Source organism: Candoia aspera, chromosome 2, assembly GCF_035149785.1.
Source record: "Candoia aspera isolate rCanAsp1 chromosome 2, rCanAsp1.hap2, whole genome shotgun sequence".
Lineage (NCBI taxonomy): Eukaryota > Metazoa > Chordata > Lepidosauria > Squamata > Boidae > Candoia > Candoia aspera.
The window spans coordinates 233,836,304-233,889,630 of record NC_086154.1 but is presented as its reverse complement, the minus strand read 5'-3'; the positions used below and the strand labels follow the sequence as shown (position 1 = coordinate 233,889,630).

Genomic DNA, 53,327 nt, shown 5'->3' with positions numbered 1-53,327 from the left:
GTCCTATGTTCTTATGCACCAAGTGAAGACAAGTCTAAGATGGCTGGAGTTTCTTCCTGCGATTAAACCTAAATGTTTCCTCCAAGAAAAATAAGGCTATAATGATGCACATGAAAGCTGGGCATTCTATCCGTTTGCAGCTCAAATGTAAGACACAGAGATGACTGATGAGGCAGCAGAAGTCTTGCAAAGTATTCAGAAGTTATATGTAAAATTACATAAAATTATTACTAATTGTTCACAATTGAAGTTTGTCCCACTTTAAATGTCATAGCCCCTCTCTACATATAATATAGGACCAAGATGTGACTAGGTTCGCTCATTTTCTCAATCACGGTTTCTTTTATTGTGGTAAAATAATTAAATGAATCCTAAATATAAAGTTGTGAAAATTTTTAAAAATCTTATTTTAGTCTACGTACAAAATGTTTGGTTCTGACAATATTTTCCCATGTTCAGAACAGCTGGAGGAGAGCAAATGATACAGCTCTTCTTTTTTCACTTTCACATAAACCAACACACTACACACATCCCTTGTAGTAGGACATATCATGTCATCTTGAATTTTTCGTTCCCTGTGCAAGGAAGGTTCATGATATTAACTGACAAAGAAATGGCCATGGTTCCAAGTCTTCCTTTTTGATATGAAAGTTAGTTAAGCACTACATGAAAGGGGACAACACAGCTCAAGCAAATTTATTTTACATATATATAACATCTTAGTCATTAGAGGATTAATATTAGTAATCAAACATGTGCAACATCACAATGGAGTTGGGTGATCTATTAAACAAACAAACAAACAAACAAACAAATAAATAAATAAATCTTAGCCACAGACTGTCATTTGGGTAGGTCACATGTGTTTCAAACTCTATTATACTGCTGTCGTATATTCTTTTTTACCTCTTGTGTTTCCAAATGTCCTTTCTGCCAATTCCATTGCATCTTTGCACTGTGTTTGATGCTTTAGACCCTGCTATTCCCTATTCAGATAGAGAAGTGGGGAAATGTGGTCACAGAGACAAAGGATCTACAAGTATTACAGGTTATATATTTCAGACAAGATGAATACACATGTCTTTGGTTATTTTTGTCCTTTAAATCTTCAAAGTGTACTTTCTGTTTTTGCCTAGATTCTGCCAAGGCTGTATCCTGAATTTGGGAAGCTTACATCTTTAATAAGAATGCAGTCTGGAGTCAAAATGTTATTAGATTCTGAAAAAGTAACATGACTGTAACTATAATGAGATTTTATCATGTTGGCCTTACTTTGGAGCTAGTGCTCACTTTCCCTTCTAAAGCTTAGTAATGGCTCCAGAATTTTAAGTGATTACATTCATGAAGGAAGCAGACAAAAGATGTCATTCTAAACGGACAGTGCATATCAAAAGCATGGTTTACAGCTGGTGATTCATCATTACTCCCAATCTGGATAGAGGCTTCAGATTTCATACCTAGAAGTATTAAGTGTTCCTTATGGGTAACACAGGTTAAAAAGTTTCTCCCCTCCAAATGAAAGGAAAGCTATAGAATATCAAAGAAGAACTGACTACAAAAGGTTGACTGAATTACAACAAAAGGGAAATATTAAGAGTTATATTAAACTGACAATAATTACAGAATTCATCAATAATGTCAAGATTTTCTATGAACTTAGGAGACAACTAATATGTATTCTTGCCTTAAATCAGTATTAGAACACAAATATTTACACTGAAAATATCCTTGAAAACATAAATACTATAGATTCCACACAGAAAAAAGCAGCTATCCTAAATCTTCTTGGCTTTATTTAGAATGTACACAGTTAAGGCATGTCTACTTTTCCCTGGCTGATCTTAGTATTTTTATTTGGAAAAAATATGAGCATGAATCTAGAGAGGAAAGATAGTTTGTTAAATTATTCTGCATGTGTATGCATGTCAGAATACAGAGAATTATTTTTTTCCAATGGGATATCTTTATACTTTTCCCTCTCTGCCACTGGTTCAGTCTGCTTATAACAGTCTTTATCAAAATGTAGGTATGACCGCCAGGCCATGTAAAGGCAGCCCCTCAGTTAGCTTTCCCTGACAAGTCTCCCTTCAAATGTACTGAACTACAATTATCATAATTCCCAAATAGTATGGCAAACTGATTTAAGACTATGGAAGTTGTAAACCAGCACCCCTGAAGGGAACCTGGTTGAAGAAAGTGCCTTAGTTAGCTGGTCAGCCATCTTTTTTGGGTACTTTAATTTGACTTCCTGCACTGAGCAGGAGGTTGGACTTCAAGGCCTAAGTTGGCCCTTCCAACTCTGATTCTATGATATGCTGGCCTGCTCTTTCTGCCTAGCTGAGGTCCTATTATCCAACTAGGGTTAAAGCGTTATTATGCTGTATCTACCACAAAACCTAATGAGACAGTTGATTATCCTTTTTAAAAAATCCTCCAATTTGTATACCAATTTTACTTATTTATATTAAATACCTATTGTTATCAGAACAAAAGGGGGACATTGCTTTCCCATACTATAATTTTTTTAAAAAAGTGAAAATGATGATGTGCCTTAAAAACATTTGTTGTACTCAGATTTTCTGGTTAGGAGTTTAGTTGTGGTGGTATTTTCATCTTAAAGCAAATAGATTCAACTACAGCAGGCTATCTTAATTTTGAGGTGGAAAATTCATAGAAGCCACTGAGATTATGCCAGCTTCATCTGTTACTCAACTGCTCTTTCAGTGAGAAATAAAAGGGATTATACTGGTTTTTGTTTTAACAGCAGCTGTCTTCAGAAACAAACCTATGCACTCACTAAATGAACTGAGGGGTAGGTTGGCAATGGCAATTTGCTCTGTCCCTAATATCGTATGTTCCCACCAGTTCCAGATCATAATTTTCATCTCTCTCTTTCTCTCTCTCAAAATGCAATATGGGTATCTACAAGCATACAGGCTCCTCCACAGTTTTTACCTGCAAAAAGGTGGGGGGAGGGGGGAGAGGGATGACACATTTGGCTCCACTCAATGGAATTTCACAGGTGTGAAATTAGAGGGTTGGGCAGATGGGATGCATAAAGTTGGGGCAAATGGCTCCACTGAATTCACTCTTCTTTCTCTTTTCCTGTGTGTCTCTTCATTTTTTGTTGCTGTGGTTTCATTGTGAGGGTAGAACTTCTCTATGCAATTACTTTTCTTGAACCAAAAATCTGAAGCCTCCTCCCATCCAGCCAAGAAATCTGACACTTAGAGGAAAACAAATAATAAATGGCTTTTTTATCCACCACCCATCTCAAATTACATCAGTACTTGGGTTCTGGTGTCAGGGAGTCGAAGTCCTACCAAACCGCCACACACTAAAACTGTAGAAGCCAACAGGATAGGAACTGCTCTGGCAATGACAACAAAAGAACCAAATATTAAGTTTCCAAGAACAGCTGCTGCTTTGCACAGTGCATTTAAAAAGCCAAAGCCCGTTGCCCTGAAAGAGAGAAAAAGAAATTAGAATATACAGAAATAAATTATGAATATATATATATATATATATATAAAAATATAAATATACACACACACACTGTATATAATATGTAATATATTAAAGCAGATGGCACTTTAAATAATTTCTAACCTTAAAGGATTACACACACACACACACAATTGATGGAATATGTCTTGACTTTGACCTTGATTTAAAAAAAAAAGCTTTTTATCTGTAGAAAAAAAGATGTTTTTTTCTTCAAAAGGTAGACAGGAGATAAAACACTATGGTGAATTACTGAGCAAGAAGGCAGATCACCACATCATGACTTTCCAGAATAATGTATTGACAATCCAAGATAGCAATCACTCAGCCTCCTGCCCTTAACATGCTCTGTCTCAGCAGTGAGAATAGTCCAAATAAACGATTCTGAAACAGCAAATCCTATCCATCAAACTAAACATCTCAATTCACATGTTACTAAGAATATGTGTTTACTTCTGGAAAAAAAAATCTCAGTATTTTTTGTTTTTGTTTTATCCATTTAAAGACCCATATGCCATTTTTCAGATGTTTATGAAAAGATTAAATGTGATGAATTGTAAAAAAAACTTATTAAAAGAGAAGAAATAAGACAGAGACTGGGAAGAACAGCATACTGTATCTTGCTGGTATCAAAAAGAATGCCATGTTGATGCCTGGCAGGCTTCTATAAGGAAGTAAGTCTACTAATGAGGTGCCACTATTGGAAACTCTTTGACATTTTGATATCTAAGAGTTGCTGGTATTGGACAAAGCATTACTCAGTGATACATGAAACTGCATTTGACTAATAAAGCTCATTTCAATTGTTACTCTCTGGACTGGGGAGTAGAAGTGGAAGCAACATAATTTCGTATTATTAAGATATGCAATAAACCTCCAAGGAATGGCTTTTCAAGGTAAAGTATGAATGAGCCTGACTAGTTAACAATCAGCAATCCTCAATTAAGGCAACCGTAACAAACAACTTTGTTTCCAAAGTTAAAAACTCGACACAATAAGCATATCATTATTTAATCATTTTGATAGGTCATATCAGGGACCTCAATACATGAACCTAATGCATCTGTCTGAATCTAAATAAGTTTTCCTCAACCTGTTTGGCCTCTGGGTATATGAAAGTCAATTTTCAGAGTTCCTCAGCTAGCACAGCTATACATTTGAGGGTATGCAGTGTTGAAAAGGCTGATCTGAAGGCTCCCTTAGTTCTGTCTCACAAAAATGGAAGGACGTTGAGTATGTTACAATTTCACGACAGAAATAATTCTCATACAGAAAAGTTTGTAAGCTGTGGAAAATCTGTGACATCTACACACACCAGGAACAAGAGATAATAAGCCTTTGTGCAGCTTCGTGCTGTGCACCAGTTACGCCCCTTCCTGGATCGGGAGGCCCTTCAAACAGTCACTCATACCCTTGTTATCTCTCATATAGACTACTGCAATGCACTCTACATGGGGCTACCCTTGAAAAGTATCTGGAAACTTCAGCTGGTCCAGAATGCAGCTGCGCGAACTGTTTTTGGTACCCCCAGAAGGGCACATGTAACACTGCTGCTGCACGAGCTGCATTGGGTACCAGTTTGCTTCCGGGTCCAATTCAAGGTGTTCTGTTATGAAGATAATTATGGTTAAATAATTATCACAATACACACAGAGAGACAGTAATCAAATTATATATTATTGTAAACAGCCCAGATCTCTCTTTGGGGAGAGATGGGCAGTGATAGAAATTTGAAAAATAAGTAAATAAATATTTTAAGAATTGCTACATCATGGCACAAAGGTTAGACTCCCTTATGTTTGATCACCTCCTCTCAGAATTAATGTAAAATTTAAGGTTGCATGTTTTAAACCAGGTTATTCTTGAAATTATACTTTTTATTTCCTTAATTCCGCATCAAGCACAATTCATTTTTCTGGCTTCTCCTTTTTGTTTTTCTCTCCTGCTTGTTTGTCCTCTCTGCCCAGTAGGCTATCCAGAGTAAGATAAATTACTTTTGCCAGAGTTTTGAACAAACTGCTTGCAAAGGTCTATAAATTTCAGCTGCCTCAGGGCCACGTGTTTTACACATGATCAGATAAATAATCTTATGAGAAACAGAAACTGCCTTCAGGAGATCCAACTAATAAGGCACTTTGGGAAGATGCTTATGAGACTGCATCCAAATCAGTTCTGTTTGTTCAGAAGTTTCTATTATTATTTCATACTCTGAAAAACCAGTTTGAGATACTGGGATAATGTACAGACCCTTAGGAAACAGAAACAAATGTGTTCTTCAGACAACAAAACAAACAGCAGCATTGTTTTACAGAGGTCCACAAGAACCTGTCTGTGTGCTTAATTGCCAAACACAAGTATGGGACACAAGAGGGTAAGGCAAAGTTAAAAGGGGGAAGGCCTGTGCTTAAACAGTGTGAGGTAATTGCATGGAGTGGGGGAGAGAATGCAGCTGGCTTGACACCCTTAAATACATGTTGACAAGAACAGATGACATATTTAGTAGAGCTAGTTTGGTTATTTGCATGTCTGTGGGAAAAATGGTTCTCCTTGCTTTAATATGGCATACCCATGCATATAATTTAAATAATTTCCTTTTGACATTTTGCTAGCATAGTGTAAATTTTAGGTAGTGAGATATCTGCATTTTTTGCAAAATAAACAGTTTACTTCTTCATTTTATTTCATAATTATAAAAAGATAAAGTTTCCTCTGAGTTGAGTGTGTAACTTCGATTTTCTTGACAATGGTACCTGTGGGGATTTTTACAAATTCTCTATCTAACGAAGGGCCCTGGTATTTCATGGTAATCTCCTATGAAGAATTCCTAATAAAGCTAGTAGGAATAGATCAAGATGTAAGATTTCAAGCATAGAACTTCTTAGTTATTCGTAACAGTTTCTGTGAACTTAGTGGTCAATTTCATGCTGTTGAACACAGTGCCAGCCCATACAGTGACCAAATGAATATGGTTCAAAATCTCAGGTAGAAGTTTTGGAGATCTCTACATTTGAACAGCCCAAACTTCTAAGTTGCTACCAACGATCAAAGTCTGCCTTTCAGGGGTAAACAAAGATGCTCTCAAGTAAAGCTCAATTCCTAGTGATTGCATCCATGCAGTTTTTACTTCCCCATTAGGGAAGTCATTCCCCATCCAAGAATTAACCAGGGCTGACCCTAGTTAGCTTAAGAGATCAGCCACATAAACTATGGTTAAACAAACCATGATGTAACATAAGTGAACCCAATCACTGAAGATTTATTTAGAGTGGATGCTACCTACAATAGAGGCAGCATCCACTCTATGAAGGGGGAAAATAAGAAAATCAGGCAGTTTCAAACCTACAGCTTTATAAGCCTCCCAAGAAAAAGAGGGAAAGAGATGAGATGTAATGAAGGAGATTAAGTTTTCAATACATAATTAGCTAGTCTGACAAGATTTCATATGCAACTCATGAGAAATAACAGCATCAGGAATGTCTCTGGGATGCTTTTCTAGAGTATGCCTCATGCAAGGGTACAATTTTTGAGGGCCTGATTTAACTAACACCTCACCCCACCACCACACCCAGAGAAAAAGACAGCAGTGAAAACAGCAATAACCTAGCTGGGGGAAGAAAGGATGGGCCAACTTAACTGAGTATTGTGATATTCATTCCACACGGTGGCAGTAAAAACCTGCTATTCCAATGTCTGCAAAATTGTATTAAATCATATTTTCTGACAAAATTAAATACAGTGTGCAATAGTTCATAAATAACTGACAAAGAGAAGGATTCCTTAAAAAGAAATTGTTTAGGCTGCAATTCAGTAATCTTGAAAGAGCACCCAGAGCCACATAACTTTTCAGTTGGACGTCTAACCTGGAACATTTCTTCTATAATTCTTCCGCACTGGATGAAAAAGAGGTGTGCTGGAAAAGATTATGGATCCATAGGATCCCAAACTTCCCCATTCTCTTGGACTAAACTTGAAGCAGTAGGCAAACATTTATTCGCTTTAATTATTTAATTTATTTGTATATTGCTCTTCCTTTTGAGGAGGCCAAAATGGAATACCGAAAAAAAATAGCAAAACAATCTCAGATAAAATTATCTTTAAATTAGAAAAGTGCATCAGTTTGTGTCAAGTTCCACATAGCCGGCAATCCCAAGAAGCAAGAACCATATGGATTTTAAAAAGCACATTTAAAGCCAGTCAAGGGTAAAAACGTAATATTGAAAACTGAAAGAGTAAAATCCCAGGCAGACTTACAGCAAACCAATTAAGGCAGAGTCTCCTTGTAACATTTCCTTCCCAGAGATCCCACATCTGGCTTGTGCTGCCCCTTCTCAGATCAGAACACAAGAGATGCGGTACTTTGACCCAATGCTGATGGAACCAAAAATTAAAGATAAAACAATCCCACGATCCCAAAAGGTACGAGATGTGACAACAAGCAAAATTTTGGAAGTGCAGTATGGCTTTATGCTGGGCATGGGGTTTGCAGACCAGAATTTTGCGCTTCATCAGGTCACCGACCAATGTATTACTATTTCAAAGAAAAATTACTCCAGAGAAAGCACCTGATAAAGTGAACAGGCTTGAATGGACAAATGTCTAAGATGTGCTTGTGACGACATTAGACGCATGTCAGTTGGGAATATGAATGGGCATGCACTTTTGTATCCAGACAGTGCTATTTTTTGACTGAGAATCTAAATGATTTACAGTAAAATTCAGACTGTATGACGGAACAAGGCAGGGCCGCAACTGGGGAGGGCAACTGGGGCATGTGCCCCAGGCGCCATGCTGGTGGGGAGCCAAAATGAGCGCTGGGGTGTGTGTGCCAAAATGAGTGCTGTGGGGGTGCCAAAATGGGCGCGGAATCCATGTTTGCCCCGTGACACAGACCCTAGTTGTGGCCCTGGAACAAGGAGCACAGATCTGAAAATTAATTTATCAAAGATCAGGGTAGTTGTGGTTGACAGAGAAAACAAAGTGAACAATTCCACGTTATACATAAATGGCAAAAAAAATAGATCAAGTAGATGAATTTGTGTACCTTGGTAAATTGTTTGCTAAAGATGGGAAAATGGATGGAGAAATATTAAGACATGCAAAGGCTGGAAGAAAAATAGTGGGTAATATATAATCAGTTGTGAGGAATGCATGTTTGACAGAAGTAAAAATGTCTGGGTATATGAGCATCATTCTGCCCACTTAGAGAATCATGAGAATCACTTCACTTATTAGAATCTTGGGCAAAATCACAAAAGATAGGGATATTTCAGTGACAAAAAAGAATTGTTAAAGTAATGATCTTTCCAGTGGTAAAGTATGGCTATGAAAACTAGACACTAGAAAGAGAAAGAATTACATGCCTTTCAAATTATGGTTTTAGAGACATTATTAAGGATCTAGTTAGTACTAGATCAAATGGAAGCTAATTGATCTCTTGAGACAATGATCAGCAAACAAAACTTCATATACTTTGGGTATGTGATTGAGCATAAGAATAACTAGAAAAAATTATTACTCTTGGCAAGGTTGATGTAGAAAAATGGAAAGGCTATAGATGAAGTGGATAGATGAGATTAAAATGTTTATTTGAATGTCCTTTCAAGAACTGAGTAATTGTTGGGGACAGGTCAAGATGGCAAGCAGTGGTCAAAGGCCAAACTCAACAACTTAGCTAATAAACCAAGCTTAACAGCATTGTAGGAAGAGAACCATATTAGTCTGCGGTGGCAAAAAATCAGGAGTCTGGTAGCACCTTTTCCAATTAACAAGTAATATTAAAGGGCATAAGCTTTTGTGAGCTGCAGCTCACTTCATCAGATCCATAGAGTGATTAGAGTGGCGTAGGACTTAAATTATGGTGAGGTAGAGGGAAAGGTGAGGAGAAAAGGTAGGAAAGGGAAGGTAGAGAAGATAGGTTGGTTATGCAGATGCAAATTACATATGAGCAAGATTACAAGTACCTATTGTAGCATGTTAATTACATTATATTATCACTGGAAAGATCATTACTTTAACTATTCTGATCTTTTTTGTCACTGCAGTATCTTTTGTGATTTTGCCCAAGGTTTTCATTGCCTTCTTCCATTGGATTAATTTCCTCTTTGTTTTCCTAGCACACTTGTTCTATCTATTCTTAAACACAAGAAAATAAAATTATCTATCATTCCACTGTTTTCCAGTATGTTTTATTCATTATAAAGATTGCTCAGAAGAATAATCAGATATTCTGGCATACCCGTTAGCTTTAATATGTTCCCCATTCCACATTTAGAGGCTCTGTCAGTGAAGCAAAATTAAATCTTCTAATACTCTTGCTCTATTATTCATCTCTGTTAAGACATTTAATCTCATATCCTTCTGCTTGTCTGGCATTTGTGGATCAATTATATGTTGTAATTGCTGAAGAAAAACTGTGTACGTGAAGAATTAGTTCAATTGTTCAATAATCTACACATTTAGTTACTTTTCCTTTGTTTGGTATAGGTATTTTTTCCAATCTCAAGGCAACAGTGTTGTTCCATATTGGTGACATACAACTTTTAGCACTTCAACTGCTTCTTTTCTACAGTTTCCAACAGGTGAACTAGGCATTTCATGCATACTTCGTGCTTTTCAGTTTGACTGAATGCATTTAGTGTGTCTTATACCTCACTTTCTAATGGAGTTGATTCCTGATTGTTCCAGACTCCCATTTGTAAAGGACTTAATTAGTTTTTCCATCCTTCTTTCAACCTGATTTGTCTAAAAGATATCATCCATGATTACTCTTAAGTAATCTTATCTCAGCTCTACACTTCCTGACTTCTTTGATGTTGTTTTAAGAAACCTCTCGTTTTCCTTTTCTTCTTATTCTTGTTTAAGGTATTTTTCCTTTCACTTTTTTACTTTGCATTGAAAGTCTGCATTCAGTTGTTCAGTTGGCAAAGCTTTCATTCTCAGCATTTCTACATTCTATTATGGTACCTTGTTCCAAATGCCATTTGGATCTTTTCTTCTATCAACTTTTAGGAAATGTTTTTATGCTTCATTTTTCACACAATCTCTAATTTCTTTTTATATCGGTTCATATTCTATCTTGCATAAGTTAAATATACTGAATCTTAACTGATGCTACTTTATGTCCTCCAGATCATATCTTGCTGGAATACCTGTTAATGTTTTCTACTACAGATTAAGGTTACTATGGTAACTAATTTTGGCCGGGTGAAGAGGTTGAATTCAACTGTCCCCTTTTCGAATGTTAATTTTTGCACCTGGGGGAAAGAACTTGCCTGGACTTGTTTTTTAGTTTCTGTTTTCCCTTCTGTATAGGCATGTAGAGAGTTAAGCAGCTCTCACTGAGAGCCTGTAAGAATGCAGAAGCTTTTAAATATGTTTTGCTTTCTGTAAATAAAATTATTTTTATAGAAATGCCTGGTGTGTGACTTTTCTGATCTCTTCTGGGCCAAAGGCTTTCCTAGCAATCTGCCAACAATACCCACTATCTTTAATTTTCAAAGTTTAACCTCAGTTGTAGAAAACCTCTAGTTTAACACCAGTGATTTATGACCTCTTCCACAGTTTCATCTGGAAGTGCCTGTCTGACTGGATTGTACTTCATCATGTGATATTCCCAGTTTGCCACAAGACATCTGGTGAGGACATGGAGAGCTAGACATCCCTGAAGGAATGGGGTTGGCATTACAGTGGAGATTGGCGGCTAGAGGGTGGATCTGGGCCAGCAAAACCTCTCCGGAGAAAGGAGAGATTGTGAGATTGCCACATGTATTCTGGACAGTTGCTCCTCGCAAGTAGACTGCAGGAACTGAGGTTTTTGCGGTTGGCTGCTGAGCTGAGCAGCTGGGAGTCAAGGGATTCCAACTAAGCTCACAGTCATAATGCAGTGTATATGGACATAAAGTTTGGCCGAGCCTCACTTCTTAATCACTTTTGGAATTACTTTTTTACTGCTTTAATAGGAGGAATAAGGAGTATTATGTATGTTTGCCGCCTTGAGTTATTTATAAAAATAATAAAGGCAGGATAGTAAATAAGTAAAGAAATAAAGAACCTTTAGAATGGCAAGTTTTATGGCATTCACTGGGTGTGTTCTACTAGGTGAGTTTCCTTCAATCCTTAACAAAAGAAGTTTTAAGGACTTAGAAAAAAATCTTTTGGGGGGAATAAAGGGCAAAAGAGTGATTAGAGTGTTGTTTCAGAAAGTTATAAATGCACTAAGGGCCCAGATGGATTTGAAATAGAATTTTGAAATTAATTAAAAGAATGTTTCCTGTGGGAAATGGCTGTTGTTTTGAATACTAGTCAGATGGGACTTTGAAGGTTGGACACTAGTCGAGTCACGTGACCAGACCTGATTTTACAACCATTTTTACAGCAGTCATTAAGCAATTCACAGGTCATTAACCAAATCACCACAGTGGTTAAGCAAATCCAGCTTTCCCAATGAATGTTTTTTGCTGGAAACTGGCCAAAAATGTCACAAATTGTGACCATGTGACTGCAGAACGCTGAAACTGGTCATAAATGTGAGCCAATTGCTAAGTGCCCAAATTGCAATCATGTGATCACGGGGGTGGTGTGACGGCCACAAGTGTGAGTACAGGTTGTAAAGCACTTTTTCCGAGGCTGTTGCACCTTTGAACTGTCGTTAAATGAATGGTTAGAAGCCAAGGAGTACTGTATTATAATTAAAGAACAACACATTTGACTTGCTAACACTGAATGGAGCAAAATACTTTAGTAATGGACATATTGAAGGATATTTGTGAACAATGGACTAAAGTTAATTTTAAGAATGTCTGCAATCATAGATAGACTAGGTGTAAATGATGTTATGGAAGAGGAACAAGTTCTTCCAGACAAGACTGAAATAGATTTGAACGTGGATTTAAAAATGACAGGCTACAGAACTGTCTGGAAAAAGGCGATACACTGGATATACAAATGAAATCGGCTGATATTTTAATTATTAAAAGGGCCATACAAATAACAAGCCAGAAGAGTGAGTTGGATAATTTTCCTATATTGGATTTACAAAGGAGACCGGTTAAAGTTTTGAAAGACTTGGTGAGAAGGGACAAAAAAAAAAAGGCAGAGAAATCCAAGTATTAGGACATTATTTGGAGGGATTAAAGACCAAGACTATTAAAAGTAGAGGGAAGGAATATAAAGTTGGTTTATTTGATCAAGGTTAAAATAGCTGTTGTTATTTCTGGTAACCCTTAATGGACTTTTGCTGACCAGGACTGAATGACCAGGTTTTAAGGATTTGTTTATAGATAAGAGATATGCAATGAATAGATCATTTGTTGTATTTTAAGAGGCGGTGGTAAGTTGTTAATATATACTTGTTGTGATGAAGGGGGAAGTTACTTCTTTATATATTTCTTTTCTTTCTTTGCTGTATTCTTATTTTTTCCTTCTTTTCTATTTTTCTTTTTTTTCCTGCACTATCTTTTCTTTTTATTCCTTTATTTTTTGTAGTTTGTATTAGTTTTTATCTATATAATTGTAATGCTTAATTTTTTAATCTGCTCAATCATGTCCAATTCTCAGAGACAAGTCCCTGCAGTTTTCTTGGCAAGGTTTTTCAGAAGTGGTTTGCCATTGCCTCCTTCCTAGGGCTGAGAGAGAATGACTGGCCCAAGGTCACCTAGCTGGCTTTGTGCCCAAGGTGGGACTAGAACTCACAGTCTCCTGGTTTCTAGCCTGGTGCCTTAACCACTAGACCAAACTGGCTATCATTGTAATGCCTAATACAATTATTTTTTTAAAGAAGATATTCCTACCTTACCACAAAGTTTCCTGTAATGTCTCTAATCATATTAGAAAACTTTCTCATTTGTTTCTCTTGTTTTATTTATTTATTCAATTTCTATGGCCGCCCATCTCGAACAAGTGACTCTGAGCAGCGAATGATCATAAAAATCAATTAAACCAAATACAAACACAATACAAAAAATAAATATATATAGCAGCCAAAAAAAAATCAAAACTGTAGATGTTGATATAATCAAGAAGTGGGGCCCTTAACACATTCAGGATGCCAGGGCTGGGCACACAGCCAGGTCTTCAAGGCCTTAGGAAAGGCCAACAGGGTTGGGGCAATCCTAATCTCTGGAGGGAGAATGTTCCAGAATATTGCCCATATTCTCAATTGATATATTTCCTTTCTCACTATTACTGTAATTTACATAACTTCACTAGCACTGGTTTGTCTGGCTTTTTTTCTCTGAAGAGAGATTGTGGTAAGACAACTCATGGTGCTTTGAAGATACTGAAAAATTGAAGTTACTATTGTTTTGGATAAAGAATCACCTCTCAAGATTCTTTCTATCTACCCATCCATCCATCCATCTATCATCTATCTGTTTCCTTTGAAATAGAAGAGCATGCTAGACTTTCCAGAAAATGTTTCTTCAATAAAAAAAAGTCAAGGAGCTTTCTGAAAGGATAGTTTTAAGTGCTCTTACTCCTGGCTAGTATTATGTTAATAAAATCTTTCTTTAAAAAAACTGCCTTCTAGAAAGCTCATTTTACAGCTTATACGTTAATCTTGGCAGTGGGATGAAATATAATAAAAACATTGTGACACAAAACTGTTCTGGATTTATAAATGAACTAAAATTAAAAAACACTGATAATCCAAAAGCAAAAAAAAAGTGTGTTCTTTGTTATGCCTGGTGATTGTAATAAAAGTTATACTGGAGTTAAGACAAACTGTCAGCATAGCTGAATATATTGTTTCTAACACTGCTCAAGATTAGTAGAAACACGCAGAATGTAACTTCCCTGTTCAATCCTGAATTCAGACAGAAGTTAAATAACATCAGTCCTAATGCAGAGCAGTAGAGGTCTCTTTGCTTATTGCTCACAATTATAAAAATAGTTTACTTCCTGTCCTTTTTCACCTTTTAAGAACATATGTCGGAAATGCTGTCCAGCTGACTTGTTTTGAAAAGAAGGTAAAGCATTGCAAGAACATAAAACTATACCTCCTGTCAGTAGGATACAGCTCCACGGTAATGACATCAAGAGAATTCCATGCTGAGATGGTGAGGCCATTGTACAGACACAGCATGCCTATCATCATGGATCCACTTGTACCAAACAACAGAAATAAGCAGCTAATTCCAGAAAGAATCATAGAACCACCTGCATGAAAGCCAAATGTTAATCGTTACTATCGCTTCTGACAAAAGTATTACAAAACAATTAATATAATGTTATCAATACGAGTAGTGACTTAAGCAAAGTTATAAAGAAGCTAAGAACTTGTGAAGACCAAAGACTCTGACTGTCGTAGCACTGGATCTGGACGCTGACAGAGGTAACAGAATAACAGGTCAATGGTCATGTCCTTAAGGCTCTCCACTGCTCAGGAAGAGACACAGCTTAAAAGGGGTAAAGGCGGTTGGAAGCCCTTACAAGAACTCAACCAGATTGGAAATTCATGGTAGCAAGTTGCCGACTCTCGAGATTTCTCTAAAAGACTGAAAGACCTGCTTCTGGCTAGCATGTCTCTGTGTCATTGTTTCTGATCTTGCACTACAAGCAGCTTATGCTTTCTTATCATCAGATTGAAAACCTTAATTCAGAAATGTTCCCATCCATGGGCCAGCATTGCCACAAACATAACCTGCCTTCTGCAGGTTATACTATATGACAGAATAAAATATACAACTGCAACTGTTATGATCTCTTGAGTTGGGGGGAAAAGGGGGAAATTAACAGCAGGAGCCTGTGAGTTTGATAAGAGGAATGACTCTTTCTTGCTTTCGGTCACAGAAAAGCCTGAAATACTTTGTTAAATGTGACCCACATTTTGGGGTATTTTGTTTCCTCTCTCTCTCCTTCTATAGGGTGTCATTAAGAGGCTATCATTTTTGGAGAAAATAGGATTTGGAAGGTTTAAGGACTGAAAGGTTGCATTAAGCCTCTCACATTGTTAACAAATTCATTCTTCCCCAAAATACAGAAACACTGCACCACCTCCCTCTTCTATGCATCTGAGGGTGCACTGAAAAGGAGTCTTGAGAAGGCCATTGGCAGCCAAAGGGCCCCTGGTTCATTGCTATCACTGCTATCAGGCACCCACAACATAAAATGATAAAAGAGCCCAAATCATTCTATTTGACTGGAAAATCACATCTTTCCAGTGCATCAAGATTAATTATGGGGTGATCCAGAGTAGCAAAGAAGTGGAAAAGGTTAAATTGGCAGTATTATATCCTTACCTGGGAGTAAACATCATTGAACAGTCACATATGGGATTCACCTATTTATAATTTCTCCCTACTCAAGCTCAGTCTCCTAAAGCAACTTTTTTCTTAGAATAAGCAAACAATAGCCTCATTGGGAGTCTATTATACATATACTGAATTGTATGTAGAGATATAGAACTGAACTTATCAAAAAGATTAATTAGAGTTTCTTTGTGTTTACTTGCAGAGTTAAATGTTGAAATTTTATTTTAGGCGGGAATAACCCTTCATTTTCATATCTGGTCCCCCCCACAGATTGATTATTTGTAAATCTTAACGTGATAAGGGGGAAATAAGAATGCTTAATTTAAAAAAAAAGTCCGTTTCAAAGCAAAGTTCCTACCCAACATTGTTAAACGTCCAATTCGATCCATCAGAAGAGCTGAGACAATATTTCCTGGTAATACTGCTAAAGTCCCCAAGAAATTGACAAAATAAATCCAGTAGGCACTGTAATCATCCGTGAAGGAAATTTGATATCCTGTCTTGTTGTGAATAAATGAACAATTTATAAATTCACTGTCAGGATATTTATATGGCTCAAGATCTGTGGAAACAAGAAATTTATGAAAGTTTTAATACATTTCAAATACTGGTTCTTTTACATATTGCCTAAAAAGGCCAACATTAATATTCAGTATTATATTCCAGTACATAATGATGCTCTGTTAGTTTTGTATTGTTGAGTTTGCCTATTCATCAGGAGGACATAAATATGCTCTTGTAAAATCATTTTTCTGTGTGTTTAAAACCTTTTTACTGTTGTCGGATGGAAAGATGAAAAATAAATAAACCAATGTTTTATAAATAAGATAACATATTTACTTCTGCTAAGTCAAATGTAGCTTTTTTAAAAAAAAGTTTATTTATTAATCATTTTTAAAAGAAAAAAAGAGTGAACAATCAAGAAAAAAGAAAAACAAAGAAAAAATAATTGGTACAGAAATATAGTATCAAGGTGGACAAAGGAATTACCAAATTGTAGAGTTAGTGCTCAGTGTATCTTTGATTAGAAAAACATTAAATTACATTTAAGTACATTAAATTGTTTTAACAATGTAAGTGTTTCAATCTCTGAGCTAAGTGCCAAAATCTCCACTATTTGTTTTAAAATACAAAAAAGAGGAAAAAAACTACTAAAAACATTATAGATAAATATTAGTTTCTAACTTCTTGTTTATCATATTCCAACTAATTTACAATATTTATAGACATTTAAATTTTGTGTGTCTATCTGGTTTCAATTCTTTAGTCAGTTCTTTTTCTCCTTAAAAACCATATTCTAGATACATATATTTGCCTTGCGACATAAGGAAGCATTGTTTAAATTTGGTTAGCTCTGTGTTGTGAATACATGCTGTTAATTTTGCCATTACTGCATATTCTCCAAGTTTAAGTTCCCAGTCTGATATCTTTGGTAATGTATCTATTTTCCAACATTGTGCTAAATTTATCCATGCTGCTGTAAACATCATCTTAGTAAATTGTGGTTTTTATTGTTCTTGTTTTAGAATTATGCTGAGAAACAAGAGTTGTGGTTTCATTTCAGATCTGATTTCTAAAGTTCTCTGAGTAGTGCTGTGTATTTCTTTCAAGAATTTTCCTAAAATTCTACTCAAGAGAATTTTAGAAATCAGATTCTAATTTCATTTTAAACAAAAACATTGTAATAGCTCAGATGTATGCATATTCTGTCATGTTGGCTTTCACATAGCATTTCTGATTGATAAATATAATAGAGTTGCAAGGAAAATACAGTAAAGCATTTTAATCTTCACTTTAATTTTTAATCTGCAGTTTAAAAAACTCTTTATAAATTAAAAAGTAGTAAACACAGTATCCCTCAGAATTCTAATTAATGCCTAATCCTTTTATGAACATTGATTTTAAGTTTTTAAAATTTGTTTAATGGCTATATATTTACTGGATTGCTGATTTTCAAAATGAAATGAAATGAAATGGCCCACTTGCAAGAAGACTACCCTTCACTCCTTAACCACTGGCCCTCCAGATGTTGCTTAACTGCAACTTCTCGCTTTCTTCAACATTGACCATATTGGCTAAAATTCTGGGAGCTGAAATTCAGCACTATATGGTACTCATATGTGCACACCTGTGCTTTATTTAGAAGTAGCAAAATATAATGCAGCCTCTTTCAAAAATTTTGATAGGCTATCATGTGAAAATTAAACTGCAGATTAAAAATTAAAGTGAAGATTAAAATGCTTTACTGTATTTTCCTTGCAACTCTATTATAATTATCAATCAGAAATGCTATGTGAAAGCCAACATGACAGAATATGCATACATCTGAGCTATTACAATGTTTTCGTTTAAAATGGGAAAAATTTCCTGCCCCTCAACACAAACAGATGTCATTCTTGGCAGCAGCATTAGTCTTAACCAAAAACACTCAAGAAAAATAAATAAACCTGGATCAGCAAACACAATAACTCTTAATTCTTTCCCAAGGTGATGCTAAGCACAATATGTTTTCCCCAATCCTCCACCCCCCATCCCCAAGGTTACACTTCAAAGGATCATGTGGAAGTTAGCTTCATTTTGCCTTTAAAATCCTGAAGGGTCCTTCTCAGTGGCTGCCTAGAAAACTTTAAATATTAGTTGGCCCAGCTCAACTTTCTCATGTTCCAGCAGAAAGTCTCAGCTACTTCCCAATCAGCCTTGGCAGAAAAACCTTCATGCCAAAGAGATGAAGAAATTATTCATGCAGCCAAATATTCCTACTATTTCTCCTACAAAGTGATAGAAAAATTGTTAGTTACTTCTGGCATTGCCAGATAATAAGCTCAACCAAATTCAGCACTTAACATCCCTGCAGTTGGTAAGAACACCGGTTTAAAAAGTGTTCTGTTTAACTCTTCTACTTTAAGCACTCTGCTTTTAGTGGTCTACAACCGTAATAAATAATTGAAACTTTCCTTCTCTACTGAAATGACTACCACACAGTTGAAGGGTTTGGAGAGCAAAACAATGCATTGGTTTCCAACATACCTGAATTGAAGAAAACAGACTCTATAAAAGTGCAGTTCCTAAAATATGTATTCAGTGTAGTAACATCCTCAAAGTGACAGTTCTTAAAAAGGGAGTCTTGAAAATTAACTGCTTTGAACGTCATCATTGTGAACCTGAGTGAAACAAAGAATATGCACTACTGATTTAAAGCGTGATGGATAACAAGAGGACTGGAACGTTTTCCAACTGATTGAAGAATATGACTAAATACAAATATCATCTTCTGAAGGTTCAATCTTTTGTAGCAACATTTCAGATTTCCCATCCTCAAACTCTGAGTGCTTTAGAGGATAGCAAATGCAAGAGCTCACATATTTCCATCTTGTGAAGTTCCACTTCTTCCCTAGTTTGCGTAACTAATAGATGCTGTGATATCTGAATCACACTATGGTTATTTTCAGCCAAGGTTACTCCAAAATATGATTTGAAACAATTCCTGGTAGCACTTAATGATATGAGAGTTAGAGCTAGCTATGATTATGAAAAGAAGGAAAACGGTGAATTCAAAAGAAAAGCAGAAAATAAATTAACCTATATTGACACCCACACCTCCAAAAGGAAAAAGAGAAATATAAAAAGGAACAGTTTTATACAAATAGTAATGCCTTTTAATTTCAACCTGTCTCAATGGGTTGTTGTCAACTATGAACTATGTTAATCCAGCAAAAGTTCTCCTAGTACTGAGAAAAGAGGTCTGTGTAAGATGAACAAGTACGACACAAAACCTTCAAAAACAATTGTTAACAACTATTAAAAATCAAGAAGGGGGGTATAATGCAGAGTGCTTGAGAAGTTAAAATGTTAAACTAGAACCTGGGAGACCCGGGTTCAAGTCCATCCTCAGCCACAGAAGCTCAGTGGGTAATTTTGGACTCATTGTTATTTCTCAGCCTACCCCATTCCACAGAATCATTGTAGAGAAAGACAAGGAGTGTAAGTATGTTATCTTGAACTCATTAGAAGAAAGGCAGGATATACAATCAGCAATTCATTTTAGAAATAGATTTGTTGTTTATTTTTCTCAACCTGTCATTGATGAATATCCCATTAAAATGGTTCTGATATTCCAAAGTAAAGTTGAAATCAAAGTTCATAACCGTGTTATTGGTAAAATTCTTCCCTCTTCTGGCATATTCATCTGCTTGTAGATGCCTAATGACATCTGGAAACCAGACGGACAATCCATAGTAGCTATGAAAAACAATTGGAATAATTTCAGCATTCAATAGAAATACATGACACAACAATGAACTGTAATGCAGCATTGTGTTGAATATATACTGATAAAAAATAGTTTTTTAAAATATTCTAGGTGATTTCAGATATAACAAGAACATGCATAGCGTTCCCACAGATTTCTGAACTCCCTCCCCCTCTCTCTGCAAAAATTGTAAGACGATCTGATGTTTCTATATCCATCTTAAATTAACATTTATTGTGTCTTTAAAGCTAATATTAACTATGATTAGTGAAAATAAGTCAATTTCATAAATTTATAGAAGAATGGAGGTGACGCCAAGACTGGATATAGATGGGATAAGGGGTGAAATATGAAGAGAAAGACAATGCCCACAAGCTCCAAAACCAGAACTTTGAACATATGCCTCAGTAGTACCAAAACAGCATTCCTCAGTATATACTGCATGTAGTTTATGCTGAGGTTCTCATAGTTGAAATTCTTAATGTGGTTTAAGAAAGAGCAAACAAAAAATTAACACTGAAACACTGAAGTAAGTAGGGATTGGAGATTACACACAAAGAAGAAAAGGGACAATATGTCCAATTTATTTTCTGTTTTTGCTCCCAAGCTTGTATTAATAGAAATAGCTTGCAATCTCATTTTGTAGTTTTAGCAGAAGGAGCTGCTAAATAAATTAAGATGAATTTCAACAAATGTATTTTGTTATTTTGATCACTGTAAACAACTTTATGAACCTGTCCAGACATTCAGACTCTGCTCTGTTCCAGGATTCACATGGTAGAACAAGAGCCAAGGCATGGATAGAGTCCAGACTCTAGTAAAGATCAAGGATTCTGACTAGTTCCAACAAGCATAGGTACAAGGCAGAAGGCATTCAAGATTAGGCTGTACAAAAGTCATTTCAGCACTTGAATACTCCCATGCAGACAACTGCAAATCAAAGATCTGTGAACTAGGCCTGATTCCTTGGAACCAAGTTTGACAACTTCTTTCTCTTCCTCTGCTACTGCCTCCTCAGAAGAGAATCCATCATGATTCCACGGCAGGTCTGCAGTAGAGGCCCTCTGAATATGACTCTTCTCTGGGACTTCCGGTGAGGCATAGTCAACCGAACACACACTGGATAATGGAAACATTATGGCTGAAATTTGAGGTTGGATGCAGGATCCAGACTGGTAAAATCTCTCCAGAGTAAGGAGAGATTCAAGATCACCCACATGAACTCTGCACAGCTACGTCTCATGAGTAAACCACAGGAAAGGATGTTTTCATGGTTGGCTGGCGAGTGGAGCAGCTGAGAGTCGAGGGATTCCATTGGAGCTCATAGCTATAATGTAGCCTTTTTTGGACTCTAAGTTCTGCTGATCTTCATTTCTTAGGCACTTTGGACTTTAATTTTTTTACTACTTTTTAAATATTAAGAACCTCCAAAAAGGCAAGTTTTATGGTTTTCACTGGGTGAGTTTTTCTTCAACTTTTTGCAAAAGAAGTTTTAAGTGTGATTTTAAGATTTATAAAAAATTGTATTAAGGAATTAACAGCAAAAGGGCAATTGGAGTGTTGTTTTTAGAAAGTTACCAACTAAGGGCCCAGATGGATTTATTATAGATTAAGTATATATACAGTAAAAATTCTTCCAGTGGGAAAGCAGTCATGTTTGTTCTTTCAACATAAAAACAAGTTAAGATGGGAATCTGCAAATTGGTCACTAGACGGCACAAGAAGCAAACAGAACAATGGATGCATGGAGAGATATATGGGACTAAATGACTCAGAAATTAATTTTAAAGATCTCTGCCACTATTGACAAATTTAGTGACAAAATAGATGATGCTATGGAAGAGAAACATATTGTGCTGGACAAGAAAATTGATTTAATAGTGGACATAAAAATGACAGATTACAAGCAGGACACAGAACAAGATGAAAAAGTCAACCTTACAGACAAAACCGGCTGATGTTACTATAATTAAAAAAGATACACAAATACCAGACCAGAAGAGGAATGTGGATGACTTTTTTATATTGGATTTACAAGAGGGATTGGTTAATGCTGGCAGTGATTTTCGATTTTCTAAGAGACGAAGAGAAAATGATAAGAAACCATATGTTGGGGTATTATCTGAAGGGTTAAGAAGTTTGGGAGTAAGAGGAAATAATTTAAAGTGGGCTTATTTGACCAAGAGTGATTTGACCAATAAATAAATGATGAATTTATTTATTCATCAAATTTGGCCACCGCCCATCTGGGGGGAGATGGGCGGTGGCCAAATTTGATGAATAAAAAATAAAACAGTTATTTCTAGTAATTTTAAATGGATTTTTTTTTTTGCTAGGACTAGAAGAACATGTTTTAAGGTTTTGTTTTATAGATAAGAGTTACATGGAAAAGAGACTATTTGTTACATTTTAAGTTTGACTAAAATAGTAATGCTGTTATTTTTAGTAACTTTTATTAGATTTTAATTGATTGTATTTGAATGATGAGGTTTGAGGGATTTGTTTAAGAATAGAAAATGAGATCTGATTAAGGCTTATATAATTGTATTGTTCTCTTTGTAACTTCTATTGGATTTTTACTGATTGTATTTGAATGAATTTGGAAGGTTTTTAAGTGGACTTATGAGATTAAGTTTACAATAGATACGTTGCTATTGCTGGTAACTCTTAATGGATTTTTGCTGATTAGGATGGAGGATGATGTTTTAAAGATCTGTTTATTGAGAATGGGGCAATATAAGGGATGAAGAGATGGTTTGTTATATGGAAAGAGATGGTGATAAGTTGTTAAAGTTGTATATATTTGCTGGGTAGGAGGAAGAAGTTACTTTCTTTTCTTTTTTTCCCTGTACTTTTTATCTTTTTCTTTTTTCCCTTTTTGACTTTTACAGTTAGTTTTACTTGTATATTGTAATTTTTAATAAAGTTGTTATAGAAAATGAATATGGCCCTTCTCTCAAAAGGCCTATATTTCATGAACCCAGTGAAACTTTTCTCTTTTCTCACTCCCGAATTGTGAAAGCATGTCTTCTGACTTCCAATGGGTCACTGTTATTTAATTTTAGTAGCTGCATCTCTATTCTCTTCAATTTAGCTTTTTGAATGACATTACATTTTACATTATTTTAAATTTTATATATTTTACTGTCATTTTCTGCTTTGTTTCTGTATTTTTTTTTCTGTTGGCTACCTCAAACCTTGAACTTTTGACTGGAAAGGTGGGGTATAATTCTAATAATTATACCATAAAGACTAAGGAGGAGCAAATTTCTTCTAGTGTAAATTCTTGACCTTGGGGACTTGAATCTATGACCCAGAATCAGCAGAGAAAAAGTTCTAAGGAAGACACCCAGACACATCAGACACTTGGCACATGCAAAGCATTTTAAAGGATGCTTCATGAAATATATTGACTGAAAGGATTTTCATTGCTTTGCTGTTCCTGAGAGAATTAACAGAAGCATACCAGATTTGTAGTGCTATTTAATCATTGTCTTCCCATTGAAAGCCATATATAAAACTGTACCTGACTTGATCAACCAAAAGACTATTCTACATTTAGCCTATTTCCTACAAATATCCTTGAGAATCTGGTAAGTAGTACTATTTCTGGTCCTATAAATGACCTGGAGCTTCAAACCAGTAGCTGCTGCCTTATCCTCCATGGGTGTCTTATCTCTTCTTAAAGTCATATTAATGTCCTCACTATGTCCTAAGGAAACAAATGGCAAGATTCTGAGAAAGGAAGGCAAACTTCTTTGTATTCCATTTGTTCACAGGGAGCATAATTTTATTCATCTTTATCATGTCTCCCTTTCTCAGCTTTTTAAAAAATGAAATAGCCCCTGTATTATTTCTTCCTGACAGGAGACTGTTTTAGCTGTCCTGATCATCTTGGTTGTCCTTTTCTGTACTTTTCCAGTCCTACCTATTTATCTGTTTGTCTAGAAACATTTATAAGAGTTGCACTCTGTACTGAAATCCTGATCACACAATAAATTTGCTTAAAGGTAATCTATTTTAAAATTACTTTCAGTTTTTAAACCATGTGGATAGGGGAAAAACATTAAACTGAGCAATCACAGTTTAATAAGTGTTTAAATCATTTTAAACAACCATTTTGAAAATATACTTTACAGAAAAATCTTGCATAGGAGCTATTATGCAGTTAATGCAAAACTGTTAAAAAGTAAAGGTAAAAAAATATAGAACATTGATAAAATGGTATTGACCAGAGAGACTGGAAAAAGGGTGTGTGTTGGTTTGTTTTTAAATGTTAAGTCAGTGCAGAGTTTGCAAATGTTTGTACGAATATTAACATTTAAAAAGGGGTAAAAAAAAGATGAGTTTAAAAATGTTGGAATTAAAATGTCACTGATCGGAACGGTAACAGTAAAGGTGTGCCAAGTTACAGACCCATTGGAATAAGCCCCATCATCACTAGTAATATCACTGCACACATCAAGATGTACCTCTTTTAAAAAAAGAAGAGCAGTTCTATTGTGAGCCATGTTTAAGAACACAGTTTTATTCCTTTCAAAGACTTATTTTCTTCAGTTTCAAAAAGGATTTGGAGTAATTTGAGATGACAATAATTTGATGATATAATGTACTGGTATTGTGGAAAATGAATGAAACAAGCATGACTGTTTCACAGTAAATATATAATGTGGAAGCACTCTAGGTTAGAGAATAATAAAGAAAAACCCTATTTACTGAGATATGGCAATTTGACATGTTTAACTTGTTTGAATCTTTCTTCACAAAGTAAACTGGATAGAGCACATCCATCCAACCCATTGCACTACACATTGATGAGTATGAATTTGCAACAAAGTTAATGTAATGCAATTACAACATTCACAACTTTCTCATCAACCTTACCCAAAAGAAAGAGTAAACCATACTGCTGCAAGCTTAGTTGTATTGTCTTTGACTGGATAGGTGAAACACCTCTTAAATGTTAACCAAATCTGTGAGAAAATTTAAAAAAAACTGCATTTGTTTCAAAAATTTCATTTAAACCCAAATGAAAAATACAAGTAAACTTGAAAATAAGCATCACAGAGAGTTAAATACGGTGCTTCAGGATTCCCAAGAAAATGCTGCTTTGAGGGAAGGCTGGTTTATGGTGTCATTTATGGCAGGAAAAAAATGCAAAGGGGCATAACTTTTCCTCTGAAACAGCAATGACTAATCCAGTTTCTGAAATATTAGGCTTACATCTAAAGTCATGTAGCCTTTAGTTTTACAGATTTAACTGGATTTCTGGAAACCCTGCTTGATCTACTTCTAACAATAGCTGCTCAAATCAAGAAAGAATACAGTACAGAACTCAGCAGTGAAGCTCACAATTACTTAATTGATTGACAGTTATATATTTATTTTGGGAAATTACTGTATGCAGAGCAAAAGAGGAGCCGTTATGAACCTTCAGGAGTAAGAGTAATAAGCCGTAGAGTACCAGATGGTGGTAACGACTGTCTGTTCTTGGACCAAATACGGCATTAATGGGCACAGGGGCCTAGGTTCTTTCACCTGAAACTAATTTACTGGAGATCTGGTAGAATTAAAAATCAGATTTCCCAGCCTGCAGAAAATTAGAAGCAGGCCATCACATACTGCTCATTTCTGCACTAGTGACCCTTAGCATCTTCATAGCTTCACCCTGGCAATGTTGAAGTATCCACATTATTGTTATTTTGGTTAGATGACTTTAGATTATGCTATAAATCAATAGTGCAGAAATTATTTTAGTTTTAGTTGGCTGGATTTTTCTGAATTAAGTTTTAGAAATCAAGCACCAGGAATGCAGAAGAACTGAACCACACTGATTCTGGCCTACTGATTTAATGTAGAGGGACTACATAAACTATGTAGACTTTGGCAAATTTAAGATTGACTGGACAAAGAAACCAACTTTTTCCTGGAGCATTCAGTATGCCCCATTTTGGTGGTTTTATTTATTCATTTATAACAAAGATATAATTTCAGAAGATATAATAAGTAGAAAAAGAAAGTGGACAAAAAAATTATTGAAGTTATACAATTAATGCTGTAACATTAATAAAAGGTTGACCATACCAGACAAAGTATATTTGAGTTGTTTTTATAAGAAAAAATTATAAATGTTTAAATCTCCACTGCATTATTTATAAATACTAAAAAAGAAGGAAAGAAAAGGAAAAAGAAAAAGGAACTACTAAAAATAATATAGATAGGTATTTGATTTCTGACTTTCCCCTTCTTTGTACTACAGCTGATTAGTATTTATAAATGTAAACTTTAGAAACCATACCCTAACTGTTTATATTTGCCTTGCTGCATTATATATGGTATATATGGAAGCCATTCCTGACTAAATTTAGTTAGTATGCCCCATTTAATGTGTGACAGTATTGAAACAGACATGGGAAAGCCCAGCTCAAACTTTACTTACCTCTGTGGATTACTGAGTGACTCTGGGCAAGCCACTGTCTCTCAGCCTAAGCTATTTCACCAGAATAAACTGAGAGCACATCACTTACGACCCAGTGAGCTTTTGGGGGAAGGGGAAGGATAAAGCAATATAATAAATAAGGTGCCATTATATGGAAAATCTCTACAGAAATATGGAACCACGGAATGTTTATTTTTCTGAAAAAAAATCAGAAGCATAAGAAGTTGCATTCTTTTATCTATTTTAGCATTTTCAACACTGACTTATCTTAACTTGATAATAATGGTAAATGTTTACATTTCTCTAGATTCTCTAGGCCTGTTTGCACTTGTATAAATATTATAAAGATTATGTTACTTACACTATCCAGTTCTGTGCGCACTCTGACATAGCATCTCCTATACCAGGTACCTGTATCACTTTCTATTTCTATAAGCTCATCTATTTGTTTTGGCGTTTTGATCCTGTTAACCTATGGAGAACACAAGAAGGATTTTTTTTCCCCTACTGGAGAAACAAGAACATTTCACTGTTGAAGAAAGTTAACAGCCTTATTTAAAAGGGGACAAACAGCTTCAAGTTGCATGTTTATCAATGAAAACATCTAACCTTGGCTATAGTTTCTGTCTCTTGAAAAAGTTAGAGAATTTGCACAGAAGGTCAACTGAACAGGAGAATATGAAAGTGCAAGTTCTTCAGAGATGGGGATTATTTTGCAGAATTATTAGAAAATCAGCTTATCTGTGGAGCTTTTAAAAAATCTGTAAAAATGGTTGGTTGCAGCTCTTTAAAAAGATATTTTTAATGAATGAAGGAAATAAATCCATGTGGTAATACAAACTTTTAATTTATTTATAATTTTTGCATAATACCCTTCAAAACTGAGTTATAACCAATATAAAAAAGAAGCAATTTCACAGTTCCTATTAAATCTAACAATCCATAAAAGAAGAACACTATTTTAACACAAAATATCTTCATAAAGATCTTTCCTCAAGTGTAAATCCTATGATAACGGAATTAACAGATTATTATGTTGATATAATTGTCCCACTTGTTCATCCACCAACATTACTTTTTGAAAGTTTCAATTGTAATTACTTTCAAACAAATGTTATTCCCAGTTTATTAGAATAATAACTGACTCATGTTCTATTGGACTGGAATCTGATTCTCTTCCAAGACCCAGTTATTATTTAAAAAATTGTATTTTTTATTAAGGAAATCGTTAAAAATAATACAGGAAAATGCATCCTACGTTTAACTCATTACTAGGTTTTGTTAGTATCAACCTAGCTACCACATCTAATTCAATGCCACATTTATTGATGGCTTCCATTTCTGAGAATACTTCTGTAAGATTGCACTACAGTCTTGGAGCAAGACTGTTTGTTATTCTCAGAGAAAAATAGCTGTGGAGAGAGTGCATCTTATATTCTATAAAAACATCTAATAAATAATCAAGGACAGGAAATATACTGAATAGAGAAAACTGTTCCAGGTATTTCAACTGGGACTAAAAAAGAGAGAATCTAATTTCATGAGCACTCCCTGATGATCCAAATGATAACCTGATATACAAAGAGGTATTCTTACAGATATTTGGGTCCTACGTGATTCAGAGCAGGGTTGGGAAACCTATGTCCCTCTAGATATTGTTGAACCACAAATCCAATATCCTTCAGCAATGACTATGCTATTGATGATTGCAGTGAGTTCAGAAATGTAGAGAAGGGCTTTAAAGGTATGTATCAACATAGCCTTTTCAACCTGAGCACCCTCCAGATGTATAGACCTTATTTCCCTAAATAATCATGGGGTTAAGTGACAATTTTTTTATCCCAGTGCAGTCTGGGAGGCAGGAAAGACCCTCCCCCTTGAGAGGTCATTCAAGATTGGACCCTGCCTAATACTTCCAGGAAGAGATGCCATCCTAAAGTGGATAATGAGCTCCAGGTTATTCAGATACTAAAAATTCATGATAAGGGACATTTCTATTTTCCAGCTGACTGCAGTCATTATAGTTGTGGCCATCATGTTTTGCACTAGCTGAAACATCTTAAGCATCTTCAAGTGTAGCCCTACATACAATGCCACACAGGAATCCAGATAGGAAATTATTGGTGTGTTGTCTGTATGGCCAGATAATTACTTTATCAAGGCTACCTGGGCCCCAGTGACAACTAGATCAAGAAATGTCCTTAAACAAGAATATATCTTCAAGGTCTATGTTAATTATCACTGAAGGTACTTGAGGTATCTCTTCATATTAATTTTGAAGAGATACCTCAAGAAGAATATATGGTTTCTACTGATAATTTTTCCAATCTAAATTATAACTAATTCTCCATTAATGAGATATACTTGTATAAAAATATACGCACTGTGAAAACTTTTTCAGGCTGGCCACGAGCTCGCATATTTGTATCATGAATTTGTTTGAGAATCATCCAAGCTTCATCATGTTTCCCAGTCTAAGGATATGAAGACATTTGAAAATTTCAGAAAGAAATATGAGAATGCAAATTGTTGATAAACCATCCTTTATTTACTCTTCCCTCACTCAAAATACATCTACATTTAAAGAAATACTTTGGCATATTTTTATCTCACTCAATGTTCTACTAAATGGAGTATATTTGGTGTCCAATAGCCTTAAATCACCTCTATTTTTTGCAGTATTATAAAGTAAGATATCTTATGTCATTGCTCCCTAAAATGCTTAGAGCTTCAGCAATTTATTCATTTTTTTTCATCTCAAATAGGACATTTTACCAAATAAATATGAGAATAAAATAACATGGTAACAAAAGCAACCCATAAAACAGCATCAGACTAAAAGCAATACAGTATAAATCAAAACTTGGTAGAATTTTTTTGTTAAACCTCTCAAAGAGAAAGGGGCAAATAACATTCTCCAGAGAGAGAATTTCAAAAAATGTCAAGTCCCCAATGAAAATGCTTAGCCTGTTTTGTTTTGTTTTAATGAGATTGATATTAAGACCCAGGTAAACTCAACTTTTTGAAGGAATGTAGATATTTTACCTCAAGCAAGAACCTTGGACTTTCTGGCATGAAAGTAAGTGCCACCACAGCACAAACACAGGGTAGTGCACACATTATAACAAACACTCGCCAACTGTGAAACTGATAAGCAGATCCCATGCTGAAACTCCATCCTGAATAAGGAGAAAAAGACACTGTATTACAACCGCAACATACTTTGGAACACTGGTATCACTGCTTATGAACCCATATAATTTCTGAGAGCAGGACAAAAATTCTGTCTATTCCAGGGAGTCTGTACTTTGAAAATTCTTTTCTTCTTCTTCTTTCTCAAAAACCAATGCCACTGAAAAACCAATGCCACAGTTCTGTGATAATACTTTATCCACAACTATGAGTATGAAAAGGCTTATCAACAAAATTTACTGTATTGCCTGCAACTGGTAACAGCTGCTGAGGATTCAATGGAATGACTGTTTCACCTTGATAGCCTCCCATTATTCCTGGCATTAGCTGTCCTCTTTCTGCTACTACTTCAAGAAGAAAAGCACAAAGCTGTATTACAGGCCCTTACTTCCACCATGTCCATTTATTATTTCAACAATATTAATTGGAAGGGTATCTTCTGTTTCAGTTATATCTTGGCCTTTTTTTTTTTTAATCGGTTCAATCATGTCCGATTCTTGGAGACTGCCTGGACAAGTCCCTGCAGTTTTCTTGGCAAGATTTTTCAGAAGTGGTTTGTCATTGCCTCCTTCCTAGGGCTGAGAGAGAGTGACTGGCTCAAGGTCACCCAGCTGGCTTTGTGCCCAGGCAGGACTCACGGTCTCCCGGTTTCTAGGCCGGTGCCTTAACCACTACACCAAACTGGGTCTCATCTTGGCCTTATCTCTACCTTACTATGTCTTGACATTCATTTATTATCACTTAACTAAAAGCAATAGCTTTCCTATTGACCAGAGCTTGTTGTAATAAATACATTTTGGGAAGTCTATTAACAATCACTTCTGTCAGTGGAGACTGAAGACATATTGAGAACAGCACATTTTGTTCTTTTGCCATAATCCTTTTAAAAAAATCTACCAAGCAGGATACATCAATGTATGCTTGCTCTTTTGTTACTTAGAAAAGAAAATGAATTATTTCCTGCCTCTGGCAGTTGTCTAATTCATATATAATTTTTTTATTTAAATATGCACCAAAAAGATTATAAAGTTACCATTCAATTTTCAACAATCATATTAATTTTGAAGTGATCATAGTAAAAAGGAATTGCCTTTTCATTATCTATATATAGGTCAAGTGTTTATTTTATACCGATCTGCAATAGTTCTTTCCTTTGCATTACATGTATTAAATATCTTCAGTAAGATTCAAAACCACCTAATACATTAGATTGATTACACACATATTGCATATCTACATCAGAGATCTAACATATTTAACTACATAAACCAGAAAGTACATCTGCTCTTATAATAATATACATCAATGCTGAAGTCCTATTGTCACCATTCTATAAAAAGATCTAAAACCTAATAGGTTTCCCTCTCTCACACATGAGGCCATAGTAAATAAAACAGAAGACTTGCATAAATGTGTATTATAGGTCTAAAAGTTTTAGATTTAGAGAGACCACAGATTAAATGGCTCACAGAATTTGGTCAAACTAAGGTATCTAAATCAGGATAACATAAACAATTTCTAATTTCTCCTATTTACACAAATTTGTCATCCGTGTTCATATTCACTTGTTTCAAAGGAGAGAAGAAATAACACCTGTCATGATTGCTGCTAAAAGCAGGATGGTGCTACAAATGTCATTCCTTTTACATATTTTGATGCAGCACCAACTATGTACCAAGTCCCAAGGGCTTGAATGAAAGAGTCCCTAATGATTATAACAGTGTTGCCAGATGTTTCTTACGTTCAGTGGTAATTGAACTTTTACTTCACTCAGTCTTAGATGTTCCGCAAAATATTATTACCAAAACCCAACCAACCAAGAAGGAATTAAATTTTGTCCTCTTGAAAATTTAGATCCTTCACTTTTCAGTATCACAATACAGTAGCAAACTAATTTATTTTTAAAATAAGTATAGTTTTACTTATTTTAACGTACAGAACCATACAAGTGCCTATAGCTTTATACAAGAGATTATGATATTATATGCCAGTTTGTTTTTTGAAGAGGCTTAAGATTCCTTGTTGTTTTTGTTGCAACTAAAGAATATGGCTTCTAGATACTGTCTTTTAAGAAATGGAGGTGTGTTCTCGGTTTCTTGCCGGTTTGCATCTGCCATTTGTTCTTTGTAACCTAACAGGAAGATGTATAGTGTTCTTTGTCTGATTCATTCAGACAGCAATGCAGTTCTGCAAAGTTAAACTTCACCCTTGCTCCCTGCAAATGCTGAATTCCAAAGTCATTAATCTTGAAAGCAGCAGCAAGTTCGAAGGGGTGAGACGGGTTGTTAAAACAATAGGCCCAAGTGCATCTTGGGAACAGTTTTCTGGGGCTGTGGCATAAAATAAAACCTTCAGCTTTTTTCAATCTCTGCAGCAGCTTCACATTAAATATCACCTTCTCACTCTACTGATTACAAGAAAGACCAAATAAATCACTCAAGTTGCAGTGACAGACTACAGGATGATATTAGCATAAGAGAGATCAATGATAAAACACATAAACATTCTATTCAAACAGAACCCATTATAGCCAGGAAAGGCTGTCTCGCTTCACAACATTAGCAAAAACAATAAAACCTGCATTTTTCATTTTTAACTTTTCTGCAGAATAAACCAACCCTAAACTAGTTCTGTGTGTTTGGGGGGCAAGGAGAAGTGTTGTTTCTTTTTTCTTTGTTTTCTGTTTTGCAGCAAAAGAATGACTCCTAGAATATTTTCCATAAATGTGTTTTTGTGAGAGTACTATATCAGAATATATCTTGCACTAAGGCTGAATCCAACATTTTTAGAGTAAAGAAGGACTTTGGGGGAGCCTCTAATAGTGGCTTCAGGAGACGGTATAAGAAATCAAGATAAGGCATAACAACACAACTGAAACCCCTCCCCTTTTAGTATTTCATGATGCACATAAAGGGGGCAGGGCTTTGATCATGCAGTCATAACTGCCATCTTAACATATTGGATGCCCCTTGCCCCAAGAACTTTTTCCTGAAAAATCACCAACTGCATATGAGAAGTATGAAAAAAAGCCAGTCATCTGAGTTTGGATTAAGCCGGATATATCTGAGGGTTCTTTGGACTCATTTCAAAGTATATATTTGTGACTTGCTCAAACATTTTAAAATTAATATTTGTACTGCCAAGTGCTTATCTTCATTAACCTATTATTTGTTTGTTATGAATTAATTAACATTTATTTTGTAAGATCTACCATGAAAGGTAATATAACAAAGTTAGGGAGTATAAAGGAACTTATTAATTGGATAATAAAGGAACTTATTAATGGGCTTTTTCCTTGGAGACAATTTTATGGCCCCTGAGATAATGTTCCTCAGATTCCCCTCTCATGTCAAATTCAGGGCCTTGAACCTCAGAAGGAGGAATGTGACTTGAGAATCCACCCTCATGGTTGCTCTCCCATCCCACAAGTCTCCACAGCTGGTTCTCAGGTGAGAAATTCCAAAGATTTGAAAAGCTCCAGGTCCAAAGTATCATTAGCTTTCAAACTTCTTCCATGCCCACAAATGGGAAGGGGAACTTAGATCAGCCAAAATTAAAAACAATTAAGCTGTTTTTACTTTAACTCTGCTGAAATGCACGCAGCTTACAGGCAGATATGTCAAATCTGTTTAGCCTCCAGATTTCATTTAAGACTACTGTTCTTGAATTCTTTTTTTTTTTTAAACCATTCAGACTCTCTTATAGACGTAATGTAGTGGTTGAGGTGTCAGATTGGACTGGGAAGTTTCCAGTTCAAATTCCCATTCAACCATGGAGTTCAGTAGATTACAATCTCTCAGCCTTCTTCATAGGATTGTCATTGTAGAGATAAAATTAGGAAACTACCATATAAGCCACTTTAAACTTCAGAGAAAAGTCAAGATGTGTAGTGTTAGTAATATCATTGCATTCTTACCACAGCTATGGAGGTATACACAAGGAAAAGGAATACTGGTTCCAATTAGACAGAAGGGTTAACTGAACAGCCACTGGATGGCACTCTTATAACATTTAGATGCAAAACTGTTAGTACCAATCTTGTCTCGATTTAAGATACATATAAACTGTGAGTAGCTCATCACAACCTCCTATTCTAAATAACTTCATTGTATTCAAGACAGAATATTAAGGGGACAAGTTAGGCTTCCACAATCCTCTAGTCTACAGCAAATCAAATAGGCAACAGGAGGCTGTAAAAGGAAGAGGAAATGTGGTCCACCAACAACCTTCCTTCTTTGGTAGACAGAAATGGCTGGATTTTAATTTTTTCAGCCATTTTTAACATGCAATTATCTTTATAACAATCCTGTTTCCCACAGTTATTTCCCACTTTTAAAAGACAACCCCAATTTGTTTAAATGAAGCTGCATCTCCCACCACTTGAAGTCATTTTAATACAACTCAAAAGAGGGTGAAAAAGATTCCAAAGGATACTTGGCTTAGTAAACATCTTAAGTTTACCTGCAGTCAGCTTTTCTGCTATCGATAATGTATTTTCCAACAATGTAGTAGTAGGTTTGGATATACAGACCATTAGAACTGGTTTCTCAAATAAAAGAGACATTTGAACTCAGGCATCTGACAGTGTATAACTGAAAATATCTAACATGATAAACAAATAATTCTGAATCATAAAAACATAAAAGTACAGTCAAACAATAAATTAGGAATAAATTAGGAACCTTAGGTTGTGATACAGGCATGTCATCTATCTCAGCCAGACAAAAATGATTCCTATGCTGAATATAACACTGCTTATAGACTCTTTCTTTCTCCCTCCCCTTCAGTATATTTATCTTACAATATTGGCCAACAAAAGTATTCTCAAATAACTTTTTATCTAGCACTGTAAATTATAATTAAACAGGTAGATTACCAGCCATTTTTAAATTTATTTTAAAAAATACTAGAATAACCTTTTTTAAAATTTAGATTTGTGTTTGGTCTAAACACATATATTTGCACTTAATGTATGATATTTTATAGGAGAACTGTAAGTATATACTCTAAAATTCTCTAGAGAACAAAACAAGCAGCTGTCCTACTTTAGCAGGTATAAAAGGTGGCAATGGTTGGATAATCCTGGAGCTATTAATGACTAGCCAACACAAGGTCTTGCTTTCCTTGCTAGCTAGAAGAAAATTAACCCTCCTGAAAAAGAACTGGGGGATTAAGCCACAGCTCTGAGGCTGCACTTATTTTCCATCTCAACAGCAAGTTGTCAGCCAAAGCAATTCTTTGGTAGGCAGAGTTGGAAAGACAAAGGGAAAAGGAGATGCTATTGAAACTAATAATGGAATAATTAGGGGCAATTGTTTTGTGCATTGGCTTATTTTTAATATGTGTGAACAACACTGAGCATGTTGATGAATAAGTTGTTGAACTGACATAAAATGAAATGTTATTGAAATCTGAGTAGCAGCATGCCAAGTCAACATTTGTGTTTATGACAATCAATTCAGGCAATCTGTTTGTCAAGCTTTATTTATTTTATTTTTATCCTGCCTTTATTATTTGTATAAATAACTCAAGGCAGTGAACATACCTAATACTCCTTCCTCCTCCTGTTTTCCCCACAATAACAACCTTGTGAGGTGAGTTGGGCTGAGGGAATGACTGGCCCAAGGTCATCCAGCTGGCTTTCATGCCTAAGGTGTGATTAGAACTCATGGTCTCCTGGTTTCTAGCCCAGCACCTTAACCACTAGACCAAACTGGCTTGCCGTTTATGTTGTTCCCAGCAAAAGGAAAAAAACCCGGATCAACCAACTTGAGCTGAATAAGCTGACTTTTCTGTTTGCCCAAATTTTAATAAAGGCTAAACCCCTTTCATATTTGGGTCTAACTGTGGCACGAGCATGCCCTAGTAACCTCTCCTTTTGCCATATCCTCATGATTTTGCCTTCATATAGGCAGAACTTGTTATCATTCTAGTCACAAACTCAGTAGTCTTCTGCAGCAAGTGAGATAATAGATCTCTCATCCCAAAACATAAATGAAGAGATCCAACCCACCAAGTATCAGTTGGAGTTCTGTAAAGCATTACTCAACCCGTTGAGCTGACTGAATTGACTGAACAGTGGAATTTACATTAAATACCATACAAACATACTGCAAGCAGCTGTGCAGTCCTGAAGAAAGATGCTGCTGCTTTAGGAGTTGCAGGTCTTTTGTTCATGGTCCCAACTGATCCAAAATACCTTCTTGAAATTAAATTAGAAGCACTGCACAGCCCCAGTAGCAATGGATGTGTGTGTACAAGAAAATGGGCTTATTTTATTTTATTTTACTGTACTTACATACTGTAGTTCTTAAGTTATTTTAAATCAGGACATCAACTGAAATTTAAGAGTATGGATTTACTGTAATTCTGTGTGTATATATTAAACTGTAGCAGTTCTGTACAGATGACTGTACTGTAATCTCATCCACTGCAGTTTATTCAACAGATGATGGCTAAAACAAACCATGAGTTAATGTAATATAAAAATCCAACTAGTAAAAATATTAAAGCTGTCATGGACTGAAGGGGATTAGAACTGGCCACCTGGTGTTGATACTACAACATGACATTGGCTAATTGGCTGTTCGTTCCTCTAAGATGATCTATTCCCTACTGCACTTTCCCTTCTGTCCCAGAATGTCCAGTATATTCATTCAACCAGTATTCTGAGAGAAGAAAGATGAGAAGAAGCAATGCTGGACTGAAACTGCGAAGGACGTAAGGGACTTCACTACTGTTATCATATACTGTATCATATCTACAGATGGCAATCAACTGCTTTAAATACAAGATTCATTCTAGTGTGCAATAAAAGTTCTTATTTAGCTCTGCCATGTCTGGGGAGCTTTGGCCAAGTCTCATGGAGGGAGTCTGACAGGCAGGGGAAGAAAGAAACCTGTAATGCTAGGAGGTTGTGACCTAATGTTAAAGGGTTGTGTCAGGAAAAGGGTAAAGACAGAACAATAGAATACAACTACTGGAGCAAACACAATAGTACAACTAGCAGGGGTAGATATGATGGAATGATGCTACTGGGCTGCTGTATGGAAAGCAGAGCAAGCCAGTAGCTGGCTGACCTCCTCCTCTTCCTCCTGATCCTCCCCCTCCCCAAAGATGTCAACATATTGGTGATGGCAGTCTCTCCAGCCTATAATGCCTGTTCAGCTGCTGATAATAAAACATTTATAAACAATTTAACTAAATTTATTAAATAAATAAAACATTTATTATCCAGATTTCAATCCTGAATGGAAGTGCTAATCTGGCATGCAGCATGGAGACCTGGCTAACTGAAGAGCTCTCTCTTAGTTCTGTCCACCAACTATTAAATGATACAGCAGGCTAGGACTGGAGGATAGGGAGGTGGAGTGGTTGTTCTATACCAGGATTTTTCACACTGTGTTCTGCAAAGAATTCGAGTTCTGTGAGCGGCAAAGAACACATGGGGCTTCTGGTGGGAACACGGCGGACTGAACAGCTGTGCCTTCAAGCTCCGCAGGCAGAACTGGCATCATGGCATTTTTTTCAGGCTCAGGCTGGTTTCTCCTGAAGCCTAAGAGCATTTTTCCAGACCAAGAAGAACGCTTGGAATTGACCCATTTGTCCTCCGGATGGCAAGTTGCAGCCAGGAGATCGTAAACAGCATTCATGATAGACAGGTAAGACTTCGCTGGGAAGCTGGGACATCACCATTTCCAAGCCATACTGCAGCCTTAAAGGGACATTATGTCCAGCCACCCCATTTCTAAAGCACCCAATTTATTTTTTTTAAAGTATTTCTACCCTAAGAGAGGCTTTCTACATTAAGGAGAAACGATCTCTCTTGGTGCTTGTTATTTCTGTGATTGTTTAAATTTTTTTTTTAAAGCTTTAGATTTTGATTTCCATCCAATACTAAGGAAGTTTGAGAGTATGTTATTGTCTCCCTGTTATTATTTTTGTGCTAATTTTGAAGATTTTAGCTTTTTTCCTACGCGTTGAATCTGCCGTTCTGAACTTTTACTTTCCTGCCGCTACTTTCTCTGGGGAATTGTCTGTTATCTTATCTTAACTCAGTTCAGATATTTTCCATTACCTTTCACTTCTGCTGGTTAAATATCTAGGGGGCGCCATAATTTACTGCCTCAGACATGGAGGAGCTTAATCAGGCTTTTTCTGACTTTCACAGAGATATTAAAGCAGATAACAGAGGATGAGTTCAACTAGCCCCAGACGTGATGACGCAGCTAGCTCAAAGCCGAAAGGACGGCTAGCGGCCGACGGTGCTGGTGGTGAACGGCGAATCCGATGTTCTAAGGATCAACACACCATTGGAACCTGGAATGTAAGATCTATGAGCCAGGGCAAATTGGATGTGGTTATTGGTGAGATGTCAAGATTAAAGATAGACATTCTGGGCGTCAGTGAACTGAAATGGACTGGAATGGGCCACTTCACATCAAATGACCACCAGATCTACTACTGTGGACAAGAGGACCACAGAAGAAATGGAGTAGCCTTCATAATTAATAGTAAATGATTGTTTCAGATTCCTGCTAAGTTATTATGCAAGACATTCAGAGCATTGTGGAAAATATGTGGTCTAAAATGTGCCATCTAGTTGGGGATGTTGTGGATGAAACTGAAGAATCTAACAGCAATGGAAATGTCCCTCCTAAGAGTGAGATTCAGGCCTCTTTTAAAATCCTGGATGAAATTGACAACGATGAACTGAAGAACTTAAAGGGAGAAATTGAGCTGAAAGACGGATGGAATGTTATGGAAAAGAAGGGGTTATTATGTATGGGAGGTTTTTTGAAGAGAAGTCTGTATTTGTGAGGGGAGCAGTTGGGCTGTTTGATTTCTTTAAGAAAATAGCTCTGTGTATATTATGGGGATATGTAAATGTTTTGGTCTATTTTGAAGTGGGTTAAGGGACCAAAAATACTTACCTGGATGGTCTTTTGGCTTTGGATGATTTTACTTATCGTTAATGATTGGGATGATTACTAAGGTTTTTTTAAAAAAATAATATTAATATTAATTCATGTTTCTTATATTATTAATTATAATGGCAGATAATTTACATGCTGTTTTGTTTTTGATCCTTATTAATTGTTATTGGGGGGGAGTTGATTAGGTGATTTATACTTTTTCTTTTCTTTTAATATAAGGGGAGGGAGCAACGGTATTTAGTGATTTTTATAATGTGCTAAGGGGTTGACTTGTAGAAATAATGTGATTTTGGTTTAATATAGAGTAAGGGATTGATTATGGAAAATTGCTGTATATCCTTGATGTTTAAAGTTGGAAGTCACTTCTCTTTGTAATCTATTTAAAATTTCGCTGTTTTGTTTTCACACTTGTTTAGTTCTTTTTTTGTAGTTTTGTTTTTCTGTATCTTTTATCTTTTTCCAAAATTTAATAAAATTCTTTAAAAAAAGAGAGACAAAGAACACACACAAAAAATCACTCAAAGCAGCCAATTTTCTATCACCAGAGCTTTGCCTCTTGATCAGGGATTCTAGAAGAACACACACACACATACAGATTACATGACCTGAAAAAGTTCGGAAACCCCTGGTCTAGACATATCATAGGAAGGGCAGTAGTTAGAGGAACAGCTCTGATTCATCACCCATCCTCGTCTATTAACAGAAGCAGGTACTTTAATCCACCTAATGATAGGATTGGCCCTACTGATCACAGTTCTGGAATACCCTGTTCAATAAAATGATACTACTGACTGTAATCGCTATATCACAAACTCAGAATGGATTCTAGATGTAACATAGATCATCAGTACTGAAAAGGTTAAGTGGTTTGACATAACCAAAATATCTTCTACTGAGGAAAAAGAAAAATAGCTTCAGATGTTTACAGAAGGAAATGTTAAAATATTTATGGCATTTCAACATTTCAGCATATCTTATTGAGCTATTTATATTAAATATGGTAAAATAACCTTTGAAAACCATTTAGCATGCCCATGCACATAAATGCCTTACCCTAAGGTAAGATAAGAAAACATGCATATTTCTAAAAGTCAAGCAATATCTGTCCTTTTATTATTTTAAAATTGTTTTTAAGTAAAATTTGTCCATTAAATTTAATAGAAGTATTACTATATTTATAGAACAAAACTTTTCTTTCTCCATTATTCTAGGGTTGTGCATCCTGCATATACTATTGGGATTTTAGATCATGCACATGCTTCCCTATGTGGAATATCCACCCAAAGACAAATGTCTCTTCTTGGACATCTTGGGGTAAGAGCCAAATAAAGTTCCATCATTTACAGAGATAATTATGTATTTACTTAACATAGATCTGTAACCCCAGACAATGGCTTATGTTAAAATGGAATTATATTAATCTGAGTTTAAAAGTATACACATGCATATTGGCAAGAAGACTATGTCCATATATTTGCTGATTAAACAAGTAAAGAGTCCCCCTTTGGGGGGGAGATGGGCAGTGACAGAAATTTGAAAAATAAATAAATAAACAACAAATCAATCAATTCTTCATGAAAATGGCAATGGGAACGCAACTACAATTTAAACTGGTTTAGTGCTTATGTACAATGGGAACAGAAGTTATAAAAAAAAATCCCTGCATTTCTCACCATAGTGAGGAATGATTGCCCAGGCCATGGCAGATGCATAGATACCTCCTATCATCCAAAACATGCAAAGCCAGCTTAAATGCTCTCCGCGTTTCTCTCGAGCAAGTACTTCAGCAAAATATGAAAATACAACTGGAACAGCTCCTCCAATCCTAAAAAAAGAAGAGTAACATGAATAAAAAATCTGAACAAGCTCTGCATTATTTTAATAGAAAAGCATGCCAAAAGCAATAGAATTCTGTCAATCTTGACAAATAAATCAATTACTTAATACATCAAAGAAATGTTGATTAAGGAAAGCATCTATGCCGGGGTTTCTCAACCAGCGTTCCATGGAACCCCAGGGTTCCGCAAGAGGACACTAGGGGTTCCCTGGGAGATCACAATTTATTTAAAAAAATATTTCAAATTCAGGCAACTTCACATTCTTTATTTTTAGTTTAAAAACACTGTTAATGCATATATACTGGCCTACACATGAAACGAATATAGTCATTTTGTAACCTCTGGCCTATTTGAGCCTGAATGTACAGGGGTTCCCCGAGGCCTGAAAAATATTTCAAGGGTTCCTCCAGGGTCAAAAGGTTGAGAAGTTACCCTAACCCCAGGCCTGGGAACAGAGCCAGGTCTTAAGAGACTTCCAGAAACCAAGGAGAACAGGAGTTCTGCGTATCTCTGGGGGGACGCTGCTCCAGAGGGAAGGGACTGCAACAGAGAAGGCACACTTCCTTGGTCCCATAACATTTAACTGATGGGACCATGAATGCATCCATTATATGACAGTAATCTGCAACAGTTATGGCTGTAATGGTAGAGCACTGGATTTTTTGTAATTAGCCAGGGAGGGAAACTAAACAGCAAACCAGGTTCTTCTCTTCACTTTTGTCCTGTGGGCTGAAACAAGCAGAGCCCTAGATAGCAGTCTCTGACACTGGAGAACTCTGTTCTTGTTTATCCATTGCTTGTAAATTTGTTAAATTATAACTTATGCTCATTTACTTGGTAGTAAACCTAAATCTATTCACTGGCAATAAAAAAAATCTTGTGGCACCTTAAGACTAACCTTTGTAATTTTATTAAGCTTTTATGAATTATATTTCAGTGGACTGTGATTCAGGTAAATTTATGCATCAATAATGTCTTTGTCTCTGAAATGCCAATGTTTTTGCTGTAAAAGACTAACACAACTAACTCATTGGAACTTGTTTTTAACATGTTAAGTATGCTTTCCAGGGGGATAGTTCTATTAGCTGCAGCATCTTAAAAACTAACATACTATCTATTTTTTTGTGGAAATGTGTGATATATTTAATTAAACATATCAAGTAACAGCATAAATTATGAGTTCAGTAAAAGCAAGGGGAGAGAATGTAAAAAATGAGGACTGAATTATTAGTCTTTTTGGCATTTCACTGTTTTTGCTAAACTGTCAACCCTTTGGACATTTTTATGTAAACTTATTGTCTAAACATCTGTGGACAAAACTTTTTCTGTCACAGTTTTTTGTGGGTTCACAGGATTTGATACAAGACACAGCACATCTCACACTCTTTGTGATTTTCCCTTTGTTCCTTTGTTGTGATTAGCACAACAAACAAGACAAGTCTTTCATTTTGGCCTTATGTACCATTCTGTTGCAAAAGGTATTTCAAGTCTCCCACCTCCCTCTGCTCACATGGTTAATAACAACAGCAAGTTTGTATTAGTCTTTTATCTTTGTATTTTTAAAATGTTAATAAAATTATTATTAAATTAAAAAAAAAAGAAATCAATCAACAGTGGCTTGAGTTAGAAGTGACTGTTCGGGCATTTTTAAAGTGAACTTTTTTTTTTCTCCACTGAAAATATGGTACATATTTTACCTAGGTGGTGTCTAAGCATTACTAAGTTGTTACCTCTGTTCTGGCAAACCAAAGTTTTCTGCTATTGGTAAAAGGCTACCTTGTTATGTGTATAGTATAGTGCAGAGTTTCTCAACCTTGGCAACTTTAAGCTGTGTGGACTTCAAATCCCAGAATTCCCCAGCCAGCAATGCTGGGAGTTGAAGTCTGCATAGCTTAAAGTTGCCAAGGTTGAGAAACACTGGCATAGTGTATCAATGAACTACAAGTGTACAGTAGTTACATTTGTGTCTAAATTCCCTTCCTACTTCGAGATAAGACAGGGGTAAGTACACTGATTGGCATTCTCTCTCTCAGGCTCCTGGTCTCTTTCTCTGGCCAGCAGTTGATTTCTCGTGCTGTCTTCTTCAGCTTTCCAAAAACATCTGCATTTGGTAGATTTTGTCCCATTGTGCTCCTTTTCCCCTTTCATTTTGTCTCTGGGCCCCCACCGATGACCATTTCTGACAGCCTTCCCCCATGCTCTCCAGGAATTAACAGCAACCTTTCAGCAACACAAAACTGGCTAATCCATCTCAGGATCTTCAGCCATCACCATTGGAGTTATCCCCATTATCATCTATTCTTCCTCAGCTGTATAACATGGCCATACCCAAATAGTGGGGCTGCCATAGCTAACAATGCAGACTAAGGGAATGTAAAAACACCTGAACCACACGACTTTCAAATATGATCTTTTGACAGAAGACTGGGAATAACCATGAATAATACTTCACCTTAAAACAGATCAGCATACCACAAGTGAAGTTTAGAAAATCAAAGAAAGCAGAAATGCTTACCCAAATCCAGAGAGTAATCGACAGAAGAGAAAGAATCCATAACCCTGGACAAAGGATGAAAGGAAGGCAAAGAATCCATTGACAGACATACATATCAGAAGACACTGTCTCCTTCCCACCTTGTCTGCCAAACCTCCCCAGAAGAACGCTCCCACCATCATCCCAAGGTATACTATGCTGCCTGTAACACATAAGAAAAAAAATGTGTCACATTATATAGGATTATCACTGTACATTCTCAAGTTTTGTTCTTAGTATTACCCAGTGGTATCATTTATTTGGAATTATTGCAAGTGAATAATCTGCATATCCATTTATGGGACCTGTCCCCTATCCCTTTACTTCTCACACATACATGTTTATTTAATATATGTTTATTTAACTGTAAAATATTTAATGTTTAATTAAATATTTATTCTATATTTTTTATCCATTTATTTAGTCAGGTGCAAATAAATGTAATAAAGTAAAGCACAAGGCAAAGAAATGCAAGAATACCACAGCAATACATGGAATAAGAAATTACCAATACAGTGTGTTCTACTATAAATACTGTATGTCCTAAAAGAATTGCATCTCCTCAGGTTCATGTCTCCTAAAAACATGAACATATTATATTAATTTAAAACCAGTTTTTAAGTAAACCTTCTCTTCTATATCTATATTGTCTCCATCACATGGAACCTTGAAGAGAGTCAGAAAATTGTAGATCTGGAAGTACTGCAGTTGCTTCACCAGCATAAATCCTTAATATCCTTCTTCCAAAACCAGGTATAATTTGATCCAGACACAAGGAACTGACAATCTGTTATTTAATTCACACATTTACAACTACTTTTTTTGGCCTTTTGCAGGATGGAATGCCTCTAAGAAGCTGAAGTTTTTTTTCTCTACATTGCAAGATTCTGGTATCCCACTGTATTTAGAAGGCTTTCTTTATAAAATACCCCATACACAAATGGTGCTGTAAAAAAATAAATAATTAAATAAGACTTTGCTTAAGTATTTTTATTCATTATTCTGGACATTTATTTCAAAATATAGCCCACTCCACATATTCCTCCATGTACTTACATGAGAATGCAGGTCTGAGGAGACCTGTACCTCCAGACTCTGTCCCAAATCACATGCAATGTCAGCCCTCCAGCAAATGTGAATTGTCTGCCAAGTGAAACCTATACATGAGCAGTTTCTCACGTGTATATACATGTACGTGTATGTTCCATGTAACAAGGGGCCCAAATCACACAAGAGTCTTAACTGGATAGAATGCATTTGTACACACAGCTGTGGACAACACATGAACATCGAAGGGGAAGATGACTTTGCAGTCAAGAGACATTTCCCTGGTCCTCGTCTACATGTGTATTAATTCAATGGGATGTGAGTTTCAATCTGCCAAACTTGAGATGATATATTTAATTTGTAGGGGGAAATATATAGGGACGCGGTGGCGCTGCGGGTTAAACCGCTGAGCTGTCGATCGGAAGGTCGGCGGTTCGAAACCGCGCGGCGGGGTGAGCTCCCGTTGCTCGTCCCAGCTCCTGCTCACCTAGCAGTTCGAAAACATGCAAATGTGAGTAGATCAATAGGTACCGCTTCGGCGGGAAGGTAACGGCGTTCCGAGTCGTCATGCTGGCCACATGACCCGGAAGTGTCTATGACAACGCCGGCTCCAAGGCTTAGAAACGGAGATGAGCACCGCCCCCTAGAGTCGGATTCGACTGGACTTTACGTCAAGGGAAACCTTTACCTTTACCTTTTAGGGGGAAATATAGAATCCAGTATATGGCAAACATACTGTAATAACCAGAAACATACTGCATGTACTAGGAAAAAGAGTAACAATGGAAAGTGACTGCAAACATAATAAAAGTAACAGGCATATCCCACGGTCCTCTGTTTTGGCTTTTCAGATTGGAAGTGTGGGTCCAGCAGTAACGTAAGAGGTGTGCACAAAATGAGACACTGAGTTGTTAACTGTTTGGGCCAACTGTAATCTGGAGCAAACAAAACCAGAAACAGTCTCTTTTGGCTATGGGAAATAGTGGGATTCAGAACAAGCCACTTGGCCTACAAAAATCTGGCCCATTTAACAGCAGCAAAAACAAAATAAATGCCAGAAAACTCTTGTTTTTTGACATCTGTGGTCATTTGGATTTTTGCAGATGAAATCTGGTAGCCTTAGTCCTCGCCTTCCCTGAAATTACAACAATAATTTGCTCTTTAAGTATAATTCGCACTGAAAGGAATGTGAGCAGAGATAAGCTGGCTCTGTGTTATTGATCTCCGACACAGGACACAAACCCTTAAATCAACTTCCTTCATCCAGGGCAGGAGGACATGCTAGCAGAAAATATTAAATTAACCAGTTTTTAAGTAAACCTTCTCTTCTATATCTATATTGCCTCCATCACATGGAACCTTGCGGAGAGTCAAAAATTGTAGATCTTTCTCCACTCCAGTATGTAAAGGTTCACTTGCAAATTTACCTTTTTTCCTGGCTGATTGCCAAAAATAAAAAATGACAGCTTCCCTAGTACAATGAGGCAGGGAGAAAGGGCAGGAGGGAAGACAAGCCGTCAAACTGGCAGGAAAGAAGCCCCACTCTGCAGATCCAAAAGAAATCGCTGCTCCCCATCTGGCTACCAGGTTTTACATCCTAAACGTAAATTTTATTTCCATCAATACTCAGAACAAAAGAGTAATCATGTTGTACATGCACTCTTCCTCAGCAACACAACTCTTCCTTTTAAATGCTAAACTCAGAAATACTGCAGCAAACAATGACAAACCAATTTCAAAGATGTCATTGCAGCAAGATATACTAAGGACTGCATCAACAGTGCACAAAAGCAGGAACAGAATGCATGTGCACCTCTAAGCTTAACCAGGCTAATCAGCAGAGTTTCTTTCATTTTTACATTTTATTTTATTACAAGTTTTTTAAAAAAAAAATACAGATTTTTTAAAAAAACAACTGAGTACAAAAAATACAAAAACAACAAAAGTAACAGAAAAACATCAATAACAAAGAGTAACAAGCAAAACCAAAAAAAGGAAAAAATGAATAATCTAGGCATACCACCTGTCCATCAAGTATTAAACAAAATAGGAAAATTTCAAATTAAAAAGAAAAAGTTTTTTGTTGTAAAATGTCAAGAAATCTGCACCAAAGGGAAACATAATGCGTAATTTTTGATTAGTAAAAAAATGAATAGATTATACATATCTTGAATCCAATCCTGAATATCCAGAATAATAGTGCTTTTCCAATTTCTCAAAATAATTATCCTAGCAATTCCCCACATTTGATATAGCCAAAGATCCTTAAAAACAGTCAAATTTCACATTTTGGGCACATAATTCAACATAACATCAATCTCTTTAACATTAAGAGATTTTTCCATAAATCTACTTTTTAAAAATGTTCCAAAAAGATATCACTGATTTACAAGACCAAATAACATGAGTTAACAACCCCTCAAATTGTTTACGTCGCCAACAGAGAAAATCTCATATACATCTGTTCAAATGTAGTTTGGAACATCCAATAAATTCAAAATGGAATCTTTTGATGAATTAATTTCAATATTTAAACCAATTAATATTCTTTAAGACTTGCAACCACTAATGTTGCATTATCAGAAATTCCCAATTTTTACTCTATACATCATAAATGCCAGTAATTTCAACTTTAAAAACATACAGTGCTTTTATTTTTGATACAAATATTACGTAGGTTTGGTTTTATCAGGTTTCTTTGAAGCAACTAAAACATCAGGTCCATATTAACTTGTCAATACATGCTTCAACTGAGTATGTTGCCCCTGTTGCCTCACAGGGTTGTTGTTGTGGGGAAAATAGGAGGAGGAAGCAGTATTTGGTGCATTTGCCACCTTGAGTTATTTATAAAAATAATAAAGGCAGGATAGAAAATAAATAAATAAGTAAAGTAAAGTAAAGTAAAGTAAAGTAAAGTAAAGTAAAGTAAAGTAAAGTAAAGTAAAGTAAAGTAACTTTATTTGAAAGTCAAGAAAAATCTTTAAAATAATCATTATAAGGTAATTGATATAAAGTAACTATTCCAGATTCTGCCCATACTTTCCAATGGAACGCTGTGCCAACTATTTTTAAGGTTGAATTCTTCCATAAAATTAAATATTCATGAGCCTCAGCATCAAAATCCAACCTTGACTCAAAGGGCCTAAATGTGTCCAGCTGCTCCTAGTCCCAGAAATAAAAGGCCCTTTTTACTATACAGGTACTCCTCACTTAACGACCATTTGTTCAGCAACTGTTCAAAATTACAATGGCGCTGAAAAATTGGACTTAAGATCTCTGTGCCCGAAATTACAACTGTTGCAGCGCCCCTGCAGTCACATGATCAAAATTTGGGTGCTTGGCAGCCCACATGCACTTACAACTGCAGGGGTGCTTCAACTCCCCCACCCGCCTATCTCCCCCCCCATCTCTGCCCTTTTGGAAGCCCTGCGCCCTGCCCTGTGGGGCAGGAAGCAGACCTGGAACTGTGCGGCTCTGGGTCTGCAAAGAGCGCCTGAGCCGCAGCATAGCACGAAACTGCAACCGCCCCAGCCCAGCTGTCTCATCCCAAGCCACCCTAGGAAGCTGAAGCCACCCCAGCCCACATTCGTTCACCCAGCTGCCTTCTCTCCCAGTTCCCCACACTGACCTTTTGACCTTTTTGCCCAGCCACTGCAGGCAAAGCAGAAGCGCCTGGCTGCCTTTGCTGGCTCCTTTTTGGACCCAGCTTCTCCGGTGAATGTTTCCTCCACGTGGCTCCCTTCAGAACCACTGTCTTCGGAAAGCTGCGCTGTCAGAGCTTTCGGAAAGGGAGCGCAGCTCTCCAAAGTCTGTGCAGACTTCAGAAGCTTGCGCTCTCTTCTCAGAGCTTTCGGAAAGAGAGGCAATTGGGGGAGTTGACGTGCACCCTGTGGTTGTAAATGCAGGCAAGCTGCCAAGCGCCCGAATTTTGATCATGTGACCATGGGGGCACTGCAACTGCTGTAACTTGGAGGACCAGCCATACCTACCATTCATTCAGCACCGTTATAACTTCAGATGGTCACTGAACAAATGGTCACAAAGTGAGGACTACCCATAAGTGGATGAATGAATAAATCCAAGAGCCAACTAACTAGAGTTGCTTTTCAAATGCACTCAGAATCAAAGGAAAAATTCCCACCATAATCATCATCTTACAGAAACAGACAATAATTGGCTTAAAATCTGTTGTAATTCACTATGCTGGTTGGGGTTGATGGTTACTGAAATTCAGCTCAACTGGAAGGCATCAGGTTGCCTATCCCTAAATCATCATTAACCCTTGAATAGCCAAAAGAATAGACAGAGACCACTACATCTTTTAATCTGATTTGCACAAATAATGTGTCCCTGTTATTACCATGCAAACAACAATGTTACTATACAAACGGTATTTGTTCCAAGGTAGTTTAATCCTGAAAGAAAAATATGTACATGTACCTATACTGTTTTTATTGTTGTTAGCCACCCAGAGTCACTAGTTTGAGATGGGTGGCAATATAAATTGAATAAATAAATAAAAACGATCAATCGAGCAAACCATGGGGGAGCTCTTCACAGCAGCTATCGCCATCTTGCCCTATCGCCATCTTGTCTTCTACCCGAATAAATAAATAAAATAAAAATACACACACACATCAAAATACATAAAGATGAAATACTGTGATGCAGCAATTACTGAACAGGGTTACCCATACTAAATTAATCTCAAGTAATGATATGAAGTAACTGACAGATACCTTTAGTACTAGTGTCACACATACCATTTGAAAGTATCTTCACTTATCCAATAGTTCCTGTTGACATTTAAAAGAAAATCCTAGCTGAGAAGGCTGAGATAAGGCATACTGTGTGTGTTATACTCCCTGTAATAACACTAAAGCCAGATTGTACTTTTCTCTGTAACTGAGGACCCTCAAATGTTTTTCTTTCTTTCAGATTTTTGATACTAAATGTAGAAGCAGTATTCACACCAGTCTTAAACTCATCCTTTCACAGAAGCAAATTAGTGTGATTCTGCAGTTTGAAATCTACTTAAGGTTTAAACAGATTCTCAATGGCATGTGTCATGAAACCACACAAATGTTTCCCATTCTCTAGGATTAATTCTGCCTCACAACAAAAATTGTACCATTTTTAAAAGATTTATTTTGGTAGATAAATTTTAAAAATAGAAAAACAAAGAATAAAAAAGATGTATGGGCTGTATAAAATTAAATTAAAATTTGAAGGTAACATTAATCAGATATTGCAAGTTTCTTGTACTCATTTGAGATTTCAAGATATTAACATTAAATCAATATTCAATCATTAACTAAAGGGGGCCAGTATAATATGAATCATAAGTCAAAATGAACTATTAACAAAACTTTAGGTCAAGGGAAGGCTGGAGACTGGACAGAAGTTATCCAAAACCATCAGATCCAACCATGGCCTCTTAAGGAGGGGTCATACCATTGCCTCTTCTAAGTCAGGCGGGACCACCCCACGCACGAAGAGGCATTAACCACTGCTTGGACTACAACTACATGTCACCTCCCAGAAGGCCTTGAGCAGCCAGGAGGGGCATGGGTCCAGGCTACAGGTGGCAGAGCTCACAGCAACAAGGGCCCTGTTTACTTCCTCAGGAGTGAGCAGCTTAAACTCCTTCCAGATAACTGAGCTAGGGTGTGCTTTGTTCACTTCCACAGAATCCACCAGCCAAGGTCTTAATACCTTATCGTCAATTCTTATTGGGATCATTTGAAATAGAACATTGAGCTTTGGTAAAATATTCATTTTTACTGCAGCTATTCCTTCTAACCTCCCTAAGTCCTACTATGATGCCTCATTCTGTTCCCCAGAGAGATGAGTAAAGAACACTACACCAAGAATATATACATCCAACAGGGTCACCCAAGATATGAAGATCATCTCAGCTATCTAGTAAAGCCCGCAGACAACCTATATCAGGCAGCATCTACATACAGAGTTGGCATAGGCAGATGATCACCTTAGTGGCAATAGCAAAGGCAATTTGATATTTCATACTGCATAGGAGAAGGCAATGGTAAACTATTCATGTATTTTACCAAGAAAACCACATGGAGTTAGTAATATGGGACGCTTCAATTATTCGTATTTCTATTGGAAAATCAATTCAGCCAAACTGAAAGGTTCTAAAAATTCGTCAGTGGTCTTGCTGATTATTTCATTTTTCTGAATGTGAAAGAGGCAAGGGTATTTCCTACATCTGATCCTATCCAATAAAGAAGAAGTAACTGAAGGTAAAAGCAATGGGAAACGTTGGGAGGAAATGGAAAATTGGAGCATTATCAGAGACACACGCTGGATTCCAGGACAGCCAATTTCAACAAGCTTAGGGAAATGCTAGGTGGGATCCCATGGACAGAAGTCCTCCAGTCAGGGAATGTGCAAAAGGCTGGGGACAGCTCAGAAATAAGGTACTCGAAGTACAGTTGCAAACTAAGGAAGCATACCAGCAAGTACTTAACATTTGAAAAAAAAGTCTTATATGAGGCACGGCCCCCAAGCCCTCGGACTCGGTCAACAGAGTGGAGAGCTGGCTGCAGCCTGACTTAAGAAGCAGCCCTAACCCATGTTTCTCCTTTGGAAACAACTGTCTGATCTCTTGCTCTGGTGTGTAATCCTGTAATTCTGCTTGTGATTCCTGAAACCCTGACCTTCAGACTGGCTGACAAACCTGACCTGGCTCTCTGAACTTCGGACTGGATGTGACTTCTCTTCTGTACGGTCCTGCTGAAAGCGAAACTACCCAGGCAAGCTTTCTTTCTCAGAGACTTTGTTCTGATTTACATTCCTTCCCTTGTCTGCCATTATCTCAGCCTCGAGTAAATTGCTATTCTCACCTAGCAACTCTGTGTGTGCGTGCAAGTTCGAAACCTGAAATAGGACAACTATATGAGCAGCATGGATTAGAATTATGGTAAAGTCATGATACCTGGTGATTTCTTGGAAGTAATTAGAAAATGCTTATTCCAGGATTTTTTTTAAAAAAAAAATCATGGGGTTTCCTGATGGTCTACCATACAATTATTAACCAAGTCCAACACTGTTTAGCTTTTATACACTTTCTCATTTCATTTCTTCAGTAGATAAAAATTACCATTACCAATTACATTGCCAAGGCTAATGCTGTCCCTTAAAAAATAGTCATTTTAAATATATCAAACCATTTTGTATAAGTGAAAGCAGCAAAGCATGTAAACTTCCACCTTCTATTCAGTGTACACATAACAGAGCATACATAGTTGTACAAATGGACCAAAATTACATTACGTGGACAGTAAGGGGTTATACTATTATGAAAATCCACCATTTGGAAAATGCTGATAAATTCTGGATGGATTTTTATAATATCCAGAAAGGGCAATAAGAAAGGTAAATAGGAAGAGGAAGGAGTATTAGGTATGTTAGCTGCTTTGAGTTATTTATAAAAATACCATAATAAAGGTGGGATAGAAAATTAAATAATAAAGAAACAGGATTTAGGGATAGTGAGCACATTTGGAATTTGGAGAGCAATATAAGGATATTTTCACAAGATGGCCACCTTGAGGAAGCTTGCCTGTTCACAAAATGGCAGACACAAAACATGCATTTTGTCATAAGGTAAATAAGTGAGGGTGCTCCCTGTCACCTTATATGATGATCCTTGTACCCCAATTTACCACTGACTCTGGACGGGCGCAAGTGGGCACTTTTCCAAACAAAATACTGGACTGCAGCTATCCATCATGTTTATTTTCTATTGCAAGAACTAGAAAAGCCACTAATGAAAAAATCCAGCAACTGCAGTGTGTTATGATGTTAATCCTATATATGGCAGAATGAAAGTTTACATCTTAAATCTCTTCCTTTTCTTCATGCAGCATAACAGGGTGAGTGCTTGTCACTTCTGGGTGGGAAGAAGGGCTGACCCCTTTGATTGTTATTGAACGGACCAATTTAGTAGCAGCTTCTTTGCCTTTGAACCTTGACTGATTTAGCCTTCACAGTGTACTACAGAATAAGACATTTTCTAACTTTTCATTACAGTAACTTAGGTACTTGTTTTTATGCTTCATAGCTTAGCAGTACATTTATTCAAGACTTCTGCATCTTAGCCTTCATTTTTAACCAAAGAGACAATTAGGAACAGCTTTTTTTGCTTGTCTTAAAGCAGAAGAAAAGAGAACGACCACCTTTGTTTTTGTCATACCAGAGGAAACCATGGCAGCATCTTAATATATTTTCAAATATTTATCTAGATAACATTGGTCTAATTTATTATGATTCTGCTGTGACAGACTAGAAGTAACACTCACCAAGCCATCCTGATCCAGAGTTGGGGATGCGCATATCTGTCTCAGCACTGGGCAATACAAATCCAACCACAAAAACCTCTACCCCATCAGCCATTAGTGCCATTCCAAGGACAAAAAAGAGGGCCCACTGAAAACGTCCATGTCCACATTCTTGAATGATTAACTCGTATTGCTGTGCTAGCTCTTCTTCATCAGCTTTTCTCTCTGTCTCTAATTCATGTCGATCCTTGTAAATATCTGTTGTTTGCTGTCCTAAAGCTGCAGTTCCATCTTTATTCTGCACGGTACTTGGGATTCCTTGATACTCTCCCTCATAAATCTCATCATCTTCATCATGTCCTTCAGTTGCTTCACTTGATCCTTCATCTTCATTTGCTTCTCCTTCATAATTTCCACCTTGGCTATAATAATCATTTTCTTCTTCACCCTGGAATCTGTTGTAAGATCTTTCAGTATACCCATCTTGAGCTCTATCTACTGCTTTGTTTGCTTTCTTTACTGCCTGCTTCTTGACCTCCTTGGCAATGTCCTGAGCACCTTTCACTAATGAAATCCTATCCTCCATCTCACAAGCTCTATCCATCTTTTAGTTATCAAGGTGTGTTCACAATAATTCTGTCCAAAAGAGCTAACTGTGCTGGATAACAGCAGCAAGAGACTCCAAACCACATTCAGTTTCAAAACAAATCCTAAAAAAAAGAAAGAAAAAGGAAGTAAATTCAATGTTGTTCATTCTTAAGAAAACCACACAAAAGATTTAGAATTACTCCTGCTTAAGAAACATAACAATCTATCTACCTATTACCTACAGATTAAAGCATACTAGTTTGCAGATAACTGGTGCAGTGCAGAAGTGCTCCTGCACATGACACAGGCACCAGATGACATAGATAGAAGGGTCAAGCATCATACAAAAGAGGAAAGTATTTTTCTTTCAAAAGCACTGAACAACTTTCTGCACTAAAAAAAAAAAGATCAATTCAGAAGATCAAAATTCAAGATATAGTTTAGAAC

General features: G+C 36.4%; 1 protein-coding gene across 1 annotated transcript; it reads right to left on the bottom strand.

The window, feature by feature from the left end:
• Nucleotides 1-3,041: 3,041 nt before the first annotated feature.
• On the bottom strand, nucleotides 3,042-52,997 carry SV2C (synaptic vesicle glycoprotein 2C). The gene is made up of 12 exons (XM_063295547.1): nucleotides 52,314-52,997; nucleotides 42,922-43,102; nucleotides 40,242-40,393; nucleotides 29,486-29,619; nucleotides 28,825-28,914; nucleotides 26,802-26,912; nucleotides 24,886-24,974; nucleotides 19,827-19,991; nucleotides 18,780-18,913; nucleotides 16,111-16,314; nucleotides 14,499-14,658; nucleotides 3,042-3,462 (listed from the first exon to the last, which is right to left on the bottom strand). The coding sequence occupies exons 1-12, from the start codon at nucleotides 52,894-52,896 to the stop codon at nucleotides 3,279-3,281; spliced, it is 2,187 nt and encodes a 728-aa protein (XP_063151617.1). The 5' UTR covers nucleotides 52,897-52,997; the 3' UTR covers nucleotides 3,042-3,278.
• Between the last annotated feature and the right edge of the window lie 330 nt (nucleotides 52,998-53,327).

Bases quoted from the DNA above. Each gene is read 5' to 3' on its own strand.
- SV2C (XM_063295547.1), bottom strand. From the start codon at position 52,896: ATGGATAGAGCTTGTGAGATGGAGGATAGGATTTCATTAGTGAAAGGT. The intron at 29,620-40,241 runs GTGAGAAATGCA...CTCCTTATTCAG, and splicing joins GGCAATCATTCCTCACTATG to GATGGAGTTTCAGCATGGGA. The intron at 24,975-26,801 runs GTAAGTAACATA...ATTTTCTCACAG, and splicing joins TGCGCACAGAACTGGATAGT to ATTTGGTTAACATTTAAGAG.